Source organism: Pleurodeles waltl, chromosome 2_2 (genome assembly GCF_031143425.1).
Source record: "Pleurodeles waltl isolate 20211129_DDA chromosome 2_2, aPleWal1.hap1.20221129, whole genome shotgun sequence".
Taxonomy (NCBI): Eukaryota; Metazoa; Chordata; class Amphibia; order Caudata; family Salamandridae; genus Pleurodeles; species Pleurodeles waltl.
Genome location: NC_090439.1, coordinates 324438668 through 324510756, shown reverse-complemented (window position 1 = coordinate 324510756; position 72089 = coordinate 324438668).

Sequence of the window (72089 nt, the reverse complement as noted above, 5' to 3'; positions counted from 1 at the left end):
GGATTCTGGGTGACAGAACCTGGTCAGAGCCCCACAATTCTCCCCATCTTGGATTCCCCTACGTCTCTAGTTTTAAAAAATGTACAGGTTTTGTAGGTTTCCCTAGGTGCCGGCTGAGCTAGGGGCCAAAATCTACAGGTAGGCACTTTGCAAAAAACACCTCTGTTTTCTGTAAAAAAATTGAGATGTGTCCACGTTGTGTTTTGGGCCATTTCCTTTCGTGGGCGCTAGGCCTACTCACACAAGTGAGGGTACCATTTTTATCGGGAGACTTGGGGGAACACTGGGTGGAAGGAAATTTGTGGCTCCTCTCAGATTCCAGAACTTTCTGCCACCGAAATGTGAGGAAAATGTGTTTTTTAGCCAAATTCTGAGGTTTGCAAAGGATTCTGGGTAACAGAACCTGGTCAGAGCCCCACAAGTCACCCCATCTTGGATTCCCCTAGGTCTCTAGTTTTCAGAAATGCACAGGTTTGGGGGATTACCCTAAGTGCCGGCTGAGCTAGGGGCCAAAATCTACAGGTAGGCACTTTGCAAAAAACACCTCTGTTTTCTGTAAAAAAATGGGATGTGTCCACATTGTGTATTGGGCCATGTCCTTTCGTGGGCGCTAGGCCTACCCACACACGTGAGGTACCATTTTTATCGGGAGACTTGGGGGAACGCTGGGTGAAAGGAAATTTGTGGCTTCTCTCAGATTCCAGAACTTTCTGTCACCGAAATGAGAGGAAAATGTGTTTTATTAGCCAAATTTTGAGGTTTGCAAAGGATTCTGGGTAACAGAACCTGGTCAGAGCCCCACAAGTCACCCCATCTTGGATTCCCCTAGGTCTCTAATTTTAAAAAATGTGCTGGTTCGGTAGGTTTCCCTAGGTGCCGGCTGAGCTAGGGGCCATAATCTACAGGTAGGCACTTTGCAAAAAACACCTCTGTTTTCTGTAAAAAAATGGGATGTGTCCACGTTGTGTTTTGGGCCATTTCCTTTCGTGGGCGCTAGGCCTACCCACACAAGTGAGGTACCGTTTTTATCGGGAGACTTGGGGGAACACTAGGTGGAAGGAAATTTGTGGCTCCTCTCAGATTCCAGAACTTTCTGTCACCGAAATGTGAGGAAAATGTGTTTTTTTAGCCAAATTTTGAGGTTTGCAAAGGATTCTGGGTAACAGAACCTGGTCAGAGCCCCACAAGTCACCCCATCTTGGATTCCCCTAGGTCTTCAGTTTTCAAAAATGCACAGGTTTGGTAGGTTTCCCTAGGTGCCGGCTGAGCTAGAGGCCAAAACCTACAGGTAGGCACTTTGCAAAATACACCTCTGTTTTCTGTCAAAAAATGGGATGTGTCCACGTTGTGTTTTGGGTCATTTCCTGTCACGGGCTCTAGGCCTACCCACACAAGTGAGGTATCATTTTTATTGGGAGACTTGGGGGAACATAGAATAGCAAAACAAGTGTTATTGCCCCTTGTCTTTCTCTACATTTTCTCCTTCCAAATATAAGAGAGTGTGTAAAAAAGACGTCTATTTGATAAATGCCCTGTAATTCACATGCTAGTATGGGCACTCCGGAATTCAGAGATGTGCAAATAACCACTGCTCCTCAACACCTTATCTTGTGCCCATTTTGGAAATACAAAGGTTTTCTTGATAGCTATTTTTTACTCTTTATATTTCTGCAAATGAATTGCTGTATACCCGGTATAGAATGAAAACCCAAGGCAGGGTGCAAGTCATTTTTTGGCTCTGGGTACCTAGAGTTCTTGATGAACCTACAAGCCCTATATATCCCCGCAACCAGAAGTGTCCAGCAGACGTAACGGTATATTGCTTTAAAAAATCTGACATTGCAGAAAAATGTTATAGAGTAAAACGTGGAGAAAAATTGCAGATTTTTTCACCTCAATTTCAATATTTTTTTTTTCAGTTTTTATTTTCTGTAGGAAACCCTTGTAGGATCTACACAAATTACCCCTTGCTGAATTCAGAATTTCTCTACTTTTCAGAAATGTTTTGGTTTCTGGGATCCAGCATTGGTTTCAGGCTCATTTCTGTCACTGACTGGAAGGAGGCTGAAAGCACAAAAAATTGTAAAAATGGGGTATGTCCCAGTAAAATGGCAAAATTGTGTTGAAAAATTGGGTTTTCTGATTCAAGTCTGCCTGTTCCTGAAAGCTGGGAAGCTGGTGATTTTAGCACTGGAAACCCTTTGTTGATGCCATTTTCAGGGGAAAAACCACAAGCCTTCTTCTGCAGCCCCCTTTTCCCATTTGTTTTAAAAAAAACAAAATTGTCACTGTATTTTGGCTAATTTCTTGGCCTCCTTCTGGAGAACCCACAAAGTCTGGGTACCTCTACAGGGAGTGCAGAATTATTAGGCAAATGAGTATTTTGACCACATCATCCTCTTTATGCATGTTGTCTTACTCCAAGCTGTATAGGCTCGAAAGCCTACTACCAATTAAGCATATTAGGTGATGTGCATCTCTGTAATGAGAAGGGGTGTGGTCTAATGACATCACCACCCTATATCAGGTGTGCATAATTATTAGGCAACTTCCTTTCCTTTGGCAAAATGGGTCAAAAGAAGGACTTGACAGGCTCAGAAAAGTCAAAAATAGTGAGATATCTTGCAGAGGGATGCAGCACTCTTAAAATTGCAAAGCTTCTGAAGCGTGATCATCGAACAATCAAGCGTTTCATTCAAAATAGTCAACAGGGTCGCAAGAAGCTTGTGGAAAAACCAAGGCGCAAAATAACTGCCCATGAACTGAGAAAAGTCAAGCGTGCAGCTGCCACGATGCCACTTGCCACCAGTTTGGCCATATTTCAGAGCTGCAACATCACTGGAGTGCCCAAAAGCACAAGGTATGCAATACTCAGAGACATGGCCAAGGTAAGAAAGGCTGAAAGACGACCACCACTGAACAAGACACACAAGCTGAAACGTCAAGACTGGGCCAAGAAATATCTCAAGACTGATTTTCTAAGGTTTTATGGACTGATGAAATGAGAGTGAGTCTTGATGGGCCAGATGGATGGGCCCGTGGCTGGATTGGTAAAGGGCAGAGAGCTCCAGTCCGACTCAGACGCCAGCAAGGTGGAGGTGGAGTACTGGTTTGGGATGGTATCATCAAAGATGAGCTTGTGGGGCCTTTTCGGGTTGAGGATGGAGTCAAGCTCAACTCCCAGTCCTACTGCCAGTTCCAGGTAGACACCTTCTTCAAGCAGTGGTACAGGAAGAAGTCTGCATCCTTCAAGAAAAACATGATTTTCATGCAGGACAATGCTCCATCACACGCGTCCAAGTACTCCACAGCGTGGCTGGCAAGAAAGGGTATAAAAGAAGGAAATCTAATGACATGGCCTCCTTGTTCACCTGATCAGAACCCCATTGAGAACCTGTGGTCCATCATCAAATGTGAGATTTACAAGGAGGGAAAACAGTACACCTCTCTGAACAGTGTCTGGGAGGCTGTGGTTGCTGCTACACGCAATGTTGATGGTGAACAGATCAAAACACTGACAGAATCCATGGATGGCAGGCTTTTGAGTGTCCTTGCAAAAAAAGGTGGCTATATTGGTCACTGATTTGTTTTTGTTTTGTTTTTGAATGTCAGACATGTATATTTGTGAATGTTGAGATGTTATATTGGTTTCACTGGTAATAATAAATAATTGAAATGGGTATATATTTGTTTTTTGTTAAGTTGCCAAATAATTATGCACAGTAATAGTCACCTGCACACACAGATATCCCCCTAACATAGCTAAAACTAAAAACAAACTAAAAACTACTTCCAAAAATATTCAGCTTTGATATTAATGTGTTTTTTGGGTTCATTGAGAACATGGTTGTTGTTCAATAATAAAATTAATCCTCAAAAATACAACTTGCCTAATAATTCTGCACTCCCTGTAGAATCCCTAGGATGTTGAAAAAAAAGGACGCAAATTTGGCGTGGTAGCTTATGTGAACAAAAAGTTATGAGGGCCTAAGCGCGAATTGCCCCAAATAGCCAAAAAAAGGCTCGGTACAGAAGGAGGAAAAGGCCTGGCAGCGAAGGGGATAACGTTCTTCTGCCCTTGTCCAGGCATTCCTAACACGGGTCAGAAGCCATTATAGGTTGGGGTAACCAGAGTCACCTTCAAATTTTGAGGGACAACATTTAGCCACACACTATCCCATATGGCCCACACCATACCCATACCCCAACATCTACCTGGTGGGAACCAGGGCTCACCTATTAGCCACACCCTGTGCCTCTGTAGTTGGCCCATCACATTTGGGATGCTGCTGTTCCTCAAGACAAAGGCATCATGCACCGATCCAGGATACTTAGCATTGCCATGGGAGATGTACTGGTCCACTAAGCACACCATCTGTACATTGATAGAGTGGAAAGTCTTCCAATTTCTGAAAACCTGTTCATTCTGACAGGGTTGGGACAAATGCAATATGTGTTCCATCAATCGCCCCAATTATGTTGGGAATATGTTCCATTGCATAGAACTCAGCCAACACTCTTGTTAGCACTATTGAGAACACTGGCTGTGACATTCCTGTTGCCAAGCTCCTTGACACTTGGAAAGAACCATTTGTCAGGAAATGGAGCACTGACAGAACTTGCACAAGAGGGGGGATCCCAGTGGGGTGACAGATATCAGATATCAGATATCAGGTCAGGCTCCAATTGGGTATACAGCTCTGTGATTGTGGCCTTGTCCAGTCTACAGGTGAGGATAATGTGCCTGTCCTCCATTGTTGCCAAGTTCACCAGGGGTCTGTACACAGGGGTATGTTTCCATCTCCTATTCATCCACAGCGGTCGCAATCTATGGGGCAAAAGAGTGAGGAGCCGGTCACAAACTGAACAATGGGGCTACAAGAGAACTTTGCATGCTGTTAACTTGTAATGGGTCAGTGTAATTTGTACAGTATGTCCTAATTTCACCAGTGACTCAGCAATTATCCAGGGTCTGTCCCCCCTGAAATGGCGTCCACCTGTCCTGTGTGGAGGGACAGGTGGAAGTGAGGTAATTCTGACGACGTGGGCGCCGTTGCGGGAGGTGGTCGGAAACTGCGGTGCAACTCCTCATTGGTTAACACTGGGCCCTATGGGGTACAGTGGCCAATGGTGATCTATGACGGCGGTGACGATGTGCACCACCACAGATGTGACCGCCATTTTCTATCCGATCCCTCACTTGCTACCTGATCTTCAACAGACGAGGACCTACACTGCATGTGCTGCTGTGACCTGTGTCTGGAACCTACCATGGCCTGTGTGACTGGGAAAAGGGCCCCTGGCTTCATTTCAGCAGAGCTGGAGAGACTGGTGGATGGGGCCATGCCCCAGTACGAACTGATGTATGGGCCTACAGACAAACAGGTGAGTACACTGTGGGCACGATGCATGTGGCACGAATACATGGAGTGGTGTCTGTAAGGGGGTAGTGGATGTCCTCTGGGCGGTGAATTGGTTGTTTGCTGGGCCATATGTGTGTAAATGGTGATGTGAAGGGGTATGGTGGGTCATAAGTGTAACATGCAGGACTGTTTGACTAATTCCATTTTCCTGTATGAATTGCCACTGCAGGTCAGCGCCCATCATAAGAAGGGTATATGGCGTGCCGTCCACAAGGACGTGCAGACCCTGTGGGTCTACGGCAGGCGGAGCACCCACTGTCAGAAACGATGGGAGGACCTGAGACGCTGGGCACAGAAGATGGCAGAGGCCCAGCTGGGTATGGCCTCCCAATGAGGAAGGGGTGCCCGTCGAACCCTGACCCACCTGATGGCCCGCACACTGGTGGTGGCCTATCCTGAGCTGGATGGGCGCTTGAGGGCATCACAGCAGCCACAAGGGAGTGAGTACAGTGACCATCATTACAACTTACGCATGGTAGGGTTGTATCTAGGTGGCGGATGTGTGTCAGTGGGTGCCCCTAGGCCAGTCCTGACATTGCGGCATAGGTCCCCTGGTGGCTAGGGTTCAGAAGGGAGAATCTTGCTACGTAACTCTTAAGCATCCACAACTGGTCAGGGCTGTGTGGGTTCCAGGTGTGCTGCATTTGGTGGTGTGTGCCCCTCCCCATGACTTGGCTGCTAACTATTTCTCTAGTAGTGCTATGGCATATTGCATATGGCTGTTCCCTGTGTGTGAGGGTGCTGTGTACGCAAACGGTGGTGTTGGTGTAGCCATTGACCCAGTGTATCCCTTGTCTCTCCCCACCCTTTCTTGTTTTGTCATCCTGTCCTTATGTGAATTAGCATCATCAGAGGAGGAGCAGAGGCACCGACGACGGAGGGATCTGCATCCCACAGGACCCAGGAGGTAGAGCCAACCGACGCTGAGGGCACCAGTGGGACGGAGGGCGAGGGGAGCACCACGGCAGAGACTGGAGGGGACAGTTCTGACACAGATACCTCCTCCGATGGAAGCTCCCTGGTGGTGGCGGACACCTCTGTGACCACCCCAGCTACAGGTACCACCGCCATCCCCTGTACCAGCACTGCCTCCCAGCAGCCCCTCATTGAGTTGCCCATGCCCACTCACCCAGGAGGGTGGGCATCTCCTTCACCCCAGGCACCTCAATCCCTGCCCCAGTAAGCCCTGCTGCCTTGAGTGAGGAGGCTATTGACCTCTTGAGATCCATCTCTGTAAGGCAGTCAACAATTGTGAAAGCCATCCAGAGGCTGGCAGCCCAGATGCAACAGACTAATGCATTCCTGGAGGGCATGCATACTGGCTTGGTGGCCCAACAGAGATTGATACAGGCTCTGGCCTCCTCCCTATTTCTATCCTCCCCCTCCAACTTCCTCTTCCCAGTCCCATTCTCCTCAACCCCAACCCATCCCAAGCACACAGCCAGATGAGCATGCACACTAGACAACACACAGGAGTGGTTCAGCCAAACACAAGCACCACACTTCTTTCCACAGGCACTCACACAAACACCATCCAGATGTAGACACACCAACATCCACTATTTCCACTGTCCCCCCTCTGCCTCCACCTCCACCTCCCTCCCAGTTCTATCTACACTCACACCTGCATGCACTACATCATCATCCACTACCAGCATCATCACCACACCAAGCAGAACCCACACCTCACCGGCAGACACCTCCACAACAGCCATGCACACATCCTCTGTGTCCTCTTCCACTGTGTCTGTTCCACCCCCATCCTCTCCTAAGGTACACAAACACAAGCACTCAGACACCCAACAGCCATCCACCTCACAACAGCATCCAGCCCATGCACCTGCACCCAAAATCAGCAGACGGATATCTCCAACAACCACTCCCTCTTCCTCTACTACCATTCTTTCTCCCTCTTCTTGCCCCAATGTCCCTAAAAAACGGTTCCTATCCACCACTGACCTCTTCCCTATCCCTCGCCCCATCCTGCATGTATGACAAGGGTAGGGAGAATGCAGTCAAGCACCTCAGCCACCCAGTCCACAGGCCCAGTCCTCACCACACCCACTAGTGATGGAAAAGGATCCAGGCCACATGTCCTGAAGGTGACGGGGCCTGCACCAGGCAGCCTCAAGACAAAGGAGCCTGCCCCAGCTGCCAGAAAGACCAAGGAGCCTGTCCAAGCAGCTGCTAAGAAGATAAAGGAGCCTGCCCCAGCTGCCAGAAAGACCAAGGAGCCTGCCCCAGCAACTGCTAAGAAGGTGAAGGAGCCTGCCCCAGCTGCCAGGAAGAGCAATGGGCTTGTACCAACAGGCAGGAAGAGCAAGGGGCCTGGGGCAGGAACTGCGACGGAGCCCCCACCACCAACCATGTTTGTGCAGCTGTCTGAGGTTGCAGGGGAGGGGCAGGAGCCTCCCCACCACAGCAGCACCACCACCTCTAGTGGGCAGCCGTCCGAGGTTGCAGGGGATGGGTAGGAGCCTTCCCCCACCAGCAGCACCACACTTCCAGTGGGCAGCCGTCCAAGGTTGCAGGGGATAGGCAGGAGCCTAGCCCCACCAGCAGCACCACCACCTCCAGTGGGCAGCCGTCCAAGGTTGAAGGGGATGGACAGGAGCCTACCCCCACCAGCAGCACCACCACCTCCAGTGGGCAGCCGTCCAAGGTTGCAGGGGATGGGGAGGAGCCTCCCTCCTCAGCAGCACCACCACCTCCAGTGGGCAGCCTTCTGAGGTTGCAGGGGATGGGCAGGAGCCTGCCCCTACCAGCAGCAGCACCACCACTGAGCAGCCATCACCGCAGGGGACGGTATGTAATCCTGCCTCAATAGCCCGCTGTGCAGCCTCCCCCCTGCAAATCCAGTAGTTATTACACCCACCTGAGAGACTGTGACCTTCCACTCCCCAGGTTCAAGAAAACAGGGCACAAGGCCTTCTCCAGAACCATGGGGTATGACACCCACATCGCCAAAACTACTGAGGATCAAGAGCACAGGGCACGTGGCCCCCTCCACAAACCAGTGGGTATGAGACCCACATCACCAAGACTACCCAGGATCAAGAGCACAGGGCATGAGGTCCCCTCCAGAACTAGTGAGTATGACACCCACATCACCAAGACTACCCAGAATCAAGAGCACAGGGCACAAGGCCCCCTCCAAAACCAGCGGGTATAACACCGACATCGCTAAGACTTCACAGGATCAAGAACACATGGCACGAGACCCCCTCCAGAACCAGTGGGCAAGTTGTTTTATCTCCTGGCTGAGGTGCCCCCCCACACCATCCCCCTGAGGTGCCTGCCTATTTACCAACTGATGCCCCTGCAGTGTTCTCTCCGTGTTGATGCAGATGACATGTGTGGCCTTGGACTTTGGTCTGTGGCCATTTGCCCTACAAACATTGTGGACAGGGCTGTGTCCCTTTTTGTGTGCATATGTATATATCTATTATCTTGCCTAAGTTATTTATCTTGATGTGTTGCTCTCATTACATTCCCTTTTTCAAAATCGATTTGTCCTTGCATTATTCATCTGAATTACGGGGTAAAAATGTTTTTGTGATGCAGCTGATTGTGTATATGGTGTTGGTGGGGGGGGGGGGTTGCATGTGTGTGTCACTCTGTTTTTCCTCCCTCCCTCCCTTGTGTGCTAGGCGGCTGTACTCACCCTCGTCGTCTTCACCAGTGCTGATGTTTGTGGTGGAGCAGCACACAGAAGGATGGATAGTAGTAAAGGGTAACTTTAAGGTTTGGGGTTGGATATTGGTAAAGGATGGTAGGGGTATTTTACTTTTAGGATTTAGTGCTGAGTATTGGTATAGGGTGTAAGAGTATTTTTAGGGTTTAGAGTTGTGCGGTAAGGGTACTTTTAAGGTGTATAGATGTGTAGTGGTATAAAGTGGTAAGGGTTGTTGTAGAGTTGAGAGGTGGATAGAGTTAAAGGGTGGTAAGGGCAATGTAAGTTTCTTTGGGTGGGTAATAGAAGAGGGTAGTAAGGGTAATTTTAGAGCTTTGGAGTGGATACTAGTAAAGTGTAATAGGGGTAATTTTAGGTTTTATAGTCGTGTACTGTATAGAATGGTAAGGGTAGTTTTAGGGTTTAAGGGTGGATAGTGGTAAAGGGTGGAAAGGGTAATTTTAAGGTTTAGGGTGGGTAGTAGTCAAGGGTGGTAAAGGTAACATTAGGGTTTATAGGTGTGTAGTGATAAAGGGTGGTAAGGGTAGGTTTATGTTTTAGTGGTGGGTAAAGGTAAAAGGTGGTAAGGGGACCCCCTTCTAGTTGTAATTTGAGCTCCAGGGTCTGCCACCTCCCCAGAGTTTTATTGTAATAGTGGATGGAGGCCATGCGGACACCCTCCAGTGGGCTCAAAGGAGCCCTGTGGACCACCACCTTCCCCTAGATTTATTAAAATAGTGGAGGTGGTGTCCACAGACCCTTCTCCTGGGGCTTTTGCATGGCCTGGGACCACCACCACCCCAGGTCTAAAAGTTAAAAAAGGCAAGGGGGGCACGTGGACCTCCCAGGCCCAACCACCTCACAGGGATAAAGACATAATAAAATCTGGAAGGTTGGCTGTGTGGCCCCTCTCCCTTGCCATATACGGCCAATAGGACCACCACCACCTCTGGGCTGGTCCATGCCAATGAGAGGCTCTGGGGACCGCCATCCCCCAGGGTCAGCCCCTGCTATCTCCCAAGGTGCGGTGACAACTCCTGCCAAGCAAAAGGAAACACTAATTCCATTCCCAGCAAGTGGCACCATTAAAACTGCTCCTGCTTGCTGGGAGCAGAGTTTTCATCTGTTTCCCTGCCCGCTGTTATGTAAGCAAGGAAACAGATGTAAGGAGTGCTCCCACATGCAGGGAGCTGAATTTTGTAGCAGCTCCCTGCATTCAGGGACAATTCTGACTACCACAGGAGGAGGGGAGGCGCCTGTGATGGTGGGGACCTTCAGGCTACCCATGCGGTCCTGTCACTTTCTCTCTCTGTCTTCCATCCCATAGTGGTATGCAAGAGACAGAGTGAGAGAGAGAGAGAGAGAGAGAGAGATTGGCAGGGCAATGGTCTCTCTATACAATGATTTCAAAGCATCACACTAGCAAGATGTTTGCTTTGAATGTATTAGTTATGTTGTGATGCACAGAAGAACAGAGTCACTTGTGGCCTTCTGGTAAAGCTTTTGTAGTGTCACTCAGTAGGTTGAAATCCTCTTACCCCATGGTGATACGTCTGTATATTTACTAGCGTTTTGAATATTAAACATTTCCTGTGATGTAACATTTGCATCTTTTTCCAATCCAAATCTTCGGGTTGAATGTCATTGCTATGTCTGGACACAGGAGCTTAAGGTGTTATCTGTAGCCTAGTGGTTAAGATCCCATACCCTTTCACTAACGATTGAGGGTTCAAGTCTAGGCATGTCAGTGGCCTGCTTTTATTTCCTTTTTACTTCACATACTGTATTTAAGATTGCACACTATTTACTTTACAAATGCATTTTCCTTTTCAATTTGTCCAATGATATCTCATTCTAAGGACATCATTTATCAAAGCCTAAAAAAAACCCCTCTCTCTCTTTCTCTCTTAATTTGTCTCTGTCAATCTTGTTTTCTAAATCTCTGTCTCAATTTCTCGCTTTTTCTCTCTCTCTCTCTGTCTCTCTCTCACCATCCCAAAATGGGTAATCATAAACAATACACAACTAATGTTTCTAAATGCAGCTGTCAGAATAAATGTTAACCACACTCATTATAATACTTCGTGATTTTAAATTCTCATTGCAGACACAGTCCCTAAATTTAAACTTTAGCTTTATGTTCATTCAACAGTAAAGAGGAAAATATGTGTGTTGCATAACTCTTTCTTTAAAAACAAACAAAACAGCAGTGCTATGCAAATGGTGCTGCCTTTCAATCTAGGGCCACAAGGCCACATCCACTGGATACAAGGTATCTAGATACTCAATGGTATCTACAGCTTTTTAATCTCCACTCCTTTCTGTGCAGTATTTAAAAGGCAAATCTTTCTTTGTGTTCACGTCAAACACATAAAATAGTACTATGCTGCCGTACCGAGAGTCTCACCTTCCATAATATCGTAAAGTACAGTCTCACAGCAGATAAGTGACATAGTGAAGTTTATTTTTCCCTTATCTCCTTTTCTGTCATTCTACTCTTTTAGATTGTGAGCAATATTAAACGTCTTGCATTTGCCACAACCTTGGAAGCCTGGTGATCCTTTTAAGATCTAATTCTGATTCTGACTTTTGATATTACTAATAAATAAGCCCCGGGGAGGTGATGGTCCCTGAGGCTTCTATAAGCCCAAGGATTGGGGCCCGGTGCGCCCTCCTCCTATTTTTCTCACAATGCCCCAGGGACCTGGCCCACACAGGGTCAATATTAAAAGCAAGCACAGTAGATTGAGCTTGCTTTTTCTTAAACTTTCACAGCTCAATTCATGAATATTCACATATTTTGCCACAAATTAAAAAAAATGCTTTTAAGCCCTGGGGGCAGAAGGGGACCCTGGGTACCCCTGGACCAAGGCTAAGGGCTTAGGGTAAATGTACCTTGCCCCTTTTTCTTTTTTCAGGATTGTTTTTGAGACTTGACCTGAGTCAAGTCTCAAAATGGCTACCAACACCTACTGTTTGAAGTGTTGGCAGGCACTCAGATCTCTGCATGAGATCAGGAGGATTTGCAATTTTTACACGCCACTAGATATACAAATTAGGTTTTCTTTTAATTTCTCCTAAACGACTGAACCGATTTACACCAAATAACAAAAGAATAATCTGCATACCTAAAACTACCTTTCTGACAATTTTGGTGTAATTCCATATAGTGGTTCGGGCAGTAGTCATGTTCAACACTCCTATGGGAATTAAAATGGAAAATGTACTTTTTTTTTACACCTCCACCCCACCACTTCCCAAATCACTCCAAAACTACCTATGTGCAACACGATTCTTTGGTCATCGCCAGTAGGTAGTTATAGTTAGGACCTAGATTTTATAGGAAAAGTGTATTTTTTTGCCAATATTTGGCACCATTAGATGATTCTTCACGAAATTTCCAAAATTAGTAAACCACTCACTTCAGCTGCTGCCTTGAAAGTTTTGGAGTGATCTGTCAAACGGGGACCGAGAAAACACAGGGTGCCACAATGCATTATCCCCATGCATTTCCCCATAGGGTCCTTAGACACAACAACAGCCTTATGCTGAATGGAATTACATCAACATTGGCAGGAAGCTAGATCTTTGTGCACAGATCATGCTTTTTGTTATTTGTATAAATCCGATTCTTTGGTCATCGCCAGTAGGTAGTTATAGTTAGGACCTAGATTTTATAGGAAAAGTGCATTTTTTTGCCAATATTTGCCACCACTAGATGATTCTTCATGAAATGTCCAAAATTAGTAAACCACTCACTTTAGCTGCTGCCTTGAAAGTTTTGGAGTGATCTGTCAAATGGGGACCAAGAAAACGCAGGATCCCAAAATGCATTTTCCCCATAGGGTCTTTAGACACGACAACAGCCCTTCACTGAATTGAATTACATCAACATTGGCAGGAAGCTAGATCTTTGTGCACAGATCATGCTTTTTGTTATTTGGTATAAATCCGTTAAGTAGTTTTTGAGCTATTAAAGGAAAAATAAATATTGATATCTGGGCAGCTGGTGTTCAGATATGATCTGATTGGTCAATTTAAAGGAGACTATTCAATCCTGATTGGTTGGTGACAACCTGAACAATATGTTTTGGCAGCCATTACAAGACTCAGGGGCTTGGTCCCTGTGTCCTGAAAATGAATGACAAATTATGTAAGTGGACAGGGTGAGCACACCCAGACCCCAAAGGGTATATATGAGGGTTCCATGTGGACCCCCCTGTACTGTCTGGCCACAGTATGGACAATCTGCTGTGCCAGCACTTACAGGATTCTGAGGCATGGTCCCCATTGAAATGCTTTGTAGTGAATGGCAGGTTTTGAGGGTCACAAAAAAGAGAAAGTATAAAGTGTGACAACAGATTTTAGTTACAATATTAATCATTTGTTGATGGTGCCATACTAATATTAGAAATTGTGCTGTGTTCTAAGGTGATTTTACCCTGTGCAAAAGCCTTCTGCTGGGATTTCATGAATCATGATTGAGAGAAAACTGTTTTCTCGTGATTTTCCCATAGAGGTTATGGAAGGTGCTCCTGAAGCTAAAGTGAGGGTTCATTTTCTGTAAATTCACACTTTCTTTTTAAGCCATATGAGAATAAAGTCTGACATTCTTAGTAAAATGTGTACTTCTAACAGGAGCAGCCTGTCAGCTGATTATCTTGTGTTCTACTACAGCCTCCCAGAGAGTTCTAAAGTACAACTAGAGCGCTAACAGTCTTTATTAACAAAAGTGTGGCACACATGAAGCCATCTTGAATTAATCGAACTAGTAAAACTGAAAACATTTAATTTAGAAAGGGACAAAATGAGGGGTTCATTTTGTCATAAAAATTGTGGTCAGTGCTGAAGAAAGAAAAAATAGGATTTGCTTTAAATGAGTTCTCAAATATCTTCCTCTTCTATTTCTACCTACCAGGCAGACTGAAACATACACTTTCAATTGAACAGTAGACTGCCAGTTAACTCCCTGGTAATCAACAGCTTTACTACAGTGTTCTAATGAACAACTAAAGCGCTAGCATGCTGAATGAATGCCAAAATTGTGGCACATCTGAATGCCATCTTGAAGGAATCAAAATTGAAAACTGAAAGCATGTTCTACTGAGGATACTGCAGTAAATGAGGAAAGTAGGGAGCTTCCTAACACATAAGTCTCCCAAAAAGGATCACCAGAAAAAAAGGCCCAAATGTACGACACATATCACAGAAATGTAGCCCACGTATAGCCCACTGACAAAAGTGTGCAAAAAACATAATTAAAAAAAAATACTTGCAGTTTTTACTCAATGGTATTGGAGTGCTGCATATAAGCATCAGTTACATTACACAAGGACACATTCATTTGGGTTTAAGGCATGGTGAGATTAAGTGATTTGTCCAGAATCACAGGATGTCGAGCTGGCACTGAAACTCAAAACTGGTTCCCCAGTTGCAAAGTCTGTAGGTCTGGCCGTAACACCACATCCTTACCCCTAAGTGTAACTAACAATCAAGTGATTAGCTGGATAAAAAAAAAAACATAAAGATAGCAAATCATTTAAAAGTGCTTTGTCTGTATTTCAGAACTCAGAAAATATGTCAACATTTTAGTTTTTTAGAGCACTAACCATAATTTCTATGGAAATAAGACCCTCTAATTTTTATAATTTCTAAGGGCAAGTACAGTTTTGAATACATCAAGGTGACGTCAAGTATGCCACACTTTTGTAATAAACATAGAATGTTAGCAATCTAGTTGTTCATTAGAATACTGTGAGGAGGCAGATGTCAGGGGCAAGGACTTCGCTAATAGAGGTCTGGGAAATGAGTACAGAGGAGACAAGTTGACCACACTGGGCAAGCTAGAGGGGCAGTGGCAGCACAATGGACCATAGAGGGCAGAGGAAAGGGGGCAGTGGCAATAAACCAACCATGCAGGACATGCAAGAGAGGCTGTGTCAATATTACAGAAAATTGAGGGCAGAAGGAAGAGTCAGTGGCAGTGGCAGTACAACCATGCATGGCAACAGACCGGATTCAAAAAGGAGACTCCCAACTTTTTTAAGCCCAAAAGGGCTTTATGTTATCTGTCTCCTGTCTAAAATCTCCTCTTTTTCAATGTAAGTCAATGGGAAAATGCAAATCCCTCAGGTTTTTTTTCAAAATCTCCCGCTTACCAAGTTCAAAATGTTGGCTAGTATGGTACATTAGATCACGGAGAACAGGAGGAATGGGTTAGGGACATGGACTTGGATAACAGAGAGCAGGAGGGAGATGGGCAGGTTCCCAAAATTGACCTTACAGGGCAGGCGTCAGGGGTTTCAGCAACACAATAAAATACACAGGACAGGAGGGATGGCAGTGCAGCACAACGGACCATGGAAATCAATAGGGAGTGGACAGGGCCAAGCACCTGGACAACAGTGAGAAAAGGGAAAGGAGGCAAGGGCAGCAAGCTGACCATACCTGACAGACAGGAGGGACAGTTGCAGCATCAGGGACCATGAAGGGCAGGGGTACGACAAAGGACCCGACAAGGCAGGAGAGGGGATAGGGGGCCTGCCCATGGCAGATGGAGGGCAGGGGACAAGGTGTAGGACAGTAGCCATAATCTGACCATGGAGGGCAGGCAGGATGGGCACTGAAAGCATACCACAACATGGAGGGCAACAGTGAGACTATAATGGCAAATACACAGACAATGGAGGGAAGGTGGGAGAAGGTCAGGGGCAGCAAGCTGACTACACTGGGCAGGCAGGAGTGGTTGTGGCAGCACAAAAGGCCATGCATGGCAAGCAGGAGGGTTAAACACAGGCAAGAGAGGGCACGGGAAAAAGCTTCACAACAGACCATGCATAGCAGACAGGAGGAGCAGTTGCAGCTCAGTAGAGCATGGAGGGCAGAAGTGAGTGACAGCAAAATGGACCATGGAGGAGATAGGAGCATGGAACGCAGTCCAGCAGGGTGGATTTGGCAGGGACAGGTGGCAGCCACCTGACCATGCTAGGCAGGTGGGAGGGGCAGGGGCAGCTCAAACGAATGCTCAGAGTAGATAGGATGGGCAGTGACATGTCTGTGAAGCATGGTGGGCAAAAAGGCAGGAGCAGAGTCATGCACACAGATATCAGAGGACAGGGGAAAGGAGGGTTTCAGCAGCAAGTTAAGCACAGTGGCTAAGCAGCAGGGTAATGGCGGGGCATAGAATTGGGCAATGGAGGGCAGGAGGAGTGAGAAGGGACATCAAACTAAATGGAGGGCAGTGGCAGTACATCAGACCATGCAGGGCAGGAGTGAGGGGGATGGTGCATGGACTTGGAGAACAGAGGTTAGGGAGGAGGTGGATGGGGCAACAACCTAACTCTTTAGGACAGGCAGGAAGGGAAGTAGCAGAAAAACAGCCACACGCGGTTGTAATGAGGGAGTAGGGTCATGAACTTGTAAAATGGATGCCAATTAGGAGGGGGGACAGGGCAGCAAGCTTGGGTGGTGGCAGCACAGTGCCGCCAGGTCCTGTGTCTACCCCCCCCACCGTGCATTGTAATGGTGTAGGGGGCTGGCCTTCTATATAGTGTGAAAAACTAGGAACACTGTGCAGGGGCTGGGTAAACCACAGTTGGTTTACAGAGGTACAAACTAGACCACCTAATGCTCTAATTTTTATGGTAGCTTGGTCAAGCAGTTCGGGTAATCTTGGAGAACTGCAAAGCATTTGTTGGACTCACAGTATCAATACATAAGACCACACACTTAAAATAATAACTTGAGACCAATTTACAAACATACTTCAGATTTTTATAACATTTTTAAAGCCAAGATCATCAAAATTGGGTAAGTACCTTCTAATCTATGAATTTTTGAAGTTTTAGTATCAAAAGTTATTTTCACCATTCCTTGCCATTCCACTGAGCCATTTATTTTTAGCCATACTTTGCCATTATTCTTTTGAGACTTTGTCGTTTATTCTTCTGATACTTTAACAATCCTCAGCCCATTCCTTACCTGATACTTACTTCTCCTCCTTATGAGGGAAGAGCCTTATTCTTAGCAATGCCATACTGAGACCTTGCCCTGTCCTATCCTTGCAGATGGTGAATCGACTGATGTCCTGAGGACGAAGGCTGATGCTGTTTGCTGATTCGTTGGAGGGGTAACTATCTGATGATAATTGTAATTGTCTGTTTTCCTTTTCTTTCTAGGTACCAACTGCTCTTTGATAGAGGCCATAGTTAGATGTTTTCCAAATTGGTGTTTGCTAAATTGTTTTGCATGAAGCCCAACATGCTAATGCTAATTCGAGGTTAGTTTAAGGTTAGTTTAAGGTGTTCACTAAAATCTGACACAAATAGACAAATTACTGAATTCTTGCTTTGTTGAATCTTGCATAACTGAGACTTTGCTGAGCAGTTTTTATTAATGATGTGTTAATGCTTAATGAATATTCAAATTATGAATCAGAAGAGTTACTAATGAGTTTGATTGCTAATGAGATTAACGGAGATGACTATTAGATTGTAATCAATAGGGAATAAATATCCTAACACTTAACTAGATCTGTGTGGTTATTCATGGCTGAAATGTCATGGTGGTTTTCATTTATCAATTCTTATTAAATGTTATTTATTATCTTGTTGATTGGTTACTAAGAATATCGAATGGATTATTGATTTATTGATTTTGTGATCCCAGAAAGAAACCTCGTACTGGGAAGACTCCGAACGTGGTCAAAAGGTTCATCGGCCTACGCGTGTCTCCTTGTAAGTTTACTTATCAAGGTTCTGAAGCGCTATCAGTTTTTGGTAGCAGAGGTAATGGTTTGGCCCTTTGGGGCCCCAGGACGAGGGACCACTGTTTGATAAGATTGTTGGTTCAAAAGGTCCGAAATTTTGAAAGAAATTGATGAGTGTAGTTTGGAAGTGAGCAAGGTGTATCAGGAACATTGGGTTTTGGGAAAATTGTTCTTTTAAAAGATGCAAATTGGAGATATGATGTGCCCCTCAGTCCCGAATGACTTTCCCGGAATCTCGGAGCCTGCTGAAGTGCGTTTGAGTATGTTCTCGGCGTTCTAGTGATAGCGTGAGTGAAGTAGGGTTTGCGCTTGCACAGCTTATGGATATTGTAGGTGAATTCTGAGGTTTGTGAGGATTTTAGGCCAAATGATGATGTTTTAGTAGGAGTGTGCGTACTCCGCAGTATGAGAGTAGGGAAGTCGGCGAACTTCATGTGAGTGTGGTGCTTTGCGCTCAAAAATTGTCCACGTGGTTGTTGGTGATGTACGGACCCGGCATGGTCTAAGACTCCAGAGTGTATTGATAGGTGTATGAGACACTTGGTTTATGTTGTAATTTGCGTGATTTAATAGGTCAATCGGGCGTGGTTGACAAGTCGAGTTTCAGTCAATGTGAGTGAATGAAAACTTCGATGGAGATTTGCTGAGTTCTAAAGTGCACTAGAACGACCCTTTTAAAAATGTCGAGAGTGAAATTTGCGGGTCAAATTTTGCTTGCGAGTGTGGGATCTGAGAAGGAGAAAGTAGCTGCCGAGGCTAAGCAAAATCTCTGTAAAGTTCTGAAGCGATTGTGTTACCCTTTCCTGTAGTAAACCAGCAAGTTTGAGTCTTTGTTGGTGCTGGCAATATATCGCATTAGTCTTGTGTGAATTGAGAGAGTGAGGAAGACAAGCCGCAAGACTTTGTCAGCCGCAGAGTGTGTGAGTGTGACATCATTGGAGCCGTGCTGGGATAGGTCGGTTAGTGAGAAGGGTCGCGCACGGATTGGCAGCCGTCCGTGAGAGGCAATTGGTTGAGAAGGTAGGCGAAGGGGGTTCTGGGAATTAAAGTCATTCCTGATTCGATTGTGAACAAAATAAAAGACGCAAAAAATGAAATTTTTCAAGGCTTTAAAGAGCGCTTTGAGGGGAGATACATATATTACTGTGAGTGTAGGGGAGGTTACACCACCAGAGGATACACTGGTTTATGCCATAATAGAGGAGAGGGGAGTTGCGCCATGTCTTTGGCCAAAGCAATGGTGAAAGCGACAGAGAAAGAAGGGTGTTAGGCATTTCCAGAACACAGAACGTTCAACAAAAGGGTTCTGGAAAATTTGCAGAGGGTGCTAAATGAGCTAAAGCCACCTCCGAGGCCAGCATAGTTTGAGGCGCTAGCAATTTGGGAACTGATGGCAATACGACAGCAGCAACAGAAACTTGAGAGAAGAGTGAGGAAGGCAGAAAAGACACTAGCGGAGGCTAGGTGGGATAGTGCACAGAGAGTTTGGAGGAGAGAAACAATCAATGGAATTAGGATGTTTCCAGCAATAGCTCAAGAAAATGAAAACAAAGGGGAAAAATCAACTTGTAAGACTGACAAGAGTTCCTCAAAAGACAAAGAGGCTAAGAAGCCCTGGTCAGAGATGGATGACTCAGTTGATGATGAGTTCCTTAATCAGTTACTGAATGATCGACCACCGCCAAATGCAATAGATGACAACAGACCGGGTACTAGTACATGTCCTGCAAGTTCGACTCAAAACAAGGGGACAGCAAATCCGATACGGGTTAGTCCTGTCTCGACACCAGTTCTGGTGCAGAGTAGTATTAGTGTGTCTACTGCTCCAGATATGCAACCTCAGCTACAGCCACCACAGGTTCAGAGACTTTACCCTGATGTCCACTCCACCTTACCTGCACCAGGTGCAGCAGCAAATGATTCTGAATTACACTTTGGTCTCAGGACCGCAGTCAGCCATAGCACCAGTAATGAACCAGAATATGGGAGTTAATGCTCCAAAGGTATTGGGAAATAGGCAGACGTCAGCCGCCATATCTTTGCCCATTACGGTTGGTCCACCAGTACCATTGTATGCACAGGCGAAGCCTAGTGTATGTGATCAGGGAATAATGACCCAAGAGATGGCAAGAGGAGGGTTCGTAGGGAGCTCTCAAGGTTCCTGTGGAACCGACATTCGAAAGGTCCAGGTCTTTATTAGACTTCAGTCTGATTGGGGCTCCTCCAGATGCCATGAGACAATCAGGTTTGGGACTGCTGACACTGCAGATCTCAAGTGCAAATATACCGCAAACACCGACAGTGCAGGCTGGGAATATCTCCTTGCAAGGTTTAACTGCGCAACAACTAAACGATTGGTTAGACAAGTTAAATTCACCACAGACTACACGTGCAGTGGCAGGCAGGTCAGAAGGGGAAGAGTACCTGAATTTTGTGAGGTTGGGCATGGAGGCAAATGAACTAGTTGAAGGGAGCATGGGAGTGAACAGGTTAGAATCATACACAGAAGCAGAATTTAGGTACTTGTATCCAAAAATAACCAAAGAAGTGAGCAGGGTGCACCAGAGGTTGGCAAATTTGGCAGATAAATATGGAATAGACTTAGAAAGTACTAAACATCTGAAGAGGAGTTACAGGTTAGACTTTGAGCCTAAGGATTTTGAACACATAAGATCTACTGGGATGAAGGCACACCTTAAAGAAATACTGCAGAATGCAAAAGTTTGGGGAGCCTTAGAGAAGTGGGAAGGTAGATGGGCGAAGAAAAGAGACAAGAGGAAAAGTGACTGCATAGAGCAGCCAGCAAAAGCCTCACAGGATGCGGGTGCGGTGAAAATGTCACTGATGAGAGAGACGGCTGGAGGGGTTCTTGTCCATGTGCCGTGGACTAGAGGTGATATCCTGTCATTTACAAATGACTTTCCCAGGTTGAGGGAGAAACCAATAGAGTGGTATCAGCAGACGGACAGGTTTGTGAAGCTTGCAAAATGTCTCTGGGAAGACCTGAATACTCTCTTTGAGATCATAGTTCCAGCTGATCTGTGGCATGAGTGCAAGAGGAGTGTGGATTGGCCGACCGCGGAACCGGCAAGGGATAGAGTCACAGGAGCACCGTCTCCTGAGGTGATGAGATACTACTATAAGGTGATTGAGTTCTTGAAACAGAGGGTTTCGCCGCAGAATATTGATTGGCAAAAGATTGATCGGACAGCACAGGAACCCAAAGAGTCGATACATGCCTATTATGAGAGGTTGTTGAAAGCACTCAAGCACTACAGTGGTACAGAGGTTGTTGAGGCGAAGGACATGAATCACCTTGTGTTCAGATTTGTAGAAGGAATGAGAACTGAGATTAGTCAGATGATTAAGAATCACTTGATCTGTTGGCAAGCGAAGCCGATTGATAAGGTGTTGCAGTATGCAAAGTACTGTAGTGGCGAGATTGAGTTGAAGCAGAGGAAGCTGAAGGAGAAAGCGATGGTGATGCAAATTAAGGCAGCACAGTCAGGGATGCAGGGAGGTTGTCTACAACAGATGGTGAAACATCACAAGGAAACAGGATGTTTCAGGCGCAAGTGAGAGGCAGAGGTTGCAGAGGTTTTGTGAATTGAAGTCTAGATTTGAACACGGTATTGGTTCAAAATGATGTACAGGGGATGAAGAAGATGTTACCTTGTGATGCTTGCATGTGCGTTGGACATTGGAAGCGGGAGGGCCCGATGATGGTGCATGAGGGTGTTGTTCAACAAAGCAATGATGTCAGTGCATATCAAAATGTGAAGGGACCAAGGCTAAGAGGCCCTAATCCGAATTTTCAGAATAACCTGATTCAGATGCAGGGTTTCCAGCCCATGCAACAGGTGCAGATGCCGCGTATACAACCGATGCAGATGCAGCAAATGCAACAGCACATTTCCATGGTACCTAGACAGCAAATGCAAGTGCCCTTAGCGCCAATGGAACAGCAACAGGTGATATTTCCTCAACAGGTCACAGGTCAAAGAATGAGTCAAAATAACACAGTACAACAGTTCCCATTGCGTGGTGAGAATGGAATAAACGATGAATGGCCGGATGAGAGTTCAGATAGTGAGGAGTGTAGGCTTGCAGCGTCCCTAGAAGTAGATCAGAAAGGACCCTATGTGCCACGGAAAGTAATGGGTCACAAGGTTTCATGCTTGGTTGACACAGGAGCTACACGCTCTACGGTCAGAAGTGCAGAGACTCCTAAATTCCCTCTTTCGGGACGTACAGTCAAGGTAGTAGGAGTGGCGATCCAGCGCCTGACAAATCCGATTACGGATCCGGTGCACGCTGAGCTTGGCACTTTCCAGGGATTGCACAGGTTTGTAGTTTGCGATTCGAGTCCCGTGTCCCTACTGGGAAGAGACTTACTGTGCAAGACAAGGTGTTCGATCACCTGTTCCAATGAGGGAATCGAGGTTCAGACAAACAGTGATGATGAAGGAGATGAGGAGCAGGTTTCAGAGCCTGAGACAGAGACCACAGATGAGGAGTATCCTCTGATTAACGTCTTCCCAATGTTCACAGTCACTGATCTGCCAGCAGACTTGCAGGGAACAGTCCAAGAGAAAGTGTGTGACTTGACAGGGAAAGAAGTAGGACTGATAAAAGGAGTAGACCCAGTTAAAGTCAATGTAAAGCCAAATGTTGTGTTCCCCCAGGTACCGCAGTACCATGTCCAGAAACTCATCCATTAATTAAATATTTGTGTGAAATTAACTTGAATCTATGTAGAAAAAGCAAACAATTATTTCAAAAAGGCAGAAAAACTGACATTGCATTTTTTTGGGGGAATGTTCTCAAAGATAATTGTTTATTCTTTCTACATCCAGCCTTTTGGAATTATGGGCAACATCGAATTCCATCATAGGCATTACAGATAGGTTCATAGAAACTTCTGCTGGGTCAACTGCAATATTCATTCAGTATTAGGAAAGCATTCTGGTAATCTGAAAAAAAATCAGGGGTGGTCTTCATCTTCCTCACCCACCATCTAACCAACACACACAGGATATTTGAAGTGTATTGTTCAGTACTGAATAGAAGTTGTACATTAATTTGCTATGCATACATTTATGTTGATTATTCCTAATAGGTGATGGCTGCACCTCTCACACTCATGTTGATTTTGGTGTCTTTGCCTGATAAATTTCTTAACATGTCTGTCTGAAATAACTCATGATTAACTCATGATTCTGTCTCAGATAAGGGTACCGACTAAGGCCCTCATTATGACATTGGCGGTAAATCCCACTTACCACCAGGCTGACTGCTGCCAACTTACCGCCACTGCAGTGGATATCTGTTCACCATATTATGACACACATACACCAATCCGTCACTATTCAGCCACAGACACAAATCTGCCACAGACAAAGGTCAGTGATAAACTGGTGGTATCAAAACCAACACCGTTACGCCAACAGAACTACGCCCTCCACATTATGACCCACGAATCCCCATGGCGGACATTCAACGGTGGTAAACCATTGGTGGTACATCGACACACAGACGCTCAAAATCGACACACACAAACAAAACAACAACACATTGGACAATTCAAACAACACACACCTTACACCCATACACACACCACACCCACACACCCACAAACTATAAAACACACAACCACAGTACCCACAACCATTACAAACAATTGCCACCAGAGAGACAGCAAGACCACTGACACAACCAGAGCCACACACTACTCACTCCTATACACTACTCACGCACCCCATATCACACACCCCAATACGTTACCCAACACACCCTCACCTACACACTGCACACAACAACCACAGCACCACAAAGACACCCCTGCTTCACAGAGGAGGAGCTAAGGGTCATGGTGGAGGAAATCTTTAGGGTAGAGCCACAGCTATTTTGAGCACAGGTGCAACAGATATCGATAGCTAGGAAGATGGAGGTTTGGTGGAGAATCATGGACAGGGTCAACGCCGTGCAACAGCACACAAGAACTAGGGATGACATCAGGAAGAGATGGAACGACCGACAGGGGAAGGTACGTTCCACTGTAGCAAGACACCAGGTCGATGTACAGAGGACTGGCGGTGGATCCCCACCTCCCCCCCACAACTAACAACATGGGAGGAGCAAGTCTTGGCAATCCTGCATCCTGAGGGCCTGGCCGGAGTAGGAGGAGGACTGGACTCTGGTAAGTCAACTCTCCGCTATTATCACCCCCCCACCTGCCTGCCATCACATACCCCCACCCTCACCCTCACTCCCATTACTCCACCACTTCCCACACACCCCACCATCACATCTCACTTATCCCAATGCCAAGCCCTGCATGCTCTACCAATGCATGAACACCACCCACTGCCCTGCATGGACACTCAGCACTAAAGCATGCACACTATAAATAACTAATCATCCCACCATACACCAATGTACACAAGTGAAAGATGCCAGGGCAAATACAACCAAAGTGGGCAAGTCATGGATGCACAATATGTCAGACACAGAAACCATAACACATCATTTACATCCCCACAGGTACCCCAGCCAATGTCAGCGGAGAGGAGGTGCCAGCAATATCCAGTCCCCCAACAGAAGAGGCCCACAGTGATGACAGCAACTCTGGTCTTCAGGATCTGGATGACCAACCTGGCCCATCAGGGACATCTGGACAGCCGGATACCCAGGCCCAGTCACACACCACTACAGAGCCTCCCCCATCAGGAAACACCACCACAGCACCCACCCAGAGTACCCCTACCTCTGTCCCCAGAACACATCAATCAGCTGTATGTCCATTTCTACAGGGACCCCAGGCCACACCTCATACCTAAGACAATCAGGGACCTGGGGTCGGTGTCAGTTGGCACACGGTTGAGGGGACAGAGGCACAGGCCAACAGGGAAACTGGGAGGAGTGCTGTGCACCAGGGGGAGGACAGGCCCAGGGAACCGACTCTCCGGGAGGCACTTTCAGAGATCCTGGGAGTATATCAACATTCCCAGGACACGATGGGTCAGTTCCTGGACAATGTGAAGGAGAACAGGCGGCTGCAGGAGGGACAGTACCAGGGAATCAGGGAGGACTTGCAGGCCGTCAACAACACCCTGATCTCCATAGCAGGGGTGCTGAGAGACATGGCCAATATTATGAAGGAGGCAGTCACACAAAAGCGGGCCCCTGCCACTAGCCAGACATCTGAACAGCCTTCCACCTCTGCTGCTGCTAGTGGCCAGAAAGCCCTGCCACAGGACTCAGAGGCCACCAGCACCCCTCCCCCTGCAGAAGGAGAACTACCCCACAAACGTTCCCTGTGATCCAGACAGAAGTCAAAGACCCTTGACAAGGCCCCCGCCAGGAAATGAGACTCTCCTGATTGCCTCTTGTGTCCCACTCAGTCACCCTGTCCACCTTGAGCTGTCATTGCTCCCCTTCCAATGTCCCCTTGGACAATGCACCTGTGCTACAAATAGACTAGAACAATACCCTAGACTTTCCTCCATCATCACCCCATCCCATTGCACCTGCCCCTCTATATTTTAGCACTGCAATAAACACCCTTGGAAAAAAAAGAAGTGTGGAGCATGTCAACATTTTCAAGTATGTATTCATTAAAATAGGTACAAACATTGCAATTCAACTGTACAGAAAATTAGCATAGAATAATGGCCTGTAGCTGGCTGCAGTGATCACACCAGGAGCCTATGTGAGGTCACCAACATCTGCAAAATGAATTTGCAAAGGGTACAGTAAGTAGGCATAGAAGTGTGAAAAAACAGCATGCCAGTGCCACAGATATTCAAACAAATGTCATAGAAAAGAGAAGTAACACTGTCTTACCTGTGTGTCTTTGGAAGTATTGTCTTTTCACTGATGTTCTTTTGTCCTCATCCTCTGCCTCCTCATCCTCACTGTCCACAGGGTCCACTGCTGCCACATGGCATTGCTGCTGACACAAGCCTTCGTCAGCAGCAAGCTAAACTATGGCAACGCATTCTACACAGGCATCCCTGCCAAACACCTACGACGCCTCCAGCACATCCAAAATGCCTCCGCCCGACTGATCCTCAACATACCCCGCCACAACCACATCTCCCTGGCTCTTCGATCAGTAAACAACCCCCCTCCTTTTTTTCCCCCAGCGCCTCGAAACCCTCACAGGTACGTAGTACGCTTTATAAATTTTATGATTGATTGATTGATTGAATGGGCATCTCCAGCCTCCTCCTCCTGCAGAAAAGGCCCAATGCATCTCAGGGCAAGGTTGTGCAACATGCAGCATGCCAATACTATCTGGCGGACCTTTTTGGGTGAGTAGCATAGGGATCCACCTGTAAGATGCAGACATCTGAACCTGGCTTTCAGGAAGCCGAAGGTTCTTTCAATTATCCTTCTGGTTCTCCCATTTGCCTCATTATAACGTTCTTCTGCCCTTGTCCTGGCATTCCTAACAGGGGTCAGAAGCCATTATAGGTTGGGGTAACCAGAGTCACCTGCAAATTTTGAGGGACAACATTTAGCCACACACTATCCCATATGGCCCACACCATACCCATACCCCAACATCTACCTGGTGGGAACCAGGGCTCACCTATTAGCCACACCCTGTGCCTCTGTAGTTGGCCCATCACATTTGGGATGCTGCTATTCCTCAGGACAAAGGCATCATGCACCGAACCAGGATACTTAGCATTGGCATGGGAGATGTACTGGTCCACTAAGCACACCATCTGTACATTCATAGAGTGGAAACTCTTCCAATTTCTGAACACTTGTGCATTCTGATGGGGGTGGGACAAATGCAATATGTGTTCCATCAATCACCCCAATTATGTTGGGAATATGTTCCATTGCATAGAACTCAGTCAACACTCTTGTTAGCACTATTGAGAACATTGGCTGTGACATTCCTGCTGCTAAGCCCACTGACACTTGGAAAGAACCAGTTGCCAGGAAATGGAGCACGGATAGAATTTGCACAAGAGGGGGATCCCAGTGGGGTGACAGATATCAGATATCAGGTCAGGCTCCAATTGGGTATACAGCTCTGTGATTGTGGCCTTGTCCAGTCTACAGGTGAGGATAATGTGCCTGTCCTCCATTGTTGCCAAGTCCACCAGGGGTCTGTTCACAGGGGTATGTTTCCATCTCCTATTCATCCGCAGCGGTAGCAACCTATGGTGCAAAAGAGTGAGGAGCCGGAGCAACAGAACTTTGCATGCAGATAACTTGTAATGGGTCAGTGTAAATTGTACAGTATGTCCTAATTTCACCAGTGATGCAGCAATTATCGAGGGTCTGCCCCCCCTGAAATGGCATCCACCTGTCCTGTGTGGAGGGACAGGTGGAAGTGAGGTAATTCCGCTGACGTGGGCGCCGTTGCGGGAGGTGGTCGGGAACTGTGGTGCAACTCCTCATTGGTTAACATTGGGCCCTATGGGGTACAGTGGCCAATGGTGATCTATGCCGGCGGTGACGATGTGCACCACCACAGACGTGACCACCATTTTCTATCTGATCCCTCACTTGCTACCTGATCTTCAACAGACGAGGACCTACACTGCATGTGCTGCTGTGACCTGTGTCTGGAACCTACCATGGCCTGTGTGACTGGGGAAAGGGCCCCTGGCTTCATTTCGGCAGAGTTGGAGAGACTGGTTGATGGGGCCATGCTCCAGTACAGACTGATGTATGGGCCTCCAGACCAAGAGGTGAGTACCCTGTGGGCACGATGCATGTGGCACGAATACATGGAGTGGTGTGTGTAAGGGGGGTAGTGGATGTCCCCTGGGCGACGAATTGGTTGTGTGCTGGGCCATGTGTGTGTAAATGGTGATGTGAAGGGGTATGGTGGGTCATAAGTGTAACATGCAGGGCTGTTTGACTAATTCCATTTTCCTGTATGAATTGCCTCTGCAGGTCAGCGCCCATCAAAAGAAGGGTATATGGTGTGTGATCGCCACGGACATGCGGACCCTGGGGGTCTACGGCAGGCGGAGCTGGGAGGACCTGAGACGCTGGGCACAGAAGATGGCAGAGGCCCACCTGGGTATGGCCTCCCATTGAGGAAGGGGTGCACGTCGAACCCTAACCCACCTGATGGCCCGCACACTGGCGGTGGCCTATCCTGAGCTGGGTGGGCGCTTGAGGGCATCACAGCAGCCACAAGGGGGTGAGTACAGTGACTATCATTACAACTTACGCATGGTAGGGTTGTATCCAGGTGGCGGATGTGTGTCAGTGGGTGCCCCTAGGCCAGTCCTGACATTGCAGCATAGGTCCCCTGGTGGCTAGGGTTCAGAAGGGAGAATCTTGCTACGTAGCTCTTAGGCATCCACAACTGGTCAGGGCTGGGTGGGTTCCAGGTGTGCTGCATTTGGTGGTGTGTGCCCCTCCCCATGGCTTGGCTGCTAACTATTTCTCTAGTAGTGCTATTGCATATTGCGTAGGGATGTTCCCTGTGTGTGAGGGTGCTGTGTACACCAATGGTGGTGTTGGTGCAGCCATTGACCCAGTGTATCCCTTGTCTCTCCCCACCCTTTCTTGTTTTGTCATCCTGTCCTTATGTGAATTAGCATCATCTGGCTGAGGAGCAGAGGCACCGATGACAGAGGGAGCTGCATCCCACAGGACCCAGGAGGCAGAGTCCACCGATGCTGAGGGCGCCAGTGGGACGGAGGGCGAGGGGAGCACCACGGCGGAGACTGGAGGGACAGTTCTGACACAGATACCTCCTCCGATGGAAGCTCCCTGGTGGTTGCGGACACCTCTGTGACCACCCCAGCTACAGGTACCACCGCCATCCCCTGTACCAGCACTGCTCTCCCAGCAGCCCCTCATCGAATTGCCCGTGCCCACTCACCCAGGGGGGTGGGCATCTCCTTCACCCCAGCCACCTCAATCCCTGCCCCAGGGAGCCCTGCTTTCTTGAGTGAGGAGGCTATTGACCTGTTGAGATCCACCTCTGTAGGGCAGTCAACAATTGTGAAAGCCATCCCGGGGCTGGTAGCCCAGATGCAACAGACTAATACATTCCTGGAGGGCATGCACACTGGCTTGGTGGCCCAACAGAGATTGATCCAGACTCTGGCCTCCTCCCTGTTTCTATCTTCCCCCTCCAACTTCCTCTTCCCAGTCCCATTTTCCTCAACCCCAACCCATCCCAAGCACACAGCCAGATGAGCATGCACACAAGACAACACACAAGAGTGGTTCAGGCAAACACAAGCACCGCACTTCATCCCACAGGCACTCACACAAACACCATCCAGATGCAGACACACCAACATCCAGTATTTTCACTGTTTCCCCCTCTGCCTCCTCCTCCACCTCCCTCCCAGTTCCGTCTACACTATCACCTGCATGCACTACATCATCATCCACTACCAACATCATCACCACACCAAACAGAACACACACCTCACCGGCAGACACCTCCACAACAGCCATGCACACATCCTCTGTGTGCTCTTCCACTGTGTCTGTTCCACCCCCTCCTAAGGTACAAAAACACAAGCACTCAGACACCCAACAGCCATCCACCTCACACCAGCATCCAGCCCATGCACCTGCACCCAAAATCAGCAGACGGACATCTCCAGCAACCACTCCCTCTTCCTCCACTTACATTCTTTCTCCATCTTTCTGCCCCAATGTCCCTAAGTAAACTGTTCCTATCCACCATTGACCTCTTCCCTACCCCTCGCCCCCCATCCTGCACGTATGACCAGGGTAGGGAGAATGCAGCCAAGCACCTCAGCCACCCAGTCCACGGGCTCAGTCCTCACCACACCCACTAGTGATGGAAAAGGATCCAGGCGACATGTCCTGAAGGTGAAGGAGCCTGCACCAGGCAGCCTCAAGAGAAAGGAGCCTGCCCCAGCTTCCAGAAAGACCAAGGAGCCTGTCCCAGCAGCTGCCAAGAAGATAAAGGAGCCTGCCCCAGCTGCCAGAAAGACCAAGGAACCTGCCCCAGCAACTGCTAAGAAAGTAAAGGAGCTGGCCCCAGCTGCCAGGAAGAGCAAGGGGCTTGTACCAGCAGGCAGGAAGAGCAAGGGGCCTGCACCAGCAGGCAGAAAGAGCAAGGGGCCTGCACCAGCAGGCAGGAAGAGCAAGTTGCCTGGGGCAGGAACTGTGACGGGGCCCCCACCACCAACCATGTTTGTGCAGCTGTCTGAGGTTGCAGGGGAGGGGCAGGAGCCTCCCCACCACAGCAGCACCACCACCTCCAGTGGGCAGACGTTCGAGGTTGCAGGGGATGCGTTAGGAGCCTTCCCCCACCAGCAGCACCACCACTTCCAGTGGGCATCCGTCCAAAGTTGCAGGGGATGGGCAGGAGCCTACCCCCACCAGCAGCACCACCACCTCCAGTGGGCAGCCGTCCGAGGTTGCAAGGGATGGGGAGGAGCCTCCCCCCTCAGCAGCACCACCACCTCCAGTGGGCAGCCTTCTGAGGTTGCAGGGGATGGGCAGGAGCCTCCCCCTACGAGCAGCAGCACCACCACTGAGCAGCCATCACTGCGGGGGACGGTATGTAATCCTGCCTCAATAGCCCGCTGTGCAGCCTCCCCCCTGCAAATCCAGTGGTTATTACACCCACCTGAGAGACTGTGACCTTCCACTCCCCAGGTTCAAGAAAAAAGGGCACAAGGCCCCCTCCAGAACCAGTGGGTATGACACAGACATCGCCAAGACTACCGAGGATAAAGAGCACAGGGCACGTGGCCCCCTCCAGAACCAGTGGGTATGACACCCACATCACCAAGACTACCAAGGATCAAGAACATAGGGCACGAGGCCCCCCTCCAGAGCTAGTGAGAATGACACCCACATCACCAAGACTACCCAGAATAAAGAGCACAGGGCACGACGCCCCCTCCAAAACCATTGGGTATGACACTGACATCACCAAAACTTCCCAGGATCAAGAACACATGGCACGAGACCCCCTCCAGAACCAGTGGGCAAGTCACCCACTCAAAAGACTGTGGCCTTGCACTCCCTAGGATCAGGCACAGGGCATGAAGCCCCCTCCAGAACCAGTGGTGTTGTTTTATCTCCCGGCTGAGGTGTCCCCCCATATCCCATCCCCCTGAGGTGTCTGCTTATTTACCAACTGATGCCCCTGCAGTGTTCTCTCTGTGTTGATGCAGGTGACATGTGTGGCCTTGGACTTTGGCCTGTGGCCATTTGGCCTACAAACATTGTGGACTGGTCTGCGTCCCTTTTTGTGTGCATATGTATATATCTATTATCTTGCCTAAGTTATTTATCTTGATGTGTTGCTCTCATTACATTCCCTTTTTCAAAATCGATTTGTCCTTGCATTATTCATCCGAATTACGGGGTAAAAATGTTTTTGTGATGCAGGTGATTGTGTATATGGTGTTGGAGGGGGGTTGCATGTGTGTGTCACTCTCTTTTTCCTCCCTCCCTCGCTTGTGTGCTAGGCAGCTGTACTCACCCTCGTTGTCTTCGCCAGTGTTGATGTTCGTGGTGGAGCAGCACATAGAAGATCATGGGGAAGACATGCAGCTCGGTCCCCATGGTGGCGTGGTTGTTGCCAGCATCTCCAATGGTGAGTCCTTTCCCTTCTGAGCTCTGTTTCTGCCAGGCTTTTGATGTCGTTAGTACCGCCCCGGAAAAGGTGGCGGTTTCCTGTGTCTTAATACGGTGGGTGGAACAATGACTTCGGCCTGGGTGTAGGTGGCTACCGCCTTGGTGGCTGTTGTTTCCACCCTGGTGGTCGGTGTGGTACATCGGAGACCTTTCCGGCATGGTCAGAATTTGGCAGTAATTATCGCCTGCCTGTTCGCGGTATTACCGCCACTTTAACACCAACCGCCAGGGTTGTAATGAGGGCCCAAGTGCTTTAGTGGCATTGCTACAGCTATCCCAAAATCAAAAATAAGTGCACTTCATTAGTGGTCTTTCTAACACAGTAGTTTATGCACTAAATGTAATTGGAAAATGTCGAAAACAATTAACTTGTGAAGATTTATGTATCATGGTCCGTACTAAAACACCATGTGATAGATATATTAGCCCTATAAATAACTTATTCTAAAAAGAAGTTCAACAATAAAAGAGAAATTTATGGCGTGAGATAATCTTTCAATAAGAATTTGGACCTAATTTTAGAAGAAGATGGTAATGGACAACCTACACATTTTTTCAAAATCTCTGCAGCATATCTATTCATTTTAGAGACCCATAAATGGCATTCATCTTAATGGCAGAGGCACCTGTTTTTGCGATTATGTCTACCATGATTTGGTGCCTCCACAACTAAATATAATTGGTGTGGGTTCACTGCCACATTCACAGTGACAAGTCTACCACCATGTTTGGATAAGTTAGTACTGTGAGGGATTCAGTGGAAAGGATGCGGCAGTTGCACAAAAGGTAAACACAGTGCAGCAAACAAGCTTGGAAACACCCCCAGCAAGTTAAAGGGGCATATATCTGGGCATTGGCAATATATTCACACCTTTGTGCTAGATTTCCTTTGTCCACAGCAGATGGGAATTTCAACAAGTTGTAGTTGCTGTAGTTTTCACATTTCTGACAACTAGACGTACACCCCTTGTCCCTGATGATTCCCTGTTCCTGGATGTGTCCATGGATGGGACATCTTGGAGCAGGAAACTTTATCATGAAAGCCATAATGTCTCATGAAACAGCAGTGTCAGGGAGGGAGCCAGACTGTGTGGTGTCAGTCATGTAGAATGTAGGTTATCCAAGTGTTTAGTGCATGGCAAAGCCAATGCTGGCAAGAAAGGGACTCACAGTGGTGATGATATGAATGGCTTCTGAATTGTGGCAGTCCTCTTGTTGCTCTAAGCACCCCATTATTTTATTTAAACTATGAATATGACACACTTTGCATAGCAACCCAGAGTTTATAAGCATATGCTGGGTTGTCAGATGCGATGCTTCCTACATTTACATGTCATTACCTCTATGGTGACATACTCAAAATAAGGTTGAGTTCCTCCACTAGAGTGACAGACGATCTGTAACCACCACAGAGGTTGAGGCTGGGTAATGGTGAATGGTGGTAAAGCTACTTTCAGGGTTTAGGGGTGGGAAGTGGTAAAGGATGATAATAGTAATTTAAGGGTTAAGGTGGGTAGTGGTAAAGGGTGTCAAGGGTAATTTTAGGGGTTTGGGGTTGGATATTGGTAAAGGACGGTAGGGGTACTTTACTTTTAGGATTTAGTGGTGAGTATTGGTATAGGGTGTAAGAGTATTTTTAGGGTTTAGACGTGTGCGGTAAGGGTACTTTTAAGGTGTACAGGTGTTTAGTGGTATAAAGGGGTAAGGGTTGTTGTAGGGTTGAGAGGTGGATAGAGATAATGGGTGGTAAGGGCAATGTAAGTTTTTTGGGTTGGTAATAGAATAGGGTGGTAAGGGTAATTATAGAGCTTTGGAGTGGATACTAGTAAAGTGTAATAGGGGTAATTTTAGGTTTTATAGGCGTGTACTGTATAGAATGGTAAGGGTAGTTTTAGGGTTTAAGGGTGGATAGTGGTAAAGGGTAGTAGGGGTAATTTTAAGGTTTAGGGTGGGTAGTAGTCAAGGGTGGTAAAGGTAACATTAGGGTTTATAGGTGTGTAGTAATAAAGGGTGGTAAGGGTAGGTTTATGTTTTAGTGGTGGGTAAAGGTAAAAGATGGTAAGGGGACGCCCTTCTAGTTGTAATTTGAGCTCCAGGGACTGCCACCTCCCCAGAGTTTTATTGTAATAGTGGAGGGGGGCCATGCGGACACCCTTCAGTAGGCTCAAAGGAGCCCTGGGGACCACCACCTTCCCCTAGATTTATTAAAATGGTGGAGGTGGTGTCCACAGACCCTTCTCCTGGGGCTTTTGCATGGCCTGGGGACCACCACCACCCCAGGTCTAAAAGTTAAAAAAGGCAAGGGGGCCACGTGGACCTCCCAGGCCCAACCACCTGGGGCTCAAGACATAATAAAATATGGGAGGTTAACTGTGTGGCCCCTCTCCCGGGCCATATAAGGCCGATAGGACCACCACCACCTCTGGGCTGGTCCATGCCAATGAGAAGCCAATGGGACCGCCACCCCCAGGGTCAGCCCCTGCTATCTCCCAAGGTGCGGTGACAACTCCTGCCAAGCAAAAGGAAACACTAACTCCATTCCCAGCAAGTGGGACCATGAAAGCTGCTCCTGCTTGCTGGGAGTGGAGTTTTCATCTGTTTCCCTGCCCGCTGTCATGTAAGCAAGGAATCAGATGTAAGGAGTGCTCCCACATGCAGGGAGCTGAATTTCTAGCAGCTCCCTGCATGAAGGGACAATGCTGACTACCGCAGGAGGAGGGGAGCCAGCTGTGATGGTGGGGACCTTCAGGGTACCCCTGCAGTCCTGTCACTTTCTCTCTCTGTCTTCCATCCCATAGTGGGATGTAAGAGACAGAGTGAGAGAGAGAGAGAGAGAGATTGGCAGTGCAATGGTCTCTCTATATAATGATTTCAAAGCATCACACTAGCAAGATATTTGCTTTGAATGTTTTAGTGATGTTGTGATGCACAGAAGAACAGAGTCACTTGTGGCCTTCTGGTAAAGCTTTTGTAGTGTCACTCAGTAGGTTGAAATCCTCATACCCCATGGTGATACGTCTGTATATTTACTAGCGTTTTGAATATTAAACATTTCCTGTGATGTAACATTTGCGTCTTTTTCCAATCCAAATCTTTGGGTTGAATGTCATTGCTATGTCTGGAGACAGCAGCTTAAGGTGTCATCTGTAGCCTAATGGTTAAGATCCCATACCCTTTCACTAACGATTGAGCGTTCAAGTCTAGGCGTGTCAGTGGCCTGCTTTTATTTCCTTTCAACTTCACATATTTAAGATTGCACTCTATTTACTTGACAAATGCATTTTTCTTTTCAATTTGTCCAAAAGTATCTCATTCTAAGTACATCATTCATCAAAGCCTAACAAAAAACCCTCTCTCTCTCTTGCTCTCCTACTTCCTCTCTGTCAATCTTGTTCTCTAAATATCTCTGTCTCATTTTCTCGCTTTTTCTCTCGCTCTCTCTTCCATCCCAAAATGGGTAATAATAAACAATACACAACTAAAGTTTCTAAATGCAGCTGTCAGAATAAATGTTAACTGCACTCATTATAATACTTTGTGATTTAAAATTCATATTGCAGACACAGGCCCTCATTCTGACCCTGGCGGTCGGCGGAGAGACGGCGGTCGGACCGCGAACAGACCGGCGGTATTAAAAATGGCATTCTGACCGCGGCGGTCCCCGCCGCGACCGACCGCTACTTCTCCACTCCGACCGCCACGGCGGTCATGACCGCGGGGCTGGAGTTTGCGCACTCCGGCCCGGCGGTCGTCCCAAGACCGCCAAGGGTATTATGACCCTGCCTACCGCCGCGGTTTCTTGCGGGCGGGAACCGCCGTGCGAACCATGGCGGTAAGCACTATCGGGGCCAGGGAATTCCTTCCCTGGCACTGATAGGGGTCTCCCCCACCCCCCACTACCCACCCGAGTCCTCCCCCCACACCCTCCACCCCCCTGCCACCCCCCAGAGGTGGTACGAACCCCCTCCCCACCCCCACCCCGACATGCACATACATGTACCCCGACATGCACACACCCCCAACATGCACATATACACACCCCCTACACACACATACACAACGGGGACACATACCTGCACACATACATGCCGACATGCGCACCTGCCGAACAGCACACATTACCCATAGACACAGCAGCACCCCCCGCCCGCATACACGCACTCACACACCCCCTCTACACACTCACACACACACCCCCATGCACGCCCACATCACACATCACACAACACCCCCCCACCCCCTCCCCTCACGGACGATCAACTTACCTTGTGCGTTGGTCCTCCGGGAGGCGACGGGAGCCATAGGGACGTGACCGCCAACAGAAGACCGCCAACAGAAGACCGCCACACAGAAATGTGGGTCGTAATTCTGTGGGCGGTGTTCTGCTGGCGTGGCGGTGGAGGTTGACCAGTCTCCACTTTCCCGCCGACCGCCAGTGTGGCTGCTGGCGGTTTTCCGGCGGAACGCTCCCAGCGGTCAGAATGCGCACAGCGGCACACCGCCGCGGTCGGCGGTCTTCACCGCGGCGGTAACTCAGCGGTCTTGCGAAAAGACCGCCAAGGTCAGAATGAGGGCCACAGTCCCTAAATTTAAACTTTAGACTTATGTTCAATCAGCTGCAAAGAGGAAAAGTTGTGTGTTGCATAACTCTTTCTTTAAAAACAAACAAAACAACAGTGCCTTGCAAATGGTGCTGCCTTTCAATCAAGGGCCGCAAGGCCACATCCACTGGATACAATGTATCTAGATACTCAATGGTATCTGCAGCTTTTTAATCTCCACTCCTTTATGTGCAGTATTTCAAAGGCAAATCTTTCTTTGTGTTCACGTCAAACACATAAAATAGTACTATGCTGCCGTACCGAGAGTCTCCCCTTCCATAATATCGTAAAGTACAGTCTCACAGCAGATAAGTGATATAGTGAAGTTTCTTTTCCCCTATCTCCTTTTCTGTCCTTATACTTGTTTAGATTGTGAGCAATATTGAACGTCTTGCATTTGCCACAACCTTGGAAGCCTGATGATCTGCTTAAGATCTAATTCTGATTCTGACTTTTGATATTACTTATAAATAAGCCCCGGAGAGGTGATGGTCCCTGCGGCTTCTATAAGCCCAAGGATTGGGGCCCGGTGCACCCCCTCCTATTTTTCTCACAATGCCCCAGGGACCTGGCCCACACAGGGTCAATATTAAAAGCAAGCACAGGAGATTGAGTTTGCTTTTTCTTAAAATTTCACAGCTCAATTCATGAATATTCACAAATTGTGCCACAAATTTAAAAAAGTGCTTTTAAGCCCTGGGGGCAGAAGGGGGCCCTGGGCACCCCGGACCAAGGCTAGGGGCTTAGGGTAAATGTACTGTGCCCCTTTTTCTTTTTTCAGGATTGTTTTAGAGACTTGACCTGAGTCAAGTCTCAAAATGGCTGTCAACACCTACTGTTTGAAGTGTTGGCAGACACTCAGATCTTTGCATGAGATCAGGACGATTTGCACATTTTTCACACCACTAGATATACAAATTAGGTTTTCTTTTAATTTCTCCTAAACTACTGAACGGATTTACACCAAATAACAAAAGAATCATCTGCATACCAAAAACTACCTTTCTGCCAATTTTGGTGTAATTCCATATAGTGGTTCGGGCAGTAGTCATGTTCAACACTCCTATGGGAATTAAAATGGGAAATTTACTTTTTTTTTTACACCTCCACCCCACCACTTGCCAAATCACCCCAAAACTACCTATGTGTAACACGATTCTTTGGTCACCGCCAATAGGTAGTTATAGTTAGTACCTAGATTTCAAAGTAAAAGTGTATTTTTTTTGTCAATATTTGCCATCATTAGATGATTCTTCACAAAATTTCCAAAATTTGTAAACCACTCACTTCAGCTGCTGCCTTGAAAGTTTTGGAGTGATCTGTCAAACAGGGAGCAAGAAAATGCATGGTCCCAAAATGCATTTTCCCCCCGCATTTCCCCATAGGGTCCTTAGACATGACAAAAGCCCTTCACTGAATGGAATTACATCAACACTGGCAGGAATCTTTGTGCACAGATCATGCTTTTTGTTATTTGGTATAAATCCGTTCAGTAGTTTTTGGGCTATTAAAGGAAAAATAAATATTGATATCTGGGCAGCCGGTGTTCAGATATGATCTGATTGGCCAATTTAAAGGAGACTATTCAATCCTGATTGGTTGGTGACAACCTGAACAATATGTTTTGGCAGCCATTACAAGACTGAGGGCTTGGTCTCTGTGTCCTGAAAATGAATTACAAAATATGTAAATGGACAGGGTGAGCACACCCAGACCCCAAAGGGTATTTATGAGGGTTCCATGTGGACCCCCCTGTACTGTCTGGCCACAGTATGGACAATCTGCTGTGCCAGCACTTACAGGATTCTGAGGCATGGTCCCCATTGAAATGCTTTGTAGTGAATGGCAGGTTTTGAGGGTCACAAAAAAGAGAAAGTATAAAGTGTGACAACAGATTTTAGTTACAATATTAATCATTTGTTGATGGTACCATACTAATATTAGGAGTTGTGCTGTGTTCTAAGGTGATTTTACCCTGTGCAAAAGCCTTCTGCTGGGATTTCATGAATCATGATTGAGAGAAAACTGTTTTCTCATGATTTTCCCAACGAGGTTATGGAAGGTGCTCCTGAAGCTAAAGTGAGGGTATATTTTCTGTAAATTCACACTATCTTTTTAAGCCATATGAGAATAAAGTCTGACATTCTTAGTAAAATGTGTACTTCTAACAGGAGCAGCCTGCCAGCTGATTATCTTGTGTTCTACTACAGCCTCCCAGAGTGTTCTAAAGTAAAACTAGAGCGCTAACAGTTTTTATTAACAAAAGTGTGGCACACATGAAGCCATCTTGAATGAATCGAACTAGTAAAACTGAAAACATTTAATTTAGAAAGGGACAAAATGAGGGGTTCATTTTGTCATAAAAATTGTGGTCAGTGCTGAAGAAAGAAAAAAAAGGATTTGCTTTAAGTGAGTTCTCAAATATCTTCCTCTTCTATTTCTATCTACCAGGCTGACTGAAACATACACTTTCAACATGAGCAGTAGACTGCCAGTTAACTCCCTGGTAATCAACAGCTTTACTACAGTGTTCTAATGAGCAACCAGAGTGCTAGCATGCTGAATGTATGCCAAAATTGAAGCACATCTGAATGTCATCTTGAAGGAATCAAAATTGAAAACTGAAAGGATGTTCTACTGAGGATACTGCAGTAAATGAGGAAATTAGGGAGCTTCCTAACACATAAGTCTCCCAAGAAGGATCACCAGAAAAAAAAAACCAAATGTACGACACATATCACAGAAATGTAGCCCACGTATAGCCCACTGACAAAAGTGTGCAAAAAAATTAATTAAAATTTTTTTGGGGAGTGCTGCATATGAGCATCAGTTACATTACACAAGGACACATTCATTTGGGTTTAAGGCATGGTTAGATTAAGTGATTTGTCCAGAATCACAGGGTGTCGAGCTGGCACTGAAACTCAAAACTGGTTCCCCAGTTGAAAAGCTGTAGGTCTGGCCGTAACACCACATCCTTACCACTAAGTGTAACAAATAATCAAGTGATTAGCTGGATAAAAAAAACATAAATATAGCAAATCATTTAAAAGTGCTTTGTCTGTATTTCAGAGCTCAGAAAATATGTCTGCATTTTAGTTTCTATGGAAATAAGACCCTCTAATTTTTATAATTTCTAAGGGAAAGTACAGTTTTGAATACATCAAGGTGACGTCAAGTATGCCACGCTTTTGTAATAAACATAGAATGTTATCAATCTAGTTCTTCATTAGAATACTGTGAGGAGGCAGATGTCGGGGGCAAGGACTTCACTAATAGAGGTCTGGGAAAAGAGTACAGACAAGTTGACCACACTGGGCAAGTGAGAGGGGCAGTGGCAGCACAATGGACCATAGAGGGCAGAGGAAAGGGGGCAGGGGCAATAAACCTACCATGCAGGACATGCAAGAGAGGCTGTGGTAATATAACAGAAAATTGAGGACAGAAGGAAGAGTCAGTGGCTGTGGCAGTACAACCATGCATGGCAACAGACCCAATACAAAAAGGAGACTCCCAATATTTTTAAGCCCAAAAGGGCTTTATGTTATCTGTCTCCTGTCTAAAATCACCTCTTTTTCAATGTAAGTCAATGGGAAAATGGAATTCCCTCTGGGTTTTTTTCAAAATCTCCTTCTTACCAAGTTCAAAATGTTGGCTAGTATGGTACATTAGATCACGGAAAACAGGAGGAATGGGTTAGGGACATGGACTCGGATAACAGAGAGCAGGAGGGAGATGGGCAGGTTCCCAAAATTGACCTTACAGGGCAGGCGGGATGGCAGTGCAGCACAACGGACCATGGAAAGCAATAGGGAGTGGACAGGGCCAAGCACCTGGACAACAGTGAGAAAAGGGCAAGGGCAGCAAGCTGACCATACCGGACAGACATGAGGGACAGTTGCAGCATAAGGGACCATGAAGGGCAGGGGTACGACAAAGGACCCGACAAGGCAGGAGGGGGGATAGGGGGCCTGCCCGTGGCAGATGGAGGGCAGGGGGCAAGGTGTAGGACAGTAGCCATAATCTGACCGTGGAGGGCAGGCAGGATAGGCACTGAAAGCACACCACACCATGGAGGGCAACAGTAAGACTATAATGGAATATCCACAGACAATGGAGGGAAGGTGGGAGAAGGTCAGGGGCAGCAAGCTGACTACACTGGGCAGGCAGGAGTGGTTGTGGCAGCACAAAAGGCCATGCATGGCAAGCAGGAGGGTTAAACACAGGCAAGAGAGGGCACGGGAAAAGGCTTCACAATAGACCATGCATAGCAGGCAGGAGGAGCAGTTGCAGCTCAGTAGAGCATGGAGGGCAGAAGTGAGTAACAGCAAAATGGACTATGGAGGATAGGAGGGAGGGGATAGGAGCATGGAACGCAGTCCAGCAGGGTGGATTTGGCAGGGACAGGTGGCAGCCACCTGACCGTGCTAGGCAGGTGGGACGGGCAGTGGCAGCTCAAAAGAATGCTCAGGGTAGATAGGATGGGCAGTGACAGGTCTGTGAAGCATGGTGGGCAAAAAGGAAGGAGCAGAGTCACGCACACAGATATCAGAGGACAGGGGAAAGGAGGGTTTCAGCAGCAAGTTAAGCACAGAGGCTAAGCAGCAGGGTAATGGTGGGGCATAGAATTGGGCAATGGCGGGCAGGAGGAGTGAGAAGGGACATCAAACTAAATGGAGGGCAGTGGCAGCACATCAGACCATTTAGGGCAGGAGTGAGGGGGATGGTGCATTGACTTGGGAGAACAGAGGTTAGGGAGGAGGTGGATGGGGCAGCAACCTAACTCTTTAGGACAGGCAGGAAGGGCAGTAGCAGAAAAACAGCCACACGCGGTTATAATGAGGGAGTAGGGTCATGAACTTGTAAAATGGATGCCAATTAGGAGGGGGGACAGGGCAGCAAGCTTGGGTGGTGGCAGCACAGTGCCGCCAGGTCCTGTGTCTACCCCCCCACCGTGCATTGCAATGGTGTAGGAGGCTGGCCTTCTATATAGTGTAAAAAACTAGGCACACTGTGCAGGGGCCGGGAAACCACAGTTGGTTTACAGAGGTACAAACTAGACCACCTAATGCTCAAATTTTTATAGAAGCTTGGTCGAGCAGTTAGGGTAATCTTGGAGAAGTGCAAAGCATTTGTTGTACTCACAGTATCAATATATGAGACCACACACTTAAAATAATATTATTATTATTATTAGCTTTATTTCGGTAAATATAAATACCATAAAAGCACATCACACAAAAAAGGAACGGCAAGCTACATGATAAACAATTTAAGTCATAAAAGATTGAAAAGGAGAGAAAAAAGAAAAGAGAAATATTTACACATAAGCAGTTCCCTCATGGAAAATCGCACCTTATAGTTATGTAAAAACACATTATAGGTAAAAGAATAAAATACAAGCCTGGCAAACCATATCAGATAAAAAGGACATTTCTATTTAAAAAATATCTAAGAAAAATAAAAACAGCAGGTAGGGAATGCATCTGAACCAATAAAAGTGATATGTGCATACAATGATAAATCCATCAATTGTTGTTTACCACATTCATTGTTAAATTTCCCTCTGCTTTTTTAAGCGTGTTCAGTCTGATACGCCAGATTGAGTCTAAATATTTTGACAAACAACAAACCACTAAAACCGATGAATCAGATTTAAAAATTCTCAAAGCTAGCAAGCAGTTTTTAAAACCCTTACTTCTGCACAGAGGAATAATCCAACGGGCTCTTTGTTTGGAGTATGCGGGGCATTGGAAGAGAATATGAGTTACTGATTCTTCTCTGGCACAGCCCATCGGACACATCTTAGAAGGACAACTAAAATTAGACCATTTATAAGTGAGGGAACGCAAAGGAAGAGAGCCCACCCTGAATCTAATGTATAATGAACGAGCAAACGGAGAAGATACTATATCCATATATTGTGCTAATTCATAATGGCATTTAAAATATAAAAAGTTTCCCGTCATGGATGATGACGAGACAGCGGACAATTGGGAAAGTTGAACGTGGAGCCAGAAAGCATCCTTTAGTGTCTGGGTTGCGTTCTTAGGGATAGATAATGGTTCCTTCCAATAGGACCCCAAACCAAGAAGCGAGAGGGTCCTTTCTACATATACACACCACTTGATTTTGGAGCTAGTGTTGTTGGCCATCAAGTTAGCTAGCGCACATCTATAATGGACAAGAGAATCTGATGACCATAAGCGAATCCAGTACAACAGGGGCTTGAGTGCAACGATCTGGCTGATAGAAGGGAGATTTAGGTCCATGCGTATTGGGAGCAGTGGGGTACTGGAAGGAACTCTTAGCAATGACCTTAAGAAAGAGTTCTCCACTTTTATCAAATCATCCAGGCAACAGTGGCCCCACAGTTCAGCTCCATAGATTGCTCCCCCTCTTGCTTGTAGTTTATAAATTTCTACTGCGGGCGTCATGGCAAAGCTAGGAGATCTAGCTGCAAATCTTGCAATGCCACTCGCTCGCTGTTGCAATCGTAAAGTTGCCTTCTGGATGTGGCGCTGCCACTTGTGCGAGTCTTCTAGTTTCAGGCCTAAATAATCAAAATCGCTGACTCTTTCCAGCGCGGCACCCTCTAAATAGATAGGTCGTCTCATTCTGCCTTTCCTATCGCCAAACACCATGCACTTGGTTTTTAATCGGTTGATTTCGAGCCCATAATCATTGCAATAGTCAATGAATCTTGAAAGCAGGGTTGAAAGGCCTGTGGCTGTTTGAGAAACCAGCAGGGTGTCATCGGCAAAAAGAAGGCAGGGGATCTTCTGCCCTCCTATTTTAGGCGAGTCGTTAGAGCACTCCATAAGATAAGGGATGCATGCGTTTATGAAGAGAAGGAATAAGGTAGGGGCAAGAACACAACCTTGTCTTACACCTCGGGCAGTAAGGAATTTTTCTGTTAATTCACCTTGTGGGCCCCATCTAATTCTACCATAGTTGCCAGTGTAAAGATCCCTGATAATATTTAAAATAGAACACGGGACTCCTATTTTAGACAGAACTTCCCACAGTTTGTGGCGGGGTACTAGATCAAAGGCCGATTTTAGATCTACAAATGCTACATATAGGTGGCCTAAGTCAACATCGACAACTTTCCATTTAATAGAAGTAAAACGAAATATCTGATCTAATGTGCTAATTTTTTCTCTGAAGCCCGCTTGTAGATGATTTAAGATTTGATTTTCAACTAGCCACTTGTTCAGCCTGCTCAACAACTGATAACAGAAATTTTTTTGAAGGTTGTCGAGGAGGCTGATGGGTCTATAATTACCCGGGTTGTTCCTCTCTCCTTTCTTATGGATGGGCACTATAATCGCCTCTTTCCATGAGTCAGGATAAATTCTGCTAGTCAAGATGGCATTAGAAAGTCTGTTAATATATGGGCCCCAGGTGTTCTGGTCCACTTTAAACATATCAGAGGGGATCCCGTCCATCCCAGGGGCTTTTGCTGCTTTCTGAGCTGCAATGGCCGACACAGTTTCGTTCAGTGTAAAAGGGGGCAAGAAAGCCATAGACTCGTCAAAAGTTGTTGGCTCCTCCGAAATTATGTCAGAAATATGACTTGCCAACAATGGTCCATACAATTCCTTAAAGTAGGAGAGCCAGATGTCAGGAGAAATATAAGACTCCAGGTGAGATGCGCGGTTCTGATCACCACAGGAAACTAGGAGCCAGAACCGTTTTGAATCATGGACGGTAGCTGCCTCAAGTAAATTGCTCCATAGCCCCTCTTCGTACTCGAATTTACTTTTGTTGCAAGTAGAAGCATAATGACGTCTAGCAATGATGATGCCTGATCTGTCCTTGGTCTTTAGCGCGATGGCCAAAGTATTTTTGGCCTCCCTACACCTCTTGTTGAACCATTTAGTATGTGGTCGAATACAGGAAATAGTCAGTGGCCTTGGACGTTTAGTAAACAGCTCTTTCAAGGTAGAAAAAAGGTCCAAATGAAGAGGCAATATTTCTAATGGAGCCAGAATAAGGTTGGTATCAAATAACTGGTGAGAAGAGGTTAGGGCACGCAATTTTCCTTGAAGCTTGTTTGATTGCACAAAGGAGTCCCACCTGACTGTACGCCTATTACTGGACAGCTCCATAGCAGTAGAGGAGACAGGGGGAAGTGCGACCCCTACTAGGAGAGAACTCTTGTATGTGATCTGGAGGGGAGCATGATCACTAGTATGGGGAAGACCCACCTCTAAGTCTAGAATATGGTGCCATAGTCTTAAATCAAAGAGGATATAATCCAATTTGTTACTATATGAGCCCCTGAAGAAGGTTGGTCTGGCCGGAGTGTCCGCTGGAAAGCGGCCATTACCCAAACGAAGGCCATGGGATATCATGAGGTCCACTATCTGTGAGGCCCTAACGCTTGGTTTATATGAATTTTGCTGGGTAGAATGAAAAGTCACAGGAGGAGGGATATTCCATACACTATCTTCAGACTGCATGACCTCTATGTGATCTGCATTAAGTTCAAGTAGAACGTTAAAGTCACCAGCTATTATGATATGATATTTGAGGCGAAGGTCTGAGATTAAGATATTCAGTAGCTCGACAATGGGAGATCGGTGATTTGAGGGTCCCGGTCTGCTATAAATATTTAGACAAAGGACAGGAGTGCCTGAGGCTGGGTAGATAGCAACGGCCAAAATATCATGGGAATCCACATATATCTCCTTTGTACCACTCCCCTCTATAGATTTTACCCATGTGATTAAACCCCCTGCCGCCCTGCCAGCTAAAGATGGCTTAGCAGGCTTAAAAAAGGAACTATACCCTTGTTTGTATGTACAATGCGTTGCCCATGTTTCCTGGAACATGCAGACGTTAAAATTTCCAACGAGTGCCCCCCACTCAGTGTCAACAAGTTTGCTGTTAATGCCAGCCACATTCCAGGATAAAAGTTTTGCTGTGTGCTGGACACAAGAAATGTTTGAGTTCGTGGTAGTATCAACTTGGACGTAACTGGCAACGGGGTTCGCCTTGAATAAACTTGTGGTATTATTAATAGTTCCAGGTTGTGAGTCCGATAAAAGAAGAGAGGCTGGGCAGGGTGAATTAGATGGAAAGTTCATGGCTGCTGTGGCTGTGCAAAGGTTGGTGAAACATAGTCAGTCAATATCCGAGGTAGCCCCAGGATCATGGGTTAGTTGGGCCCTTGAAGCAGGGCCAAAACAGAACTTAGGGGCCAAATCAGGGAGTGGATCTCTCTGGACCTGATGGCCTCTTGGTCTTATGTCTTGGGTAGTTGTAAAATGGTTCGGGGCCAAATTGGCTGATCTAGTGGAAGGATTCGCACGCATATAGCTAGCAATAGGACAGCTAGCTGAAAGAGTAATTGCTGAGGACTTCCTGCGTATAGACCGTGCTTCCATTTCCATGAGGCCTGCTGCCAAATGTGGGCTTTTAAGACTAAGGGCCTGATTCTAACTTTGGAGGATGGTGTTAAACCGTCCCAAAAGTGGCGGATATACCACCTACCGTATTACGAGTCCATTATATCCTATGGAACTCGTAATACGGTAGGTGGTATATCCGCCACTTTTGGGACGGTTTAACACCGTCCTCCAAAGTAAGAATCAGGCCCTAAGTGTTATAAAGTCACTAGGACCAGAGAGACCAGGGGAACCATTAGATCGCTCGACAGATACAATGTCATCATGGATGATTGAGCCACAACCCCTGGTATGTCTCACCCAGTGCAAGACCTTGTTTGTTAGTGAGGCTTTGTCTTCTCTCACGTTTGGGGGCAAAGGTGGAACATTGCACATGTATATGTAGTTGTTGCTAATTAATTTATGATTGTGGTATAAAGCTTTGGTAGTATCCCATTTGAAGGGAACATTAGGAAGGAGAGGGGTAGTTCTTCCAAAAGAGGACGTAAGCTGTTTTGCAGGACACTGATCGTCTATGGGACCTGCAGCACAAGCTAGTGGCAGAAGAGGCCCGTTTGGAAAAACGCCTTTTGCAGGTGGATGCTTGGTAGGCAAAAGGTTTGAGTTAGGCTCGCTAATAGGGGAAGGATATTTGCTTTTAAGAAGGGTGGTGATCTCAAGCAATAATGCTCTCAACTCGCTAACTTCAGTCTTAAGGCTACACACCAATGTGAACAAATCATTTTGTAGAGGAGGACTCACTATACATGGCAGAGCTGAGACGGCTGGTTGCTGATTGTCCGAGTCAATGGATGCCAGCGGAGAAAAACGATTAGAGCATAAAATTGAAGGGTGAGGTGTGCAAGCTCTAAGAGCATCTACATCGGAATAGGGTGTAGGGAGGGCAATAGGATCTTGGCAAGGCAACGACTGTTGGAGTGGTTGGTGAGATGAGGCGACAGAATGAGAGTTAACAACAGTATGTGAACTAGATGTTAGAAATGGAATAAGCGTGCCAGATTTTGAGCCCTTTCGACTAGGCTTCTCCTTGTTGTTTAGAATCTGTTCTACCTCTTCTATTAAATCATCTATTTCCTTGGCAACATGGCTAGTGTGGGGTAACATAGTCTTATTGATTTTGAGTATTTTGGATTTGCCAGAGCCTAAAGTCGGGCTGTCTTTGGCCTTACGCTTCCCCATTGGCGAATGGTACTATGTCACAATGTAGAGGAGAGATTGGAGTACTTCCCTATGCAGAAGGGACAATTGCCGTGCCTTAGGACCAAGAGAGGTGGCCCAGCCCGGCCTCCTTCGGCCTCTGACGGGCACGGACGGGCCCGCCCTTGGCCCGGGCTTCGCCCGGGCACGCCCACGCGCGTCCCCGCGAGCGGGAGCGCAAAGGAAGAATTTAAAGGGCTCCTGCCCTTGATCTCTGGTGCTCCGATGTCAGCCCCCAGGTGAGGAGAGTCAAACCAATAGCGCAACCCGCGTCCCCGCGAGCGGGAGCGCAAAGGAAGAATTTAAAGGGCTCCTGCCCTTGAGCTCTGGTGCTCCGATGTCAGCCCCCAGGTGAGGAGAGTCAAACCAATAGCGCAACCCGCGTCCCCCTTAAAATAATAACTTGAGACCAATTTGCAAACATACTTCAGATTTTTATATTACTTTTAAAACCAAGATCATCAAAATCGGGTAAGTACCTTCTAATCTATGAATTTTTGAAGTTTTAGTAAAAATTGTCATTTTATGCGTAATTACGCACCAGAGGAATCAATGGAGAAAATACTTTGAAAATGCATACAACATCAGGCAATGTGGTTACCAATGTCTCCTTTTGTAGGTATGTCAAAGTCGTTGGTGTGCACTATGGACCAGCTGGAGAAGTTCAGGTGTCTCCCGGTTTCAGTGGGAGCAACTGCAGAAAGTCATTGGAGCTGGTGCCAGGCCACTGTGGGGGACCACTTGGGAAAGTACTGCACAGGTGGACGTAAAGGTAAGTCCAGTGGGTTTCATTGGAGTGTTGAGGTCGGAAGGGGTGGGAAACACGTAGGGCACAGCTGGATCTTTGGTGCAGGACACAGGGCGCCTGGGTGCAGAGCCAATCGGTGAGCCAGGAGCTGTGCGCAAAAGTGCCCCTGGAAGAAGGAGGCAGGTCACTTTAAAGGTTGCTTGCAGGGAAGCAGGTGCTCTCTGGTGGGAGGTCCTGGTGGTTTTTGACATGCTTTACTAGGACTTCCTCCTGATCTTTGTGGCCACTGGAGGGTGCAGTGCCACAGATCTTGGCACACTTGCAGGGTTTGTCCTTTTGGTGTATCAGGTGGAGTTCGGTCCAGCTGCGGTGTCCAGTTCCTGGGTCAGCAGCCAGTCAGTGAAGTGGCCTTCACTTGGTCCTTGCTTTCTTATTGTAGTAGAATGATGCCTTCATTCTGGAGGTAGATATTTGGTGATGTCTCAAGAGCAGAGGTCCTCTGGGGGTTGGTAGAGTCTGTCCAATGTCCAAGACACCCCTCACCAGTAATTGTCGAGTCCTGAGTGCAGCAGGAAGGGTTTGTTGTGGTTTCTTGGTGCAGCAGGACTTCAGTTCTTGAGCCTTTGGTCTTCTTTGTTGCTAGTCTTCTTTTGTCCTTGGAATCTGATTTCTTGGTCTAGAGATGACCATTAAATACTGTATTTAGTGGGTGTTTAGGGGAGAACCTAGTAGTGACCAATGGGTCATCTACCTTAGGGGGGCTATGCCCACTAAGTGACCAATTCCTGTGCGCAGAGGTCACTTCTCTACTCCTGATTGGCTATTCTCCTCCCATATTAGATAGCAGAAAATGAAATGGAGGGGTCACCTCACATGCAACACATTGGGGGTTGTGCAAGCCAGGACTGACAACTCCTCCCGTCCTTTGTCTGGTTTACTGCAACTGCTCCCGCCAAAAGTGGGATTTGCAACAGGGTCAGCCATCTGCTGCTGTCAGCAGGCCTGGAGGCGAAGTTTCAAGGGTAATAAGCCTTTTGAAGCTTGCTAGCAGGGCAGTGCACATTCCTGGGTGGGGGGGGGGGGTGTAGGATCTCTACCCAGGATGGGCTTTGTTCTGAGTCCCAGAGAGCAGGATCTCTCATCCTAGGGGCTCGGAATGTTGTCTGGTGGTAGCAGGCTGGTTGTGACCAGCAACTATGCCAGGGTAGTTAGCTTGTGCCCGGGGCACCTCTAAGGTGACCCCTGGGTACATTTTGTAATAAATCCAATACTGGTACCAGTTTGGATTTATCATTCTGAGTTGTTTCATACCAAACAACCCAGGGATCAGAATAGCCATCATGTAGCTGTGAAACTCATATTGAACAGTGTCCAGCACATGTAATGAAATAGCTGCCCTATTCACTAACTATGTCCCAAGTTTGGCAAGGACACCGTAGGGGCATATTGCGCATGCATCTATGCCCACACATACCTCATAGTGCACCCTACCTTATGGCTGGAAGGCCTGCCAGAGTATGCACTGTGTTGGGCACAGGGCACACAGGCTGTGTGTCATGTTGAGTTTGTCTTTTAGGATTGCATCAGAACACTCTGCCTGATGGCATTGTTGGGTGCTTCTGAATGAATGCGCTAGAGAGTGACACAATCTGTGCTGCTGCCCTCAGGGGCCTACTCCTAGTACCTCATGCACTGGGTACCAAGTTACCATTTATTAGGGACTTATAATTGCAGCTAAAGGTGTTGCTGGTTGTGACAAAGCATCACAACAGTTTTAGGGCAAGAGATCTGGTCCAGGGAACCTGGTTAGCTGGGGCCCTTAGCACTCACAACTTTGGGACTACTACATCAAATACCAGGCAAAAAGTGGGGCCTAACCTTGACAAAAGAGGCCTTTTTCTCACAAATAGGCTTCTTACTTAATGTTTATAAAACCCTAGAAGTTCTCTGAAAAAAACAAAGGTTACACAGATTTTATAGTTAGGACATAGAATAAACAAAAGACATTAGGAAAAAAACAAAGGTCACAGGCACCTTATAGTTAGGTTCAGTTTTACATGCACAAAACCGTCAACATTCAGCTTTTATAGTTAGAGTTATTTCAAGTAAATATAACTTGTGCTCTAAGGTAAGTATAACTTGCACCCCGCCATGAACTGCTAATCTTCTATGACATCATTGATAATATCACTATAACATTTGCAGTAAAATTATTGATGAGAAAACTGTGCATGACGAGGATGCGCATTATGGTTACCATAGGGCACGAGTTATAGTTACTTGCTTGCTGAATTTCGATGGTTTTATGAGTGTAAAATCTGAACCTAATTATAACATCCCTGTTTTGAATGACTTTCTGAGTTTTTTTTATTATCCTATTTCCTAACTATGACATCCCTGTAACCTTTGTTTTTTTCAGTGAATATATCAGCAGGAACATAGAAAAATCGTTTTTTGTTTTGCCAATAACTTTGGCACTGTTGGATGAATGTTCACGAAATTTAAAAAAATAATACAACAGTCGGGTCAGCTGCTGTCTTGAAAGTTTTAGGGTGATCTTTGAAGCAGGGGCAGATGAGAGGGGTAGTCCTAAAACACCATTTCCCCATAGGGTCTTTAGACATGACTACAGCCCGAACAGTTGAACGGAATTATACTAAATTTGGCAGGAAGCTAGATATTGGTATGCAGATCATGCTTTTTGTAATTTGGTGCAACTCTGTTCAGTAGTTTTTGAGATATTAAAGGAAAAAACAAATATAGATATATAGAAATGCGGATCCTCCACGTATCCATCTGCAGTTGATCCATGGATTCACGTGCCAGGCTGGCTGCAACCTGACAGAAAAGTTGCAGCTGCCATTTTATTGCATCGGGAATTGGACCTTGGAACTGAAATGTGGGCTGCAAATCACATGACATGGTTAGGGTAGAGGTACCCTGAACCTATGTTTCTGTTATGCAGGTAGCAAAAGTAAGTCTAAAGGGCACAAAGGGGGTCATTACAACATTGGCAGTAAAAGCCGCTTACCACCGTGCAGAAGACCGCCAATACACGCCGCGGCCGCGGAAATCCGCCACAGCTATTATGACCCACATCTCGGAATCCGCCGAAATTCAGACACCCACACAAGTCCGCCACACCAAAGGTCAGTGATAAACTGGCGAAAACAAAACCGACACCGTCACGCCAACAGAAACACGCCCATGCTATTACGACCCACGAATCCACGCGGCGGTATTTCAACCGTGGTATTCCATTGGCGGTACACACCGCCGGGGCTCAAAATACACACACATCTCCAAAATGCCGCCACATTGGACAATTCAAAATACACACACCTGATACACATACAAACAACACTCCCACACACCCAACACAATATAAAACACACACCCACATCACCCACAAACCCCTATGACCAAAAATCAGAGAGGAAGGCGACAGAGAGAGAGCACAGCAATAGACAACCCCACCACACAGAGGCACAAAACACCATCACCCACACAACATCCACGCACAAAATTCCACACACCACAACACATCACCACAATCATCACCACATACACCACCCCACACATCACCTACACCACCCCATGGCATGCCAAAGGCACCCCAGGTTTTCCAATGAGGAGCTCAGGGTGGAGGAAATCGTCCGGGTTGAGCCACAGCTATTTGGATCACAGGTGCAGCACACCTCCATAGCCAGGAAGATGGAGCTATGGCGAAGAATCGTCGACAGGGTAAACGCAGTGGGACAGCACCCAAGAAATCGGGTAGACATCAGGAAGAGGTGGAATGGCCTACGGGGGAAGGTGCGTTCAGTGGTCTCCAGGCAATCCATCGCGATTCAGCGGACTGGCGGCGGACCCCCACCTCCTTCCCCACAACTAACAACATGGGAGGAGCAGGTCTTGACCATTATGCATCCTGAGGGCCTCGGAGGAGTCGGTGGAGGATTGGACACTGGTAAGTCAAATCTTAACTATCATATCCCCCACCCTACCTGCATGCTATCACACACCCCCACCCTCACCCCCGCCCCTATCACTCCAACTCCTCACTAATTTACTTATAACACAAACCACCCATCCCAACACCAAGCCCTGCATGACACAACTAAGCATGGACACCCATCACTAAAGCATGCCCACTGCACATACACATAACACCCCCCAACCATCATCACACAAGCCCCCACACAGGAATGCTTGCACTGGTTACCCGCACACCCACCCATTGCACACCATGACACACACACATGCAATAATCATGCTTTTATACCCCTCCAGGACCACTACGTAACGTCACCACACAGGAGGGTCCAGACATGTCCACTCCACCCCCAGAAGAGGCCCACAGTGATGACAGAGGCTCTGGCCAACTGGATTAAGATGACCAGCCCGGACCATCCTGGGCCTCGGTACAGTCAGTTCCCCTCGCACAGGCACAGCCCAACACTGACCTTCCACCCTCTGGTAACACTAGCACAGCACCCAGCGGGCCCATACCTCCGTCCCCAGGACAAGTCAATCAGCTGTGTGTCCACCACTACAGGGAACCCAGGATAACCCACCACCCCAACAACAACAGGGACCTGGGGGCATTGGCAGTGGGCACACGGTCCAGGGGACGGAGGCACAGGAACACAGGGGAACTGGGAGGGCTGCCGTGCGACAGGGGGCGGACAGGCCAAGGGAACCCACTCTCCACGAGGCCCTCTCCTCCATCATGGGAGCATACCACCACTCCCAGGAGACGATGGCTACGGTCCTGGCCAAGTTTCAGGAGACCCAGCGAATGCAGGACGAACAGAATTTGGGGTTCAGGGAGGAGCTCAGAACCATCAGCACCGCCCTGGCCACCATCGTAGGGGTGCTGAAGGACATACAAAAGACCATGAGGGACACCGGGGCACTCCAAGGGGCCCCTGACACTAGCATGGATGATGAACTGCCCACCACCTCTGCCGGCGCTAGTGGACAGGACGCCCCGCCACAGGACCACCACACCAGCACCCCACCCCCTGCAGACGGAGAACCACCCCGCAAGCGGTCCCTGAGATCCAGGAACAGGACAGAGCAAGATGGCAAGACCCCCGCCAGGAAATGAGACCACCCTGATTGTCCTCCCACTGTCCCACTTTGTTACCCTGTCCAGATTGCAACTGCCCCAGCTCCACTTCCTATGCCCATATGGGCAATGCACCTGTGAGACTAATAGACTGGACTCTGCCATGGACATTCCTCCACCATCACCCATCACTATTTTGCCACCCCCTCCAATAATTAGCACTTCAATAAACACCCTTGAACCACAAAACAATCTGGAGTCAGTCTGTGATTTTGAAAATGTGTATTAGCTATGACAGTGACAAAATCCATTCTCAATAGTTATGTCGACATACCTATGTCACACATCACAAGTCCATGAAGGATGCAAGCAGATGACACACGTTGGTAACCACACCTGTGAAACCATAATGGATATGTATCACTCAGTTAGCAGATACTACTTCAAATTGACAGACAGGATAGAGGTAGAAGTGTGAAAGTGAATGTATTAGTAAAAAAAAATTATCACCTGTGTGTCACTGGAAATATTGCTGTATGACAGAGTCCCTGTTATCAATGTATTCTTCCTCTGCTTCCTCCTCATCATTGTCCACAGGCTCCACAGAAAAGGCACCTGGCGTCGCAAAGCAAGATTGTGAAGCATTGAGCAGGCGATGATGATCCTTCCTTGGTGAGTAGAATAGGGAACCACATGTCACATGGAGGCACCTGAACCTGGCCTTCAGGAGGCCAAAGGTGCGTTCGATCACCCTCCTAGTCCGCCCATGGGCCTCATTGTAGCGTTCCTCTGCCCTGGTCCTGGGATTCCTCATTGGGGTCAATAGCCAGGACAGGTTGGGGTAACCAGAGTCCCCTAATAGCCACACACGGTGCCTCTGGAGTAGACCCATCATATATGGGATGCTGCTATTCTGCAGGATGTAGGCGTCATGCACTGAGCCAGGGAACATAGCATTTACCTGCGAGATGTCCTGGTCTGCCAAACATACCATCTGTACATTCATGCAATGATAACTCTTCCGGTTCCTGTACACCTGTTCACTCCTGTGGGGGGGGACCAGAGCCACATGGGTCCCATCAATGGCACCTATGATGTTAGGGATATGTCCCAGGGCATACAAGTCACCTTTAACAGTAGCCAAATCCTCCACCTGAGGGAAAACGATGTAGCTCCTCACGTGTTTCAGCAGGGCAGACAACACTCTGGCAACACGTTGGAAAACATAGGCTGGGACATCCCTGATGCCATGGCCACTATTGTCTGAAATGACCGACTTGCTAGGAAATGGAGCACTGATAGCCCCTGCACTTGAGGGGGGATTCCTGTGGGATGGCGGATTGGTGACATCAGGTCTGGCTCCAACTGGGTACACAGTTTCTGGAATGTGGCACGGTCAAATCTGTAGGTGATGATTAAATGTCGCTCCTCCATTGTTAACAGGTCCACCAGCGGTCAGTACACCGGAGGATTCCGCCATCTCCTCACATGTCCCAGCTGACGGTGCCTAGGAAGGACAACAGCGACCACAGAGTCAACAAATTCTGAGGTATGTACCCACAGCTACACAGGACACGACATTAAATACAATATCCTTCCTGTATGTGTGTTGAGTGTAGGCCTAGGTATGTGTGACGCAGTTGTAAATGAAGCCATGTGGGCCCCTGAAAAGGCGGCTGCCTGGCCTCAAAAGTGGGACAATGGGATGTGAGGTAACTGCGCTGGCGTTGTACACCGTCGCAGTTGGCGGTCAAAGACCGCGGCGCAATGCAGCATTGGTTAACATTGGACTCTATGGGTCCCAGGAGCCAATGATGAAGTGCGCCGGCGGTGATGATACACACCGCCGCGGACGTCACCGCCGCGGATGTGACCGCCATTTTCTATCTGTTCAATCACTTGATACCTGATCTTCGACAGGAGAGGACCTACACTCCAAGTGCTGCTGTGACCTTGGTCTGGAAGAGACAATGGCTCGTGCGTCTGGGGAAAGGGCCCCTGCCTTCACTGCACAGGAGTTGGAGAAGCTCGTGGACGGGGTCCTCCTCCAGTACACGCTACTCTACGGTCCTCCAGACCAACATGTAAGTACACAGGGAGCACTTTGTATGGGCTATGCCTGGGTGGAGAGGGCTGGATGTCAATAGGAAGGGGGCAGAGTCCTGCGAGCATGTAGAAGTGTGATGGCATGTGAGGGCAGGGATGTGGGCCACTCACTTCGATGGTGCTCTTGCTAATGACTTCTCTTCTTCCCCTGTACATGGCATGTAGGTCAGCGCCCACCAGAAGAAGGATATTTGGTGTGCCATCGTCAAGGACGTCCAAACCCTGGGGGTCCACCAGAGACGGAGCACCCACTGCCATAAAAGATGGGAGGACATTCGCCGCTGGAGCAAGAAGACGGTGGAGGCTCAGCTGGGGATGGCCTCCCAACGTGGGAGCGGTGCCCGTCGCACCATGACCCCCCTGATGTTCCGGATCCTGGCGGTGGCCTACCCTGAGTTGGATGGGCGCATGAGAGCATCACAGCAGACACAAGGGGGTGTGTACACTCACATTCTCATGACTTTGCGTGCAGTGGAGGTGTCTGGGTGGGGGAGGAGGGTTGTGGGTTTCCATAGGCCAGGGCGAGTTCCGTAGGCTAGGCCCCTCCGGAATGCAGGTCATGTGCCACTCCACCCCACCTCTGTAGAGTGCCAAGTACAGGTATACATGCCCCTGTGTCATCTATATGGGTAGATGACACTCATAGCCATGTAGGCCACATCCCAGGAATAGCATCTGTAGAGGCCAAGAGCACGGCGTAGTGCAGTGGGCTGCTGTGTCTGTATTGTCCGCCAACGGTAGCGGTAAGCCATGCACTCAACCTGTCTTTCTTATGTTTCCCCACCCCTTTTTTGTGGTCTCCCTGTTCTGTTGTGCAACAGCATCATCAGGTGGAGGTACAGTGGCACCAGAGCATGAGGGGTCTGCGTCCCACATGGCCATGGAGGGCCACACCACGGACACAGAATACACCAGTGGGACGGAGGGCGAGGGGAGCTTCACGTCGGTCACCGGATCAGAAAACATCGACACGGACTCGTCCTCCGATGGGAGCTCCCTTGTGGTGGTGGCAAAATCTGTGCCCCCCACTTCTACAGGTATAGCCGCCACCCCCCTACCAGCACCGCCCTCCCAGCAGCCCCTCAGCCTTCGCTCCGTGCCCGCTCACCCAGGAGGGTGGGCATCACCTTCGCCCCAGGCACCTCAGGCCCTGCCCCTGTCACCCCTGCTGCCCTCAGTGAGGAGGCCATTGACCTCCTCAGGTCACTCACTGTTGGGCAGCCTACCATTGTGAATGCCATCCAGGGTGTAGAAAGGGAGTTGCAACACACTAATGCATTCCTGGAGGGCATTCATTCTGGTCAGGCTGCCCATCATCGAACCCTGCAATCTCTGGCCTCAGCACTGATGGCAGCCATTGTCCCTGTGTCTAGCCTCCTCCCTGCAACTTCCTCCACCCAGACCCAATCCCCAGACCGCACTCGCTTGAAAGCATTCCCTTACGAGGGGAACACCTCTTGTGATCTGTTCAGAACTGTAGGAGCCTTGGAATATACGGACCTCAAATTACTCGTGAAATACTAAAACTCGAGAGCCCTGAAGAAGTCGTTGGGGACAAAAGGATTATCCCAAGACAAAACACGTGTTGGCTCAATGTGTATGGCTCAAGATGTATCTTCATGAAACATATTGATTATTGGAAGATGTGATCCAATAAATCCTGGATGGAATTGGACTTTATAAAGACTGATGTGATATTTAAGATTGCGTTCACTTGAACCTTACTCACTTGATTTTTTACCTATTTGATCGCTATAACTGATAAACTGTGTGAAATTCATTATTTAACAAATAAATACGAGGGGGGACCTCACTGTATGTTTACCAATCCCCTGTACCCCAGTCTATCCCAAGCACACCATCAGACCAGCCTGCACACACGTCAACACACAAGGGAAGCTCAGGCAAACATAGGCACCACACATCCCACAGGTACTCACACAAGCATCACCCACATACAGACTCAGCAACATCCACTGCTTCCACTGTGTCCCCCTCGTCGTCGTCTCCCTCCTCCCTCCCAGTGTCGTCTACACTTTCACCTGCATGCACTACCACTACAGCCACCAGAACACCCAGCACCACACCCCGCTCACCTGCACTCACCACCCCCACTACCATTTACACGTCCCCTGTGTCCTCTCCCAGTGTGTCTGTGACACCCCCTCCCAAAGTACACAAATGCGGACACCCACACACCCAACATCCATCCACCTCACGACAGCCTCCAGAACCTGCACCGGCACCCAAATCATCTAAAGTTACACCTCCTACAACCACCTCCTCTTCCTCTACTCCCAGACCCCCTCCAGCTACCCGCCCCAGTGTTCGTCAGCAACTTTTCCTGAGCAACCTTGACCTCTGTCCCACCACCCCCACCCCTCCAATTCATAGGTCCCGTACTAGCACCTCAGCCAAAAAAAGTCCGGTACCAGTGGTGCGTGTTAGAGGTATGTGGAGTGCACCTGCCACCAGGGCAGCCAGTGTGACACGGAGCCAAAGCACTGCCAGTTCACCCCCTGTAAAGCACCAGAAGTTGGACAGTGCCCGACGGGAGAGGGTGAAGACTCCAGCCGACAAAGCCGCCCACAAGGGTCCCGGGGGGAGTGTAGAGTCAGCTGTGACCCCTCCCAAGGTGGTGAAGGGGCAGAAGAAGTCTCCAAAGTCTGGGAAGAGCAGCACGGCGGAGAAGGCCGCCATCCTCCCCTCTGGCCAGGACACCACCACCAGCCCCATCGTCACTGGTCCGGAGACCACCGCCAGAGTCAGTGCCCTGGAGGGCAGAACTGTCGTCACTGGTCCGGAGACCACCTCCAGAGTCAGTGCCCTGGAGGGCAGCCCCGTTGTCACTGGTCCGGAGACCACCGCCAGAGTCAGTGCCCTGGAGGGCAGCAGTGTCATCACTGGTCCGGAGACCACTGCCAGAGTCAGTGCCCTGGAGGGCCCCGGCACCCACAGCCCTGCTGGACACTGAGGGACCGTCATGCCACACACCGCTGCACAGGTCACAGACAGCAAAGTCAAGCACCGCTGAACAGGGCAAATCCCGCCATGGCAAGCACCGCTGAACATGGCAAGCACCGCTGAACAGGTCAGAAACGGCTAAGTCAAGCACCGCTGAACAGGGCAAAGACCGCTATGGCAAGCACAGCTGAACAGGTCAGAAACGGCAAAGTTAAGCACCGCTGAACAGGGCAAGCACCGCCATGGCAAGCACCGCTGAACAGGTCAGAAATGACAAAGTAAAGCACCGCTGAACAGAGCAAAGACCGCCATGGCAAGCACCGCTGAACATGGCAAGCACCGCTGAACAGGTCAGAAACGGCTAAGTCAAGCACCGCTGAACAGGGCAAAGACCGCCATGGCAAGCACCGCTGAACATGGCAAGCACCACCATGGCAAGCACCGCTGAACAGGTCAGAAACGGCAAAATCAAGCACCGCTGAACAGGGCAAGCACCGCCATGGCAAGCACCGCTGAACAGGTCAGAAACGGCAAAGTCAAGCACCGCTGAACAGGGCAAAGACCGCCATGGCAAGCACCGCTGAACATGGCAAGCACCGCTGAACAGGTCAGAAACTGCAAAGTCGAGCACCACTTAGCAGGGCAAAGACCGCTATGGCAAGCACCGCTGAACATAGCAAGCACCGCTGAACAGGTCAGAAACGGCGTAGTCAAGCACCGCTGAACAGGTCAGAAACAGCTAAGTCAAGCACCGCTGAACAGGGCAAAGACCGCCATTGCAAGCACCGCTGAACAGGGCAAGCACCGCCATGGCAAGCACCGCCGAACAGGGCAAGGACCGGTATAGCAAGCTTCATTAGCCCATGAGCGGCTGGGACAGTGACGGAACTGGTATCGTCACAAGGAGCGTGATGCACTCTGGGCACCAGTCCCCCTCCAGAACCAGTGGAGAACTGCATCCACTACCTGAATCCTTTACAGGATGAAGCACTCTGGGCACCAGTCCCCCTCCAGAACCAGTGGAGACATCCATCCACAACCTCTGTCCTTCACAGGATGAAGCACTCTGGGCACCAGTCCCCCTCCAGAACCAGTGGAGAACTGCATCCACTTGAGAGACTGTGGCTTTGCACTTCCCATGATGGTACAGTGGGCAAACCACCCACTGTAGAGACTTGAGAGACTGTGGCTTTGCACTCCCCAGGATGTAACAGTGGGCAAACCACCCACTGTAGAGACTTGAGAGACTGTGGCTTTGCACTCCCCAGGATGTAACAGTGGGTAAACCACCCACTGTAGAGACTTGAGAGACTGTGGCTTTGAACAGTGGGCAAACCACCCACTGTAGAGACTTGTGAGAATGTGGCTTTGCACTCCCCAGGATGTAACAGTGGGCAAACCACCCACTGTAGAGACTTGAGAGACTGTGGCTTTGCACTCCCCAGGATGTAACAGTGGGCAAACCACCCACGGTAGAGACTTGTGAGACTGTGGCTTTGCACTCCCCAGGATGTAACAGTGGGCAAACTACCCACTGTAGAGACTTGAGAGACTGTGGCTTTGCACTCCCCAGGATTGAACAGTGGGCAAACCACCCACTGTAGAGACTTGTGAGACTGTGGCTTTGTACTCCCCAGGATGTAACAGTGGGCAAACCACCCACTGTAGAGACTTGAGAGACTGTGGCTTTGCACTCCCCAGGATACATCAATGGGCATGGAGCCCCTTCGTGGATCTGGCTTTGCACTTATCCGGCTGAGGTGCCCCCCCTTTCCTTCCCTTCCCCCTGAGGTGCCTGTTGTATTACTATCTGATGCCCCTGCAGTGTTCTCTCCGTTTGTGGACAGGTATCTAGTGTGGGCCTCGCCCATGCATTTAGGGCCCAGTGGTCCACGGACATTGAATTGTGCATACCTGCACTAGTAATCGTGATGTATATATTTGGAATGTGTAAATATTTCTGTATATATGAGCTTACTGTATTTTTATTCATTACAATAGTTATACAGATTCCCTTTTGTCTTAGCATTCTTCCAGGGGTGTTGTGGGTTGTTACTGTGATGTTTGGATATGCATTAATGTGTGTGTTGTAGTGGGTGCGGTTCGGGGTGGGGGTGTTGCGTTTGTGTCCCCCTGACTTTTGCCTCCCCCCTACCCTATGTCGTAGGTGCAGTACTCACCATTGTCTTCGGCGCCGCCGTTGCTAATGTTCGTAGAAGAGCAGGTAGACAACCGCACGGAGTATTTGGAGTTCGGGCTCCATGGTGCCCTCCTTCCTCGTGGCGTGTGTTAAGGTGAGCGTTTTCCCATTGCAAAAGCTGTTTCTGCCGTGTTTTTATCCACGGTGAATCCGCCCCGGAAAAGGTGGCGGATTGGCCCGTTGTAATAGTGTGGGCGGTACACTGTCTCCCGCCTGTCTGTTGGCGGTGACCGCCGCGCTGCTTGTCTGTACCGCCGTGGCGGTCGGAGTGTTAAAGTGGCTGTCTATGTTGGCGGTCTCCGCCACGGTCATAATTCCCTTTTTTTCTCCACCGGCCTGTTTGCGGTATTACCGCATCTTTAACACCGTCCGCCAGGGTTGTAATGATCCCCAAAATGCCTTAAAATGTTTCTTTTAACGTTTTGTGAGGTCCATTGGTCTGCAGTGGGGATCAGTGCAGCCCCATGTAAATCTGCAACGGATCCATGGATCTAGCCGTGAATCAAGAATAAATAAATATACACTCACACATCCACTCTGATCCCCAGAGAGACCTTCTCAGATCCACTGTGATATCCACTCAAACACCAAGACAGATAATCTCATACAAACTGGGATCGCAGACACACACTCACACCCAGTATGACTCCCAGATAGATACTCTCACATCTAATCACACACACAGGCAGATACTCTCATACCCACTCTGACACTCAGGGAGACTCTCACATGTCACTGCACACCCAGAAACTCTCACACTCACTTAGTCATCCAGATATATAGTCGCACAACCACTCACACACCAGACAGACACTTTCATAACTGCTGTGATACCCAGACACACACACTCATACCCAGTGTGACACCCAGACAGACACTCTCACACTCAATCACACACCAAGGCAGGCACTCTCACACCCAAACTGACACCCAGAAAGACACTCTCACATACAGTTCCACACCCAGACAGGCCCCCTCACACCCCTTCACGAACCAAGACATACACTCTCACACCCACTCACAGACCCAGGCAGGCACTCTCACACCCACTCACACACCCAGACACTCTTACCCCAATTGTGACACCTGCACAGGGCCACTCTCAAACCCAGACAGGCATTTTCACACATATTCACACACCCTGAAAGATAATCTGACACCCACTCGCACAACTAGACACACACTCTCACACTCACTGTGACACTCTGACACACAATCTCACATCTGCTGTGACACCCAGACACTTACACAGCTAATCACATACTCAGGCAGGCACTCTCACACCCACTCTGACACCCAGAAAGACACTCTCCTATGCAGTCCTACACCCAGACAGGCCCTTTCACACCCATTCATGAACCTAGACAGAAACTCTCACACCCAATCACACACCCAGGCAGGCACTCTCACACCCACTCTGACACCCAGATAGACACTCTCACATGCAGTTCCACACCCAGACAGGCACTTTCACACCCCTTCACGAACAAAGACATACACTCTCACACCCATTTACTCTTAAACCCACTCACACATCCAGACAGACACTCTCAAACCCTGTGTGACACCCAGACAGACATTGTTACGCCCACTCACACACCTAGGCTGATGCTCCCACACCCATCCACACATCCAGACACTCTCATACTCAATCACATAAAACTATTAAACAACCACTTAGACGTACTTTAGTGTTGCCAGTGTGTATTGGATAATTGCTTTTGTTTTGAGAATCCACAATGGATCTGTGGATCCAAATGAGAATTAAAAAAATAGGAATTGAAAAAAAATATATATATATATTTCTATGGCAAAAGGACCTGAAAAGAACTGTTGTATTTATGATGTGTAGGTGATAACTACACATAAAACAGGATGCAGTCTTTCAAATTCTAGAGGAACTCCCTGTTGCTTTTCTCTGTCAAGTGAACTCCATCAATTCTATACATACACCATCCATATCAAAGGGTAAATTATTGTGGTATATAGAGCTTTTGTTGTGTTTGCTGATGAATGCAGAAACAGTTTTATTAATGTGTATCCTGAATTTTTCTATCTGTGGACAGAATTCAGTTGACCACTTCCACTTCTGACTTTGGCAAATGTTAGAAAAAACAAGGGCATTGTTTGGGAAAAGTGCCATTAATTTACCAAAGGTATCTTTTTTTAGAATTTCCAATCCTACCCCATGATAACTGTGCCCAGGTTATTTCCAACACAGTGCACAATCATGAGGTGTGGATGTTGGCAATCCATAATGCTTTTAACTAATGGCAAAAACTGATGCCACGTTAACCCTCTCTGGCCAATTCAAATAATATCAACATTAGGAAAACCCAGGTCCTTTTCAACACCACTCTTTCTAGCACTATCTCTGGCCCAAAATACGAAGCTATGACCCACAATCAACATTCTGAGCATTTTTGAGGGAATCTGGAATACCATACAGGAGAAGGTTGCAGATGAATAAAACAGATTTTAAATTCGGAGTTAGATTTGCACCGAATTAGAGTAAAAAAAATGATGCTAATTCAGTGCAAACAGAGTATAAATATGCTGCACAGTATAAATATCCCCCTAAATTTGGCGTTAAGGCCATAGAGTAATTTTTTGTACGGGAATGCCTACCTTGCATCTCATTAAGGCAAGGTAGGTTTCCACTTCAAAAAAATGACTTTAACTCCATAAATTTGGCGCAAGACGGGTTTAGCACCTAAGTATAAATATGGAGTTAGTTTTGTACTGAATTAGATTAAAAACAAAAATGACGCTAATTCAGTGCAAACAGAGTATAAATATGCCCCTTAGCGTAAAAAAAAATGATGCTAATCTGGTCAGAATAATTTATTTTGACTCAAACCTGCCTAATGTTATTTTTTTTTAAGCTAGCCTACCCTTTGCACCGGCTTGCACCATTCCATGATTATGGTGCCCAGCTGGTGCTAAAAAATGGTACAAGCCAGTGCAAAACTTTTTGGTGCAAAACTGCATTAGTGCAGTTTTGCACCAAAAAGTACAAAAAGGCCCTTCTTATTTCTTAAATAACTTCCAAACTACTAAACAGATGTAAATAACATTTCAAAAAGGGCTCTTTCAAGACTGAGATCTACCTTTCTGCCAAATTTTGTGTTACTCCATTCAGTGGTTCGGGCTGTAGTCACGTTAAAAAAATGCTAAATCCCCATTGAAACTGCATGGGGAAAACATTTTGGGAACCCCTTTTTCTGCAGCAATACCTGTTCTGTTGAAAGGCAAACAATGCCATTTGGAAGCATCACCCAACGTCTTATTTCATCCTCTTTAGCTCAGCACTGTGCATAATCTTTGTACATATGTTTTAGGGTTTGGCACAGCTGCAGATTTCTAAATAGAGGACACAACCAAAACATCCTTTTGAAATTTGTAATTGAACATTGAAGCATAAGTAGAGAGTAGCTATTAAAAGGATAGATGTCATGATCAGTTTTTCATAGCTTTACTGCAAACTGTATAACAACATTAGCAGTTTAGATGCTAAAGTTTATTCAAAATGTACCTCATATTTTAATTAGGGTTCTTAAATGGCAGCTAAATCCCTTCTGTCTTAATATGTTCCTTTACTAAGTAGGATTTGCTATAAGGGCAAATGTCACTGACCCCCTGATCAGTTGTTCCATTCTCACCAGTTTTTCAGTTGACCTAAGTGTTTTCCCTTACTATTCCATTTTTGGATTTGGTTACTAGTGCTAGTGGACTACCCAAATATATGGCTATTGCTTCTGACATCATTTATTTACCTCATGATCCAGGAGAGTATAGGTTAACTTCCTACACTGTGGCCCCCTAGACCTCTTTTCATAGATCTGGGTTGGTGAAAGCAATTTAGTGTAGTAACTGCACCTAAGAGTTATGAGGCCATATTTATACTTTTTGACGCAAAACTGCGCCGGCGCAGTTTTGCATCAAAAATATTACTGCCGGCTAACACCATTTTGGTGCACCGTGCGGGCGTCAAATTTATACTTTGACGCACGGTGGCTCAAACCACAGGTCAAGTCATAAAGCAAAATGACGTTAACGTGGCGGAAATGACTGTGGGTCGATTTATGACCCCGCAAACCGGATATGTGCCATTTTTGGCGCAATAGCGTAAAAAAAAAACGCGAACACTGCCATTTCACCAGAGGACAACCAAAATGGATCCCAGATGCCACTACAGACCCCAGGAAGATGACAACAGACCAGGAACCAGCCAGGAGGACCCACACAAGAACCAGGACACTTATAAGAAGAAAAGAAAGTGTCGCTTCAGTGCAGAGGAGCAGGAAATTCTGGTTAAAGAGGTGACGGAACACCAGCACCAACTGTTTGTCACCTCAAAGTTGCCAATCAGTAGGAGAGAGGCTATATGGCAACAAATTGTTGACAAGATTAACAGTATGGCAGAAGTACGCAGAACAGTCATCGAGTGCAAGAAACGCTGGCATGACTGCAAGCGCAGGACCAAGGAAAAGATGGCCAGGAACAGGAAGGCAGCACTGCAGACTGGAGGTGGGAGTCCAGCACACCAGGAGGCCCTGGACCACATGGAGGAGATGGTCGCAGCCGTCATCCCTGAGGAGATCGTCACAAGGATTCAAGGACAGCGCAGACTACCAGGAGACAACGCACATGCAGGGTAAGTCGCATGGGGAATTAAACTGCACTAATGTTAACCGTAAGCAGGGGGGGATACCGACCACAAAATGCATGGAAGTCATCATATACATGGAGTGGCATGGGTAAAGGGGCATGGCATGGGGGCATGGCATGGGGGCATAGCCTGCACAGACAGAAGCTGGGGCACACCATTACACTACACCACCAACAGTCCCATGGGGGCATGCTGTCATGCCAACGATGGAGCAAAGGGAAATCCACGCCAGGAGGGAAGGCCACAATGTCAAACTGACATCCCGGCACACGTCAGCCACTATACCCCCCACATTAACTAGGGCCCTCTTAACAACCTCTAGCCATACTGACAACTGGAATGTAACTGCGACAACAGTTGCCACTACCACTTCCACTCTGTGTGCAGCTCAAGGAGCCAATGGCAGTAACCTCCCCATGGATCATACACACCTAAATTAGGGGATTGAGGTTGACAACTTCAACAATCCCCTGAAAAAAGACAAAGGCCCCAGTACTGTCAAATGTCAATGCCCATAGTTGTTGCAAACATCAGCCAATTTCAACAACAATAAGAGCTACACAGCTCTAAGGACATACCCATGCTGCATATGTCAGGGTCCATCCTGTGCCTGGGTCACAATGTAACATCCCAAATGTCGTACAGCTCAGACAACAGCATTGAGGGGGAGGACACATGTAACTGGTCACTGAAATACACCTGCACAGTCAGAGGAGGAAATAGGACACTGCTACGACAATCAGGGCAATCCAATGTACCACACATTCCCCAACATCAGCAGTACACATTACCAATGCCAACGTCCATATTGTGTCATAACATTGCTATGCATAGGATATACCACATGTCAAATACATTTAAGTGCTTGTGAAAGATCAGAGATTGGGGCAGGTCCAGATTGTTAAGTGTGCTGCCAGTGCCATCAGAACACCCACAGCCAGTGAAAGGTCTCACCATGAGAATGGATGTAGACGGAGGGTTGAGTAGGACAAGAAGGTGGCAATTCTCTATTTGGCCAAAACCAACACCTAGAAGAGATGATGCCGACAAGTCTAATGACTTAATAACATACATGTGACATGCAGGTGGGCCATAGGCCTGGGAGAATGCCCATCTGAAGGACTGGAGCAATGAACACGAAACAAGATCACAATGTGAATTAATCACAAGGCAGGCATGTCACATCACTCATGCCACAACATAGACACACTAATTGTACCCTGTTTCATTGCAGAGGAAGATGGATCTCCTGCGGATATGCCTGTCCCAGATTACCCTGATGACATGGATGACGAGCTGATAAACATTCCCCAGGAGACTATCCAAAAAGTCCTTGAAACCCTCCAGAGCCCACCTTCAGTCACAAGGAGGAGCACAGAACAAGCAGCCATCGCAGAGGATCCACCCACCACCCCAATTGTAAGAGCTGCCAGCTCCAATACAGCTGAGGACTCAGACGACACAGGCACCAGCTTTGAGAGAACTGTAGTTGGGGTACAGCGGGAGCTGGCCAAGGAGGTTCGGGTGGGGATGCAAACTATGGCAGCCAGCCTAGAGGGGGTGCGTTCGTGCATGATGTCATCTGCAGATCAGGCAGCAGCTATGCAAGCCTTAACATCTATCTTGCAGGAACAGCAAAAAAAACAGAAGGAAATCAGCACAGCTGTAATGCAGTTGACCCAACACCTACAACAGCAATCCTGTCAACGCGTGCACGAATGCAACATTGAACCCCTCAGGGCCGACCTGGCTGCCTACCATTGTGATGTGGCTGCTATTCTCAAGAACCAGCAGATCCTTCTTGCTGCAGTACTGCCCTTAAGACCTTCACAGGGAGCAGCGACCGGGATGTCGGACTCCACGTCTTCTAACACTGAGGTGTGTGTTGCTCCTTCACAACCAACACCACCAATAACAGAAGAGGCAACACACACATCTGAAGAAGAAGACATGGAACAGATCACATTCACAAGGAAAAGTACCCGGAAGCACTAGTCCCTGCCACATGGACAACTATTACCAAGGTCTTGCGCTTTGTAACATGCCAGTCTTGCAACAACTCTATTTAATGACTGTTCTGCTTACCACTGTATATCTTGTCAGCCTGCCCAGTGATTGTCTCTCTCCTACTCATTGGCAAATCCTGTCCCTCTGCACTGTCTGAAACATCACCCCAGCATGTCAAAAGCATTTCCGTAACCCCTTGTGTAGGATCACAATGTAAGATGTCACTCTAATGGACTCACAATCATGGACAATGTACAGATAGCACTACAGCACTTTTCAATAAATAGCACTTACAAAACAAATCTGTCTCTGGGTAATGTGACATATCAACTGTGCAGTAGATAACTGAAATGTGCCGACTGTCAAATTACGTAGCTTGTCAATACAACTGTCCTGATATTATGTAGTCAGAGAAATCTGCACAGTGCCCATGATTGCTTCATACTCTGCCCATCCTGAGGGACATATCTGATGAAGTGAGAAACCATACACCATCATGCTGTGTTGGACAGAATAATGCTTCCTCAAGGGATATCTAAGTCATCAAATAGTGGCCACAAAATGTTGTCACCATGCAATACTAACACATATAACAGTGCACACTAATCTAAGCAAACATTACAAAAACTGCATGAATGAAGGTGTCTGAGTTTACATACAAATAGGTATTCATGCTGAACTGTGTCACAAATGACGTATGTGAGTCATGAAGACAAGAATACTAGAGTGCCTACGAGAACTCATATTATAAGGGTGTCCTTGATCATCACACTGCAGTCAGACCTAAAACTGTTCCCCCAATACCAAGTCTGGAAGCACTGTTTGTGACGTAGAAAACACACTTATCAACAGAAACACATTGTCATCCATATTAACTGTGATTGGTGGTTGCAACAAAGGGTGGAAACTTTGCAAGGTAGCTCTGGGGTAGCTGCCAATCTTACAGCTCAGTTGGGATTTGTTTGTAGCATAGGACACAAATGTAATAGTACATAATTCATGTACACTGATTCCAAGCCCAGGATCAAGTACCATTTAACACATACTGTTAAGGGTTAACTAAATATTTATGAAATGCTAATCACAGAAGAGGAAAATGAGGGAAAAATCTTACCTACTCTAATCTACCCTGACTACTCATTACCTACAACTGTCCCTAACTAACCTAAGCTACACTTACTTATCACATGCAACAAAACGTTCTAAACATCCACCCGCACCCCACTTATGAGATGGGACACATGGAGGACAACACATACTAACCTAAACACATACTAAACTATCCTAAACAAATATATATTTTTTTGTATTTTTTTTATTATTTATTTATTTTTTATTAAACACACAAGAACCCCAACATAGCCCCCCACCCACACATGTAATAAGAAAAAATAGAAACAATCATGACCCCTCCACCCCCCACCCACTAACACTAACTAAACTAACAGCCTATACTAACGTAACACTAAGCCCCCTAAGCCCACTAAGTATAAGAACAGGGAAAGAGGAGGGAGGGGAGGGAATAATGTCCATATCAAAAACAGTCTAGAGGTTGGCCCTGCGGAGGGTCCTCTTGATCGACTTCACACGACGGTTAATGTGGCGAACATCCCGGCTCAGGTGGCTTAACTTGCGCAGCACACGGTCCATCTTCCGTTCCATGTTGTGGAAGGCTGCAGGGTCAACAGATGGAGCTGGGGCAGTCTGGGTACCGGTGGAGGAGGTCTGTGTGTGTGTGGAGCCAAGGCCAGTGGGCTGTCGTGGACCTGTAGCAATGCTGGGGCCTGGAAGTCCGAAAGATGTACGCACAACAGTCCTAGCTGTAGGTGGGGCCACCTGGCTTGAAGTGGTGGTTGTGCTGGTGGTGGCTGTGGTGGGCAAAGTAGGGCCACCCTGTGGGAAGGCCCTCCATGCCCCAGAGGCCCGTTCATGGCGATATCAACGGGCCATCCTCCTGAACCCCGACTCCACCAACAGGATGTGCTGATATCTCATGGCCCGCCGCTGGAATTCACTGACCTGGTCTGGAGTCATGTTTGCAGCTGTGAAGACAAATGCAAATATTCTACATTAGTAACTGCATTGTGTGTAATGGCACAATACGTTAATCAGACAATACATCTACTGTACTTGTAACAGCTCATATCACAATACAGATCATTGAATGTCCTTGAGGAAGTACATGGCAGGCCAGCCTACAAAGGTCACATCACACATAGCACATCCATAACCTACAAGATGGGTAACAGCTGGCTTTGACTTGCCATCTGAGTTCTGCCAGTTATCAGCTAACAATCATGTTGCATATCCTCTGCCAAGACCTGGACTACAAATGTCAATGTACGGAATGCAAAACTTAAGCCACATGGTCTGCAAGTTGTAACTGGACTTGCCTGTATAGCACCAAGTGCCAAACCTGAGTGTGTATACTAGGTTCCAACCACACAGTCACTTATTCACAAGTATGTGTAACATACTTGTAGCATCAGTACTAGGTACCTCATTCACAAACCCATGCCTGTGTTTGAGGGTGGGGGGGTGGATAAACAACTATCAATTTCCAACAACATGTACACCGAGGAGTGTATAGAAAACTCCACACATGTTTGGCTCTACACACACACCACAGGTAAGGTCTATCAACAATTAGGAGTCAGCAAACCCTAGACCAATCATAGGGCCACACGTGTCAGGAAATGCAGAACTTGGTACACAACATATACTTCCAGTAAGGCCTGGCTTACATCAGACACAGAGTTGCAAGAACACCCATGATCATGATTAGCATGCACACCTAGGCCATTGCACTCAAGTTCCAAATACATGTAGCACTACATGTGGAAGTACATGCTGCTAGGAGGTTCTACCTACAGTTTAATAAGTACCTTGGTAAATAGGGAAGCAGAAGTTTATTGGAATATCTGTACTAATCTTGGAGAATGTGGGTCTGACAGGCTGACTAAATCTGAGCTGACTTCCAGTGCGACTCTTGTTGATACAGGTGTCATCCACATGACTCACTCGAGTACTCACTGTGGTGCCTACAGGAATGGCCTACAATCCCTAGATAATACCATAGGATACGCATTGGCCAACTCAAAACATTTGAGAAACTGAAATCCCACTCATGGAACAAGACAAATGATTGTCCAACGCATCACACCTTGCTATGCGTTCAACACACAGGAGTCCATAACAAGCAAACACAACACATAACAGACATATCAACACTTACTGGAGTGGTCGGGGTCCTCAAATGTAGCCACCTCTCCCACAGTGTAGGGTGCTGGTCCACCTGTAAGGCATGAAAGGAAGAAATGTGCTCAAAATCTGTGCACAGACCAACAATTTCATTAACATATACAATGTGTAGGCTGAATAAGGAAATGGCAGCCATTCAGACATGATGATACTGCATCTGATATATCACGGCCAACTTGTACAAAGCATGGGTCTCCTGTGACAGTTACACACATATCTGCACACATGCACTGGCCCTAACTATCATGTGGTGGCAAACATGCCCCGTCATTGGTGACCTGAAAAAAATATGGAGTTTAATCGTCTCATCATGTGCATCCAAGAGAGACATCCAAAGCCTGGTTACTTGAGGACTGCATTGCCAGTCAAACATGCTATGTGGCCACAACACATTTATGACACATAGGTACAATGTACAGAGGGACAAGGACTTTTGTAAGCCCTCATGTTGTTACAGTTCATTCATTTGATGTGGCCCAGCTATGGTGGTTTGCACCAACCATGGAGATGTGAACCCATGTGCATACCTTTGGACTGGCATCCCTAATTGGAATGTGGCACAACTAACTCCAACAAACATTCTAAGATGTTAGCTGAGGGCACCTTACACCTTTTCACGATGTTTCCAAATCCAGATCTGACATGTATCCAAAAAGTTAAAGGACCACAATAATCCCAAAATTCATAGTACTTCCGTGAACGCTTTCCTTCCACACTCACCAGACTCACATGAGGCATATGTCTGAGCCACTTTGCTATAATCAATTGACGTGAAGCCAGCTCTCATTTTCTGCATCATGTAGTGATTCTAAAGTCAGTCTAGCTATTGCGTCAACAAAGTTAGCCAATATGTTGGTACATCTTTACTTCTCTGGCAAAAGTGCCCTATATAGACATGATTGGCTCCTATTTTGTTTGGTTGTCTGACACAAAGGCCGCACCAATTTACTCCACGGAAAAGTATTCTGTACGTTTGCTGAGCACGTGCTACCTGACTGCTAGCAATTGTGATCCTTCCCATAGTGCATCAATGATCCCTGTATGTTTCCCCAGCATTACACACAGTCAGCAAGTTAGCTGGCAGACATAGTACAAATCATCTGATGTCACTACAGAGCATTTAATTGTGCACATTTACATGATTAGTACTCACCAACAGGGCAACCAATCACGATTCCCAGGTGATCCAAGAGATCCTGCTCCCTGATGATGAGGTCAGCCCACCGGTACTTCAGCTGGTAGTCACTCCTCTGGCTGGCATACACACGCTGCAGGTGATGCAGCACCTTTCCCTACCAGATTCTGCGCGTCTCAGTGTGATACCCCTGTATCACCCTGCCCCCTGCCTCGATCATCACTGGCAAGAAATGGCACACAAGCCATATGAAGCCCCCCAACTCCTCTTCACCCATCCTGCCAAGACGTGGCCTACCAGACATTGCAGAAATGTGAAAGGGAATAGGGGTTAAAGAAATAGAAAGGGGAAAAGGGGGAAAGTAGGGGTACAAATACAGAAGAAAAGTAAACTTAACCACTAAAAGAGCCCAACTATCCGCAAACTATCGCTACCCACAACAGACTCCCACAACAACAAAAACACTAGATAAATGGACAAATGTACACAAAACACAGTAGGACAGTATACACCAACAATATGTATTTCACAAATTGGCAATAGAGACAGCACACAGGACAAAAAAGCACAAAATCTTAGGACACCACTCTCTACAAAGCCACACAGTCTAGAAGAATCATAGACTGCAAAGTAAAAGTGAAAGTACACCTATTGTACATGATCTGTAAACAGGATATCCTATTACATCACTTCCTGTAGAAAATGTCCACCCTTTTTCGCGTTATGCGTCATTTTTTGTCCACCAATACTGTATTTGCGTCATTTTATTTTTTTGCCGCACAGGAGTGAAAATTAGCCCGCATCCAAATAATAGTTAATGGCCTGTACAAATATCTGGATGCAGCCTAATGTTCACTCCTGGGCATAAAAAAAAATGACCACATGCAGTATTGGTGGACAAAAAATGACGCATAACGCTAGGAACATCAAAATTTCAGTGCATGAACTGGTTTGGGGTATTTTTTCTGTTTTTCTGTTATGTTACATTTGGGACACATCAAAGATAGGCTGATGGCACCCACTATGGTGTTGATGGTGTATGTTCACATGTGTGACATCATACTGCAGCGGACCATGATCCGCTACTTCCTTCACAGTATTTTTACGGTTGACTGATGCACTAGATGGCCATATGTGTGGCCTACATATATGTGTTGCACAAATTGGGCATGTTTGGCATAAGGAGAGGATAGCAATGTGACGCACATATGTACAATACCTA